Below are 64,201 nucleotides of genomic sequence, written 5' to 3'. Positions count from 1 at the left end.
AAAAAAAAAAAAAAAAAAAAAAAAAAAAAAAAAAAAAAAAAAAAAAAAAAAAAAAAAAAAAGGAAAAGAAAAGAAGGAAGAATGGAAAGAAGAAAAAAGTAGGCTGAGCAAGCCAGGAGGGAGTAAGTCAGCAAACAACAATCCTCCATAGTCTCTGCTCCTCTTCCTGCCGGCAGGTTCCTGCCCGGGCGTCTGTCAGTGACAGAAGCTGTACAGTGAAACAAACCCTGTCCTTCTCAAGTTACTTTGGATCACGGTGTTTTATTACTGCAGTAGAAACCTAACTAAGACACACACAACACACACACACACCCTGATACCAACACAGACACACAAACCCTGATACCACCACCCACAGACCCACACCCACACACATGCCCTGATCTCTTTCACACATACACACAAACTCATATGTGCACACTCTCTCTCTCTCTCTCTCTCTCTCTCTCTCTCTCACACACACACACACACACACACACACACACACACACTGATACCACCCACTCGTAATAACAAGAGATTCATTCTTCTTACTCCAGTTTAGGTTTTGTTTTGTTCGTAAACCTTCTCCGCCTTAAAAACAAAACCGAAAAATGGGGCAAAATCCCAAGGCTCCTAAAGAATTTAGCGGTCAACTGCTGAATTTATGATCTACCCACCTTCTTTGTCTTGTTACAAACAAGTTTCATATGCACCGTGCGAGCAAATGCACCCTAAGTTCCCAGGAGGAAACTGGTGCTCACAGGAGAAGCTGATGGAATCTCAGCTGCAGCGGGGCCAGCCAAGCCAGGCTTGGTGCCTTGGCTGCAGAATCTGCGAGCTCCTTAAACCTGCACTCCTTCCCCAAAGTGGATGCGTCCTTTCTCGTGTACCCTGGCTCCTTTCCAGCACAGGTCAAGTTCCAATGCTTCCTACAGCATGGACAACGACTGGGCCTTGAGGAATACCAGGTGGCTCTGATTAGGTCTCCTCCAGCAGAGAACCCAATCAATTCCAAGGTCGGAGTTCCTGTCCCTGCCTGCCAGGCCCAAGTTCCAATACTGGAGGAATGCAGCTGCCCTCGTAGGGAAGCAAAAATCGCAATTTCTTCTTCCCACCTACTCTTTCCATAAAAAGTCACCAAGAAGTAGAAAAAAAAAAAAAAAGCTGGCTGGCTTGCAAAAGAGACCCCAGAGATGAGTTTGGACATCGCCACTGTCTGTAAATCAGCATTTTAATGAGTTAAGTGCACATGAATCAGAAACACAAGGGTCACATTTCCTCTCAAATACTTGAGGGTGGGGGTGTACAATACACTCCCAATTTGGCCTAATCCAAAATCAGGAAGCAGGCCAGACCCTTGTCAAGCCTCCCTCGTCCTGATGTTTGGCTCAACAACCAGGAACGGGTCCCCCACAGCCCTTAGCCCTGCAATTCTGCAAGGAGAAGGTGCACGTGACAAACCCCAGTAGCCCAAATCGATGCACACAGCAAGGCTACCTATGGCCAGACAGAACCCGGGTGGGGGGGGGCGAGCAAAAATGAGGATAACGGAAGGGTGTGGTGAGGGGATTTCAGTAGGAAACGGACATTTACAGGAGAGCAAGCTTTCCCACCTTGGAACTGCGCACAACCATGCCGACAGGTGAGAGCGGTCAGCACAGGGTAGCAGAGAATTTTTTTAAAAATTAATTCTGGCACGGCTTTTTCTCTGAGAAAAGGAGGTGGGAGGTCCTGGGGGCAGAGCTGTGACCCGGTCTCTAAGCTCAAGTGTGAGATGTGTGTGTGTATGTCTTTCTTGACTTGATTTTAGAAGCTGAATCCATCCCTGCAGCTGAATCTATTCTTTCCGTCCACCAGGCAGGGAGGACTAGAGGTCATACAAAGAATCCTGCCTTCTCTGGACCCAGACATCTTCAGGTGGGAGAGAAGTGCCCCTGGACCAGACCCCTACCCCCTAACCCAGGACAAAGAGGTCCCAACGACGAAGGTCTAGGATGGAAGGTTCCTGCTAGGAGCCAGGCTGTCCGCAACACACCAGCCACCCTTTTCCTTCATGGAGTCCTGGCGCAGCCAAGCTAACGCTGGTCCCTCGCCTGGGAAGAGGCCTTCTTCCCCTCCAGCTAGCTAATGGAAACAAACACAAATGTCTTGTCCTGACAAACATCCGACCTGACTGTATCGAGTCTCCATGGGGGAATGTCGTCCTCACCTGTGTGCAGCTTCCTTCTCACGAATCCCCTGTTCTGGCGTCAGAGATAGGAGGCAGCCCAAGAGAATCCTGGGAGCCTGCAGCGCACTTGCGCAACAGCAATGGCCCAGTCCTGGGACATGGCTGAGAAGGTTTCCTGTTCACTGGTCCACAGGTGACACCATTCCCGATCCCCCCCCCACACACACACACACCTCCTCAGGACCTTTGGAGCCTCCTCTAAGCTTGACCCAAGTCAAAAGCTGATTTGCCGAGGCCTAGGAAACTGTCCTGGCTGGAGCCGTTGCTTATCTTGGAATGATAGTTGCCAAACTAGGTTTCCAGTAACCCCAGCTGCCGCCTTAGGGGAGAAATGTCCTTATTACTGAGGAATCTCATATATTAGGTGGTACTCTCCTTTCCTGTCCCTGGGTCACATTGTGAAACAGCCCCTTGGGTCTGGGCATGCAATTTTCCCTTCGTTCATTCAGATGATGAACTTAGCATCTAGACAAAGTGGCACAATCACCCATAGCTGTGTAGTGTCTTCAGACATTGAGTCAGCAAAATGGAAACTGAGGCCCTGAAGTCACCTTCTCCCTTTCCCACCATCCTTCCCCAAGTCTGGATAACGAATGACGTTGGGTGAATGACGTGCACATCATCAGAAAGCAGCAGAGATGTAAAAAACATACGTGTACAACAACCTCCATGAGACCCCCTGCTCTTTCTGTCCTTGGAAAGAAGAAAATCAAGTGTGCAGCTTTATGTTTGGATTGCTATCTGTAAGTCCTGAGACCCAGGGATTCCCAGAGAAGCTCTGGCCTTGGGTCCCACCGGCATTCAAACAGCAGGCTTCCTGGAGGAATAGACACCCAGGCTCCTGACTCAGGTGTTTACAGGGATGGAGGCAGAAACTTTCCCCCAGAGCTCCCCCTGAAATCCCAAGGACCAGGTCATGTGAATTCTGATCCTTACCCAGCATCCAGACTGGTTTGGGTGCTCAGGTGATGGGAAGGCCATCCTAATTAAAACCACGTGGTGGTGGCCGTGTTACTGTTTAAAACTGCTGGCTCCTTTCTCTGCGTTCCCACCTCCTTTCTCTCCTCAGACTCACACACATGCAACGTTCCCTCCCTCCATTTAAGCAAACAACTCTCGCTGTGATTAAGTGCAGCCCCCTCTTATCTAAATACTGCACAGATGTATGAAGACATGGGAGCTTTCTGCTCTTCTGGAGAGCTCGCCCTGACACCTATCTTCCTCAAAGCCCCACAGAGCAGCCTTCCTTGGCCTCTGCTGACAGAAACCCTAATGCCTGCCCCCTAGTAAATCATCCCTGCTTGGCAGGCCATTCTCCATTTGTCAGGGAAAGGATTTTCCCTCCGAATACTTCAGTCGCCCCTTCCCATCTTGGCTTCCCCCACAGCGAGGGTTTGAAACTGCCCAGATGTGAGCAAATGGAACATGAAAAGTCCCACCTCTGTTGGCAACTTCCTGTCTTACTTCAGCTGTCCAGATAACACCGGCAGCCGGTTAGCTCCAGCAGCCGCCAGTAGTGGGAACTAGCACTATTAAGGGACACAGCTTGAAAAGCTAATGGGGTGCCCGGCCAAGGGGGCAACAAAAGATGGGGTCTTGAGTGCTCCCAAAAGTAGAGGGCACCCCAGAGGGACAGCCATTTAGGGCTAGGAGTGTAGCTCAAAAGTGGACAGCTTGCCTCCTCTGTGCAAGGCCTGGGGTTGGCCTCCCAGCACTGTAAACAATTAAAAGGGAAAAAAAGAAGTAAATGATGGAAGATTAGCCCCAGCTAACATGGGTTTATAATCGACTCCCACTCCCGTTGGTTTTGTTCCCAATTCAAAGTATGGCTCCTACTATGATTGTGGAGGAGATAGTTCCTTAAGAGGACTTCCCAGACTGGTTGTCCCACTGTGTGCAAGGCCTCTCGGGAGCCCCTGAGAGTGTCCCTGCCCAAGGAGTGTTTGGCAGACCCAGCTCCTGCTGTTCCCTAGAGGTGTGGAGTACTTAGGTGGTAGCTCAAGCCTTTAATCCCAGCACTCAGGAGGCAGAAGCAGGCAGATCTTTGTGAGTTTGAGGCCAACTTGATCTACAGAGCGAGTTCCAGGACAGCCAGAGCTGTTACACAGAGAAACCCTGTCTTGAAACACTGAGTGAAAGGAAGGAAGGGAGGGAGACTAGAAAAGAAGGGAGGGAGGGAGGGAAGGAGGAAGGAGAAAGAAAAAGAAATGCTTTGTCTTAGATCCACAGACTCAGAATCTACTCTTGTCCTATGTAGCTGTGGGATTGAATCACAGAAGAACTCTTTGAAGAGCCCGATGTACCCCATTATAAAGGAAACAAAGCCTCATCCCTGCCCTCTGAACCACTTTATTAACTAATATCAAAGTAACCCACAATACTCCAGGAAGTCTTGCAGCAATGTGTGCAGAAGAGAAAAGAAAACGCCCCAAATAAGCACCTGCTTCTCAATCCCAAGCCAAGTTCATGCTATTAACTAGGTTTTGCAAAGATCCACAAACCAGAGTCTTGATACAACCAGTAAACCACTTACAAGTTGTAAATCTAATGTTATCTAGATTGTCAACACCATTCAACTGTCATATGCTCAGGAGAGACAACCAAGATCCTGAAGACTCTGACCCAATGAATAGTTCAATCCGTTGATGAATTAAAATTTTGAATGAACTGTTGGGAGGGAAATCGCAGGTAGGACCTAGTAGGAGGAAGTAGGTCACTGGGGAAGTGTCCTTAAGGCCACATCTTCCTTCCCCTGGCTCCTTCTTTTCTGTGTTTCCTGCGTGTTGTGATCACGTGTTTCAGTGAAGAGGCGGCAAACTAACATATGAGACCTCATTACTACCATTCACATTCAAGATCTCTGGGGGTGGTAGCCAGAAACTGGATGTGGGCACATCACTCTCCGTGACTGTCACACATGCTAACGGCGGAATATGTCCCCTTCTCTCCTACCATTGTCACCAGGAGACTGCCCCAGAGGTTCCTCCTCAGACACCAACGTGGATTTGCTGGCACATCTGGATCCCACATGGGAAGACGGTGGAGTCAACCTCACTTGGACCCACCTCTTGCTGCCCTTTGATAGGGAGGTCTGGAGAGTTCCTTGAGGAGTGACGTGCACTATGCAGACTGAACTCAAGCAAGCCTGTAGTCCTTAGATCACCTGACATGCCTAAGCAGGCCCACCCACTCACAACCCTGGGGACCCTGAATACCCCAGAACCCCCAGAAACAGAAGTAGACTTCTACGCCCTTGTGCTAACTTGTTAGGGAGAGGACACTTTGAAATGTCATGAGACGCTATGGGTCATGGCAGTATGGCTTCTGCAGGGTAGGACCAAGCCAAAAGGAAATTCTCTCCTTAACCCACAGAGAGCCGAGAGGAAGTAACAATGCCCTACTTGGGCAGTGATGGTGCATTAATACTTCACCAGAGTAGATGAGTATCTGAAGATCCTCTATTGTCCCCTAAGAGACAGACGGTGGTGTTCTGCCTGGGTGGGGGAGGCTCTGGTGCACATTTGGAGAAATACTAGCGGTTCTAGTGTGGAGACTTTTTCGCGGGGGGGGGGGGGTACCATGTAATAGAGCCATCGCTACAATGGAAAAATTCCATAGGCAAGAAGCCCAACCCCAAAATAAACATCCAGGGATCAGCAAAGTGTGTCACTCTGGGTACAAAAGCAGGCCCAGTAGGTAATTCAGCTGGGACTCAGGGACTGTGGGTTCTGATTCTAGCCACGCCAGTTGCCCAAAGTCTTCTGGGAAGCCCCAGCCATGTCACGTCTTAGATTGTTCATCTGCAAGATCCCGAATGGGACCACAGCACCAGACACAAACCATTTCTTTAGTTCTAGCAGGTCATTTGAATGTGAACACTAAAATGGACCAGCGAGGGGGGTGGGGGGAAGCCATCTAAAACACGGCAGAAAGTTTGGCCGAGCTAAAACCCACACAGCCAGACAGACATTAGGCTGTTACGGAGAGATGGTTAGTGGGGAAGGAAGGCAGGGAATATTCACTGTCCTTCCCAGGGCTCTTACACCCACCACACCCAGGCACCACGTCAAGGTGATGTTGTGGGACCAGAAGCCATCGCTGGAACACAGGGGAGTATGCAGAGTTGGGGAGCGTGGATGCCGGACAGGCAGTCGGGTAAATCACAACTCACTTTGTTATTGATTGAGTGATTTTAGTCAAGTGAATACATGGCAGGAAAAGCATGAAAACAAAACACATATGGGAATTACTATTACATAAGTGATAACATCAAAACATCTGGTCAAATGTAGTTAAAAAAAACAACACAAATGAAATGGAATGTAAAACGTCTTCACAGTATTCAAAGCTTTTTATAAAAGTTTTGGACTCTCAAAGTGGAGTCCCTCACGAAAGAACTAGGGCCAGCAGGAATTCCATCTGTGTGCTGGGGACCTGCGAAGCCAGGTCAGAGCAGCCAGCATGCCAGCGTGGAGATGTGGCCTCAGGTTTGCTTCTGAAACATATCTCGAAACACTTCCGCTGTGAAGGCACAACAGATCATCTAGCTACACGGAGTCTAACAAGGAAGACAGGCTCTAGCTTTGGGAAATGAGATCTCTGTGATTGAAACCTTCACAGTTAGCCGGAATCCTGCTCAGGCCCGGCCCCCCGGGGGGAACGTAGCGCTAACCCGCTAACCCGCTAACCGCGAGAGTTGAGTGTGGATACAGAATGTCTTAAAATAGTATTACAGTTCTTGCCTCCGAGCCTATCTTCTCTCTACTGGTAGTGCCCAGTGGATCCGCAGGTCTAAGGCTGACCCTTTCCCTGGCAACAATGGTCAGAACGCACATGGACCTCCTCTGCTGGAAGCTGGTGCCGAGGCCCATGAGTCTGCACATTGGTTTGTTGTGCCTTTTGTCGAAAAGAACAAAGGTTGGAGATCATGCAGCTTTGGGGTCATAGATAGCCTCCCTTGCTTGTGCTGACCTGCTGAGATCGCGCTGACAAAACTGGCGTGCACGCGTCTAAAATCCTCACAGGTCCACAATAGAACTCTAATGTCAGGGATTCTGCAGTGGTGGGGTGCGGGGTGGGGGGTGCGACAGCCGCTGCAGTTCACGGGATCAGTTTATTGTGAATTCTTTCTGAGAGCATTGCCTCCTACCTGAGGGTTCTAATCTAGAGCTGCCCAGCATGGCCCCGGCTCGCTTTCTGTGAAACTGCTAACACACCCCCATATAAACTCCCGTAGGAAGTCCTCTGTCACTTGGAGAGGGCCCTGCTGCATGACCCACTTTGCCCAAGTGAGCAGCCCTTCAGCAAGCCCTAAACTAGCAACTCTAGGCCTCACTCTACACACTCATGAAATACACTTGTGTTTCAGTTGAACAATGAGAAAAGTAGACTATTACTAATTACTAATACGTATGTGCATTTTAAAATCATCCAAAAGTATAGGCAAATCATTTAAGGCCCCTAATAACGTTAAGGTTGAGAGAATATTTAAGTGTTATGATAATGGGATTACTAAACAGGAGGTTAACTAGGTCAGTATCCCACTCAGGTCGGTAACTAGGTTGGCTTGTTGATTTCCAGGCTACAGCCGTTCAGAAGTTACCAGAATTTCCCTGTTTCTGTGTCAGTCCAAGGCCACTGGATGACACAACTTCTCACAATGCTGCAGCAGGACTGAGCACCCCAGGGAGACAGACCGCCACTGTGTTCCTTGAGGTGTGCTGGGGAATGAATGAATGGTCAAGACTTTGGTGGAAGAAATCAGCGTTCATGTCTTTTTTCTTTAGAGCTACTCGGACAGCAGGAGTTAGGCTGCGGAAGAGAACCGGCTTATCTACATAATTTACTAAGCATACCAACTTTGAGGACTACTTTTGGGCACTTTTGCCAACGGTTAGCTGTTGTCGCCTTCTCCTTGGGCAGGACACACATCCTCAAAACGCACGAGTGGTGGGAGGGATACAAAAGCAAAAGTGGAGGGGTCAGGCAGGCAGCGGTTTCGAGTATCTTTTAACCATACGCAGTCATGTTGAAAGAAATGGATCTCCTTGGAGAAAAAGGAATCTGGATTGCCCTGTAGATACTGACAGCTTCCACAGCTGTGCGGGTTCCAGGGCAGCAGGGAACTACCATGATGCCACGCCCCCTCCGCAGCACATGCGCAGACAGTTGTTACTTTCCATAGCACATGCGCAGACAGCATGCTCACTAAGAGGGCAGCCTTGGGCAGTTAGAGATACAGATCTTAGTCTTGGTTGTCCTTTAAACGCTCAGTGTGGATTTTTATCAAAGCCTTGAAGGGTGTGTGAGGTTTTGTCACTGTTTATGTAGCGGCTGTTCTTTTGAAATATGACAGATGAAGCCACAATGTGAGGCTCCCCATTCACCCTGACTCGTGACTTGCTGATGCTCTTAGTTTTTTTTTTTTCTTTCACTATGTTTTTGAAAACCATTGGCTGCTCATCCTGAAATGCCTCATATCTCTTCATGCCTGCCCATGTTCCTCCTCATACAAAAGCAAGCCTCCGTCACCTTTGTGTCCCAAGGGATGGATAGGCATGGCCATCTGAGACCAAGAGTCTCCTATCAAAGGTGACTGGTGCAAAAGCTGAGGGTAGAACAGGCAGTGGCCCCCCATCCCACCCCTTGTCTATCGCATTCTGTACTGGGATACCCCAGCTACCTTGGGAGTGTGTGTGTGTATGTTGGGGTGGTGGTGCTCTTGGTTTTATCTAATGCAAAAAAGGGAGGATTACTACCAAACTGAAAGCAACCTGCCTTGCCAATGGTCAAATTTTTCTACCTGCAAGGACTTGGTTTACCCATAGACTCCATGAGCAATTCCTAATGATGTCCAGAGCCGCATACAGCTTGCGTCAGCTGCCCTCACACACTTCTTTCCAAACTGGTAAACGTGTGTGTGTGTGTGTGTGTGTGTGTGTGTGTGTGTGTGTGTGCCTGAGACTCAGTAAAAGGATCCTGCCCCTCCTTTTGCACAGTGACTGCTGGCCCTGCTGCCGCCCTTAAAAAGCCTAAAAAAGTCTAAAGAGCCCTGGACATAGCTGAGTGCGGCTATGTCAAGAGGGGGGAGTGGGGTCGCTGTAGGAATGGAGCCAGCTGCGATGCAAAAGCCACAACTGTAATGGGCAAGAGCAATATGTGAACCCCAAGAGCCAGGGCCGTCCCCTTGCCCCCACCCTCACCCCAGGTCACACACTCCCTCCCCAGTCCACCCCAGTATCACTTAAAAACAGACTGTAAGGTGGGGCACTCGTGGTTTTTCATTTTCTTCATGAAGTTTTTGAACTCCTTGTTTTCCTTGTCCCACTTGTGGATGGCCGTCAGCAGGTACTGGCTCTTCACCTTGCGGCCCATGATGAGAAAGTTGTGGCTGAGGTTGTCCAGCTGGTGGCAGGGACAGTCGGCCCCGTTCTTCAGGAACAGCACGAGCCGCTTCAGCTCCTTCTTCTTAATGGGCCCCAGCTTCAGGGGCTTCTTCTTCTTGGGGACAATCTTCTTGTCACCATTCTCCTTCTTCACCTCTCTGATTTTCATCCGCAGTGCTGGGATGAGGAGGGGGAGGCAGAGAGAGAAGGGGAGGGCGAGGAAGAGAAAGCATTTAGAACACAGCTTTTCACTGGAAACAACAGCCCACCCAGTCCTACAGGAAGGGAACACAGTGACGCTGGTCACTGTACTGCCGAGCTGTGAGAGCCCCCTGGGGGTAGCTGGGGGGGGCATCAAGAGGGTCTCAAATCAATTTCAGGTTTCATCACATTAAGCAAAGTAATTCAGAATTGGAAAGACAAATACTGTTGCATTTCTCTCTCGTGCAGAATAGAGAGGTGTGTTGTGTGTGTGTGTGTGATGTAGGGGTGTGTGGTGTAGGGGTGTATGTGATGTAGGGGTGTGTGATGTGGGGGTTGTGTGATGTGGGGGTTGTGTGATGTAGGGGTGTGTGTGATGTAGGGGTGTGTGATGTAGGGGTGTGTGTGATGTAGGTGTGTGTGCGATGTAGGGGTGTATTGTGCATGCACAAGTGATGAAGGTAGCTTGAGGTGGGGGAAGGGCATATAGCGGGGAAGGGGAGAATAAGCTAATGGGAAGGGATATAAGTGGAAGACAACAATACACATGCATGAATATATCATGAAGCCAATTCTTTTGTATGTCAGAAAATAATATAAAAAGAGAAGAGGTCACACAATTCAACTTAGCCTATATAATCTAATGTTACTGTCCAAAACATTTAAAAAAAAACTTGTCCTAATTGTTTTTTTTTTTTTTTTTTTTTTGTAAGAAAGTTAGTGGTTTTGTTTTCATACCATCCAAAACAAGGCAGATAGACTCTGGGAGCACACGCAGCAAGGGGAACTCAGAGAGCCCTTCAAACTGTATGCCAACGTGTGCTCAACATCAATGCCAACTTCAGCGCAGGTGAAGTCAGAGTTCCTCCAGCTGTCTGTTCAGGGAAGTTTGATCTAAGGAAGGAACTGCCCCACTGATCACTAGGCCACAGATGGACACCTCTGAGGTCCTATCCATGGAAAAGACCCATGCAGAATTAAACTTCACCTTGACTCCCTAACAGTTCAGAGACAGCTTTAGTGGGCACATACAAGTGACAGCCACTCCTCACATCTAATATGCAAGAAGAGCCTCTTGGGTTCTCAGAACCTGGAGAAAGAAATAACAACATACCTTCAGCCCTTCCTCTGCTTTGCTTTGTGTCCACGGATTCTGTGTTAGTTTTTCTTTTCCATAAATATGGGATATGGGACACGGGCCCCACTGTGTGACAGGCAAGCCCTCTACCACTGGACAGCATCCCAGCCCTGAATATTATTTTGAACCTGTGCACAGCTCCTTCAGTGGTGGCCATCAGGAACCCAATGAGCAAAGACATCCACTAAGCACACACTGCTATGCGCTTTAGAAGTAGCCAACACCACATATTAGAAATTGGAACTCATCTTCCAGATATCAGCCACCAGGTAATTGATACATCCCTTGAATTGTTTTGAATTAAAAGTTACCAAGCCAGAGAGTGGGAGGAAGGGAGTGGGAACTGGGATTGGTATGTAAAATGAGAAAAGATAGTTTTAAATAAATAAATAAATTTTTAGAAGAGTTACCAAACCCACCACCACCACCATCACTTTCAAATATCTCAAGACTTCCACTGTATTCCATGAAGAAAGCCTTATTCCTTTAACAGATGGATTCTAGTAACTCCATGAAGAAAGGACAATGATTGACCCCATCTAGGAGATAAGAAAACTGACATTGGGCCAGTCAGTTGGCTTGCTCATTTGTTAGTTTTAAATTCCAACCCCTGTGCATTAATTAACTGTCCGTTACTTCAACAAACTCCTGAGCTAAATCAGCTGATAAGGTGGAAAGTTCTGTTTTGGTTACACTCCAGTTTTCAATTCATCAGTACTGTCCCCCATGGGCATGTGACCAAACATCACCAGATAGCCAGAGCACACGGCGGGAAAAAGCTGCTAGCCACATGGCAGTAAGTAGCAAGCGAGAAGAAAGAAAAGCACAGTGGTTCGGGTTCCCTCAAGACATGCCCAAAATAACTCGTTTCCATCAGACTCATCTGAATGTTACACCAGCTCCCTGAGTGCCACGGGGATGGGGAGGGGGCTCGGGCGGAAGCTGGGGACCAAGCCTGCAGCACATAGGCCTGGGGGCAGAGGGGCTACAGCCAAACCACAGTGCCCTGACGACCAGGACACTTCCAATCGCTGGGCTGTGCCTGCCGCCTCTGTGGTTTCAAAGTTCTTCCTAATGAACCCCAAACTTTGAGTGCTCACCAACCGGATGGAGAAAATAAGGGGCTCAGAGAGGCTCCTAATTCCACTTCCATTTTAGAATGGCTTCTCTCATAAAATGACACAAGAGTCCCTCTGGCTGAAAGAGATAATGCTAGGGGGAGAAGTCACCACAGAATGTTCTGTTGGTTACCAGGCCAAACCTCGGCTCCCTTACAAGCAAAGAGAAGAGTCTTGAGAGCAAATCTTTCACGAACGAACGTGTCTAAGGCTGTGAATTCAAACTACTCCCCCGACCTTTTTCTAGACCTTGAGGCCTACTTAACTCAAGTCCTGCCTAATAAATACTCCAGGCATGAGAAATGTTTCACGCCAGGGCTGACAGAAAAGTCCCAAGTGGACCCTGGTGAACAGGCATTCCTAACTGTTGGCCGCCTAGCTCTTCGGGAGTGCCCAGCACTCATAACAGTAAGGCGAGCAACAGCACCCCAACTTCTGTGAATTCAAAGCATCAACACCCCCGCCTCAGTAGGGTAGGTTGCTGCCCACCGCTTCTGATTTGCTTGAATCTCACCCCCATGATGAACAAAGCAATTGGAAGCCAGCTCCCCCACCCTGCAAGGAACAGACAGGGGAGACTGCCTCTCCAAGGCCTCACCCAGGCGGGCCCAAACTGGCGCACTGGCCCACACTCACCTTGGCTCACACTCCACCTTGAACCTGGGATTTCACTTTAAAAAAAAAAAATCACTTGATTCAGTGTAAAACTTGTTGAAGGAGAGCTCTCAACGGGGTTGAGCGAGGTGAGTGGACAGAAGAGACTCATCAGCCAGGCCAAAGCCAAGGCAGTCTCCTCGCTTCTCAGAGCCAATGGGAACGGAAAACAAACCTTCCCCATTGTTTCCATCTTAGTGTCCTTTGGAGACTTCTGTGTTAAAAGCATAGTCCTGGGTGGGACTATTAGTGGAATGTTGGCAAGGCCGTGAGGGGTCTTTAGGTCACTGATGTGAGCCTTTTGAGAGGGATGGCAGGTCCTGCTGCCCCCCATACCTTCCTCCAATCTTTGGTGCTTTCTGGCCATGAAGTAAGTGAGTGGCTTTCATTCAAGACTGTTCTAATAGCGGACAATGAGGACTACTGAGACCCCAAGAACAATGGCAATGGGTTTTTGATCCTACTGCACCTATTGGTTTTGTGGGAGCCTAGGCAGTTTGGATGCTCATTTTACTAGACCTGGATGGAGGTGGGTGGTCCTTGGACTTCCCACAGGGCAGGGAACCCTGATTGCTCTTTGGGCTGACGAGGGAGGGGGTCTTGATTGGGGGAGGGGGAGGGAAAGGGGAGGCGGCGGTGGGGAAGAGACAGAAATCTTTAATTAATTAATAAAGAAATAAATAAATTTAAAAAAAGACTGTTCTAGCCATAGTGTGCTGCCTCACACAAGGCAACAGGCCAACTGGTCATGCACTAGCCTCCCAAACTGTTAGGCGAAGAAGTCATTCCTGTAGAAGCTGGTTGTGTGAGGTATTCGCTGTGGCAATAGGAAGTGAACTCCCTACTTCTTAAAGAAAGGCTGCAAGGCACTGAGATAACTCGGCTCCTTTCACAAGGTAGATGATGCCCAGGTCCAACGTGTAGAACCCAACCGTGTCTTAGAAGTGGTCAGGTACCACTTGCATTACCACGAGAGACAGAGAGTGATGCACATGCCGGCCACTAACAGGGGACCTTCTTTACTGCACCGAAACATGTCATCATTTACTGAATGCTGCGAGACAAACGCAGGCCAGTTGCTCCATCTACTGCAGCAGTTCCCAAGCCGTGAGCCATGACCCCCACGGGGGTTGCAGATCAGGTTCCTAACAGTAGCAACACTGCGGTTATGAAGTATCAAGGATATCACTTTGTGGTTGGGAGTCACCGCGACATAAGGAGCTGTATTAAAGGGTCGCAGCGTCAGGAAGGTTGAGAGCAGCTCATCTCCTGGCTCTTGGTTGCCACTCACGATGGCAGTCAGGCAGGCATGTCGAGTTCTTTATTACAGGCGAGAAGAAGCAGGGCCACACAATGACAGCACAAGGCTGCCATTTGGAGGAGATGCAATCAGGATTAGAACCCGTAGCCAAGCCCGCTGACCGCGTTCTCTCTTCCCACCCGTTATTGAGTTTAAAACGCTATTGCCTCAGTGGAAACTATTTCTTGATTGTGCTGCTTTTAATCACAACTCAAAAAAAAAATGTTCCTTTGTCGTGACCATGTAAAGGAATTTAGTTTACGTAGGCTGGGGGGCGGTGAAGGGAGGAGGGAAATTGATGATGGGAGTGTGGTTTGCATTAGACGCTCCAGTTCTCCGCTGCTTGGCTTTCTTTCTCAAGGTGAAGAAAGTAAGGAAGAAGGCACATGTGGCCAGAATTGCTAACATCTTTCCACCTTCCCAGGGTTTGCTTTAGGCATGCAGACGACCTGGAGTGTTTGATAGGTAATAACCTGTCCAAGGTTAACTTCCTCTCATCTGTGGGTGCCTGCGCTAACCCCACCACCAGCATGCCATGCCTGTGGCACTGAGGCAGAAGTTGGTACGGGCCCAGAATAGCCAAGAATCTACCACCATTGCTCTCTCTAATCATGCCATGCTCACTGCCAGGAGGCTAGGAAATTCACCCTTGGATGGGTTTGCGATGCAAATGCTGGTGGCATCAAAGACCCAGGGGAGACAGCAGCTGGGAGAGCAGCCTCGGGACACGATACTGTATGGACTGTCTCCCATCTGTAAGACAGAAAGCACTGCCTCGCTGCTGTTGGCACGGCTTCCATCACCATCGCTCCACTCACCTGCCCTGTTAGATAAACATGGCCCTGAAACTAAACCTTGGGCTCCAGATTGCAGTCACCTTAAAACAAAAGAAGAGGAAAAACTAAAGGGAAACAAAACCATTCTTTCTTCTTAGCATCCATTTGGCATCCCCTAAGGGATAAGCATTACTCTTACCTATGCCGTACCGCCAGCCAATAATTCAGACATTCTAAAACTTTGAAAACCTCCAAACTTGAGGCTGCAATTTGTACTCGTTTGGGTCTTTCTCAGAAATCTTAAAGCAAAAGATCTCCTCGGTTTGAGTCCATCTGAGTACATTTCAGTAGACCATGAAAAAGCTCCATTCCTCTTTCAGTCACTCGAGCCGTGTTTTCTGCACACCAATTATACTTCCCTGACTGCCTCCTGACAGGGCTCAGCCAGATTTCTGAGTCTAAAAGGAGAATCAGAAAAGTCCTGACGTTCATCCCAAGCCTGCACTCTCTTCCAGACCGCCTCTTCCTCTTGACATCCCTAGTCTATGATCGTCTTTCTTCCCACCATGGCCAGGTACAGCCACCGGATCAAGGTGGCCACCAGCCAAGAGCCATCCAGTTAAACAGCCAATAATCTGGCATTGCTGTACGCATCTAAGAGGAAAAGGAATAATTCGGGGAAAGGTGGGTGTGTAGCTGAGTTAGAAAACATGCTTGAAGCTCAGCAGATGACAGGGAACAGGTAAAATGAGGATAAAGTATAGAGGAGAGAAGAAAAAGAAGGGCCCTGAAGAATCACCTTTGCTGGGAACAAGGGGAAAGAGGAGAGTTAGGAGAAAAGAGCCAGAGGCAAAGATTAAAAATAAACAAAATAACCTAGGCAGCTGTTTTAAATGGAGCAGCCACCTCCCCATCCCAGTGCTGAAGAATGTGTTCAAACCGGGACTGCCTGGTGATGCAGGTCACTGACATCTGTGAGAGGCCAGGATCTGAGCCAGCAGAGGTCATTCCAGACAGCTGACAGCCAACGGAGAGGAGAAGACAAAAGCATTCCCCGCAGACAGGCCCCGAATTCCTGGAATGTCTAAAAGAACGACATCCACTGATGACCACACGCCAAATGCAACTAGATGGGGCACACGCAAGCTCTCTACTTCTTCCTGCAGTCAACTGGAAATTAGTTAAAACAAAAACAACAAACCCACAGGGGCTGAAGAGACGGCTCAGTGGCTAAGAGCACTCGTTGCTCTTGCACAGAACCTGGGTTTGATTCCCAGCACCCACATGGTGGGTGGCTCACAACTATCCACAGCTACAATTCCAGGGGCTCCAACATCTCCTTCTGGCCTCTGTGGATACTAGGCATGCACACACAAACATCCAAATACACAAAATAAAATTAAAAAAGAATTAACAAACAAAATGCATAAAAGAAAATGGTAAAGACAACAAGAATACAGCAAGAGAAAGTTCTGGATAGCAGAAAGCAAACAGAAGGTCAGACTGGCCTTGACAGAGAAGACAAGCTGAAACCAGCTGCTAATGGGGTCGGGAGATGCCTGCTAAGAGCATGCTGGCCCTATGCAGGGCCCACAGATGCTAAGGAGCTGGGCCACAGGATGCAACTATGGGCTCCAGAGACTGACTTCATGTCAACCCCAGCAGTAGCCAGGAGGTTTACTTGATATGGTAGGTGTGCATCTGATAGGAAGAGGGGGTGAAGTGCAGGAGGCGGTACAGCATTGGATGAGAGACTGCTAGGTAAAAAGTGGGGCCTTTGGATCTTGGAACACCGAATTTCTGGCCTGGTGTGATGGCTCCGCAGGGAGAGGGGCTTGCTGCTAAGCCTAATGACCTGAGTTCAAATCCCTGGAGCCCACGTGGTGAAAGGCGAGAGCTCACTCCCACGAGTACACATACACACATAACTCACACAAATAAATACATAAAGAAATAGAATGCTATAAAAATGCTTAGATGAACACCAATTTCTACCTCCAAGTCAGAGGGTTAGTAGCTCAAAAGAAAAGACCACAGGTTTTTTGGGTTTCATTTTTGTCCCTCCTTAAAAACCTCAAATGAGAGATAACAACTGGCAGGTTTAAAATACAAAAAGCTTTCAACTCCTGCTCAGGTCTCAAACTCGAATGTCCAGGAAAGGATTGACAGTATTTTAAGGTAAGTCTAAATGTGAATGATAGAGACCAAAATCATAAATATAAATAAATAAACGGGGGTGTGGGGAGGATTCCAGAGACATCAGGGGCAATGTAGGAAAACATAAGAAACCTTTAAAATGTGATCACATTGTAAGTTACTATGTCATATAACAAGAACAGAAAACTATTAAAGGAAGCTTTCACAGAACAGGGCTGCGTTCAATACGTGTGTTTTAGGTCAGGTTTAAAGACATTTCCTGAGATCACAAACAAAGAGACAGTGAGAGGGGAGGCAGGAAAAACACAAAAGTAGACCAGGGGCCTTTGTCTCTACGTCTGAATAAAGGCAATTACGGAATACATAAAAAAAAAATGGAGGGAAACCAAGGAAATATTGTAAGTCAGTTTTTTCAGAGATGAAGAACATAAACTCTCAGTTTATATCACACCTGGCTCAAAGAATCGGCACACTTAGAAACATAAGGAACGGAATGACATTTTGAAATACACAGAAAAGAAGATCTTCTTAAGCCAATGGATCTGGCATCAGGATGGTACTGGGTTTTGCAATAGCAACCCTGGGAGTCTGTGGAACAATGAAGGAAAGCCTTTAAAATCCCCAACTATGACAGAGCCAAATCACCAACCTGTACTTAACAACAGGATAAAGACATCTTCAGACATTAATGGGTTAAATACTAATTCCTAAGTGTCTTTCACGAGGAATCTTTTTTTTTTTTTTAACATGGAGGTTAATGAAAATAAGTATAAGATTCAGGAAAATGAAGAGCTAACATCAAGAAAGCCAAAAGAAGACTTAAAACATCTTCTCCATTACACTTGGCACAGCGGCATGGTTTCAGTCTACCCAGGCTGAAGCAGGAGACATACTGCTGCATAGCTAAAAGGGGGGGGGGGGGCAGAGAGAGGGAGGGGACTAAAGGGGGGCTGAGTTCATAACAGGAAGTGAGGAACAAAGGAAATAAAACGATGCAATTACTATCTCAAAGGAAAATGAAAGGGACCAAATCGGAGGTGACAGCGCAGCCAGCGCACTTAACTGCTCAGAGGCAAATAACGTCGTCTATACAGCACCTGGAAATTCAACTGCGCATGCGCTAAGGCAAAGGCGCTGTGTTGGGCACAAGCTAAGCCAAGGGCGCTGTGTGGCTGCATCGGGAAGATGATGTAAAAGAGACTGTCTTCAGCCTTCACTGTAGAAGAGTCAACAAATGGTCCACACAAGGAGACCAGGAAATCGACCCCTGCAGGCCCTGTACTTGCTATAGGTTTGCTAACAACCTCCAGAAACTCTACCCGGGAAAATTGGCACTTCTGATTTGTGAGATGCGGATGGGAGGCATGAGGGAGAAAGCTGCCATTTTATTTCATTAGGGTTTTATTTTAATTTACTTTTTACTTTATGTGCATTGGTGTTTTGCCTGCATGAATCTCTGTGTGAGGGTGTCAGATCTTGGAGTTACAGACTGTTGTGAGCTGCCATGAGGGTGCTGGGAATTGAACCCAGCTCCTCTGGAAGAGCAGTCAGGTCGATGCTCTTAACTGTTGAGCCATCTCTCCAGCCAGTTTTATTTTGTTCCTTTTAGTTGTTGTTGTTTTTCATAAATAGCCTTTTATCCTTATTTGATTTTTAGGCTATGTTTTGAGGCATAAAATCCACATAAATTTTTAGAAAGCTTATGATCTCATGCAGAACGTGAATGAGTTACAGAGAAAACAGAGATTATACAGTCCAGTGTAAATGAAGCAACCTAGTTTCAGTTCAGCCTCCTTAAAGATTATTTTTAATAAATAATCAAAATAATAATTATTTTGAATAAAAACTTTGTTTCTCAATCCTTCCTTCCTTTTTTCCCTTTCTCTCTCTTTCTTTCTCTTCCCTTTGTCCCGTCTTTTAAGAGATGAAGGAGAGGCAACCCACACATCTTATCAACGCTCACCATTTTCCAGATGAGAAATCCATTAGGTCAGAAAGTTCCTTGTTTACTTTGAATTGGAAAGGATGTTAGACCTCCTTCAACTGTTGTTCCTGGCTAAGTCAGGAGGCCAGAAACCCCCACAGCCACGACTACCACCTGTTCCCGGCCTCGGCCCCAAAGGTTTGCCTCCTGGAGCAAGACTGGAGGAATAGGGACCACTGACCCAACATCTGCACACATCTTTCCAGTAGCACAGACGTGTAACCCACGGTGGCAGACACCAGAGTACGCAGCCTGGCTCCAGTGAGATTTGCTTTATCTAAATTACTCTCTCAGAGAGGTCTGACGTTTCCAAAGAGATGATCTGGGCGCAGGAGTAAGCTAGTTCCAGAAGCTGACACCTTATCCCATGGTGGCCTCTCACCTGCCAGACTCAGCTAGCCAATGGTTTGGGAAGATGGGTACAGACAGGCACCGCCATGCACCAGCCATGTTGCCGCCTTACACGGCTCCTACCCTGTGGGTCCTCCAGGTAAAAGAGTGTGTTCAGATAACAAAGCCTGACTCATCTGTGAAAACTGGAGAGTCGGCTTTCTGCTTCCTCATCCCAGTTCATAAACCTCCCAAGGCCTGAGGCAAAAACCACCTTCCTTTAACTCAACTGTGCTAGTAACAGCCTGGGCAAGGGCCTTTGGCAGTAGCGGCAGCCACCTTCAGAATGCAGAGAGGGCCTGGTCAATACGGAGGGCTGGCTTTGACACACTGGAGCCCAGATATGTCCTACCAACAGTGGTCTCCCAATGGTGGACTGACAGAACTCACTGTTCCCACCAGGAGTCAGGGTTTAGCATAATTAATTTGTTTAGCAAAGAAAAGAGCTGACACTCAGGCACAAGAACTCAGACTCTATTCCCCGGTTTCACAAACCACACACTACATACTTCCTGACTACAGGACACACATTACATACATACACGTATACATACATACATACATATTAAAGATTGAAAGCCCCAACCAGCTACAAAGAACAGAAGGTTAAAAATTTTTTTTTTTTTTTTTTTTGCGAGTGACTCATTTGGAGCCAATTATTTAACTGAAGTTGTCCTGCTTACTGGATCCCTGATAATTTAGAATTTAGGGAGCTGATCACAGAAAAGTGCACAGCTCCCCCTCCCCACACATATCCCGCCACTTCCCCACCACACACACACACACACACACACACACACACACACACACACCCTAGCAGTTTCTAGTACCCCATTGCCAACTCTCCGCCTTCACTGCTGCACCACTAACTTAGGCTGTTGGAGTAAAGCTGAACTCGACTGGAAAACAAAGTCACGAATGGTATCATTTCCATCTCAGAAGCGTGGCTCTGGCACCAAGAATTTGAATTCCTAAGTAGAACCGAGAGATCCAGAGCTCTCTCGTTCCGGACTCAACATAACCACCCCTACGTGCCTACCAGCCAGGAGGAGAAGACCCATCGAAGAAGTCAGTCATCAGGGCTGACTGAATCTTGGCTCCGACCCAAGCAAACCTGCCAAAGCAAACAGCTGTTCCCACCACGGGGTCACTGAGCTTCCAGCCCTCTCCATTCCACCTCCTGGGGCTCACATGAATGGCAAAATTGCAACATTTCGTAGGAAGGAAAACGGGTAAGAGTAGGGAATGGGATTCAGAGCCCATGAACTGGACAAGCCGTGAGTTCTCAACAGTAACTGTGAACAAGGCTCTCAAGCCTGAGCATCAGAATCACTCAGATGTTGGCCTGTTGGAAAGGGGACTGCTAAAACACCCTCGGCCACATGCACATTCCCCCCCCCCTGCCACCCCCACCACCCTTCTGCCACACCTCCTTCCACAGTTTCTCATTCAGTAGCAATGGGATAGGACCCAACAATTCACACTCCCAACAAGTTCTAGAAAAGCGTGGATGCTGCCGGGCTGGGAACCAGCTAGAGACACCCAAAGGGCTTGCAAGCAAGGACTGTCTGGACCTAACAGCATTTACGGAGTCAGTGTGACCTTTTGGGCCTCGGTCCCTTAGTTGTGGCCCTTGCGCACCAGAAAACAAAGGCTTTTCTAGCGTGAGGCAGCACATTCTGGAAGAAAACGAGCCTGCATGCAGACTTAGCAGACCCTCGCGAGCCCCACTGGCAGCTTTCTGTATGAACACGGTAAGGCTCTCCACTTCTCTGGCTCTCCACAAGCACTTGCAGAACAAGGAGCGGGCAGTTAGGTGTTCCAGGCCTGCGATCTAAATCTAAATCTTCCAGTTCCCCTCCCTCTGCTGTCTTGGAAACCTAGTACTGAATCCCAGACCACCCAAATTGTAAATACCTCAGAGAGTACAGGTGGCCCTTGCAGTCCATACTGTCCAGGGACTTTGCCTGGATTTACCCCAACCATGCCTCACGTCAAACATCAGCCCAAGAAAATGACCTTAGTCTAAACTCGAGGACAACTCCAGAGCAGAACACACGGGACACCTCTAAGCGTGGTGACTAGCCGGCCTTCATATCAAGCCATTAAAAGATGCACAGGACAGGTGCTGTCACCCTGGATGCTATTAGCTGAAGAAGCCATGAATCCAGGGCCTCTGAGCAATGATGGCCACAGACACACTTCGGCTTTCTTCCATTAGTTCCACACTGAGTCATTTAAAGGCAGTACCCATGTTTTTCCTATTTAAGTCAAAGTATCAATCGGCTCCAGGAAGCTCTCAGCCAGCCAGCCCCAACCCTGCCCTCCGTGGCCCTCAACACCTGAACCTTGAATAGGCACAGCTTTGTATGCTAATGACCCAGGAGTTTGCCTTATCTCTCCTCCTCCCCTTAGTGCAGTTGTGAGTTCACATGAACTCTGCTTGGCAACTACTGCAATGCGTTGGCCACTAGAACGATCAGTTAAGCATTTTTTTGAGCACACATACAAAAAAGTGAATGAAAGTAACACAGTCATTGCCCTGAGGTTCACAGCCTCACTTGTGAGACTAATTCTTTACACAAACGCATTCTTTAGCCTTTCTCTATGCATGTCCCAGGCCCCTCAGTTCCTGAAGGAGATATTCAGCTCTGGATACCTTTCCAGATGACTCACATGGGAAAGGTCAACGCCTTTGTCCAGGTCCAACTAGACAATGGTGGAGCTGGAATCTGAACCCAGGGAGTCAATTTCCCAAAAAAACACTCAAGACCCTGATCCCTGTGTCCTGAATGTCTTTCTTGTCTACGGTAGAATACTGCTTTCCAGGCCTGGGGTCAGGACAGACTTCATTGAAATCTCACTGGCCCCTTTTCCATCCAAGGGCATTTTATGTGTCGGAGGATTTAGAGGATAGCATCCCTCTTATTCAACACTAACTTGTGCTAAGACCAAGAACAAAGACAATGTGCCAAATCCTTCACTCAAACCATCATTAATTCTGTCCCCAAGCCCATGCCCACCTCCTCACTGACTTCTGTAGCAACGCTTAGCTAAGCATGGGGCTCATTCTCCTTCTGTCCTGTTCCGCACCCACCTACATTTGAACTTTCTGGGTTCTTGGTTTTTTGTTTTTTTGGTTTTTTTTTTAAGCCTCTAAGGGTTTGTACTCAAGGCAGGGAGACCCTGGCAGACTATCCTGACTCTGACCCTCAGCCAGTGCTTAGGGCCAATCTGAGCCCTGGCCCCCACCTTCCCCATCCATGAGAAGGTCTGGGGAGAAGTTTAGTAAGAGTGGACAGAGCACACATGGGTCTCTAGCACCCATCCAGAGGTCCTCGGGGAATGCACACAGAGCCAGAGAGATGACAGTGTATTCCCAATAGGAGTGTTGGTCTCTCTGAGGTAAAAACTGGTCTTGACCTGATATGGGTTAAGTCAAAGCTAGGAGTTGAAATGAAAATCAGAGTTAGCACCAGGCCTATCTCAAGGCTGGCCTCATTGCTATCACCAGAGTTTATCGTGACTTCCCAGCTATTTGAGAGCTGACCTTCAGTCTGGGTAGCACTGATGTCACCCTGAAGCCAAGTATTCTGGTTCCTGCTTCAAGTCCTCTCAATCTCTTTTCTGTCACTACAAACAGCAGAAAAGAGATTCTAAGAACCCAGGGGAAGCAGGTAGGTAAGAGGGTTGCTTAGCATGGGTTCTTGCTTTCCATGACATAATCTCTTCCCTTTTGGCCTCAGAGAGTTCAACATCGTATTTATTGAGACTCCGGACATCTTCCCTTGGCTATGACAGACAGTTCCCCCTAGGAGCTCCCTGAAAGACTGCTGGGTGGTCATCACATCCTCCCTCTTATGTCCAGGGAGACCCCACGGGGAGACCCCATGCAATGGGCGTGAACTGTACCAGGCCTTTTCCTGGGATCCCCAAGTACCCTACATTAATAAACCTGGGGGTTGTGTGGGAAAGCCAATGAAACCACGCTTGGAAAAATGCCTGGAAAGACATCTTATTGTTTTTGTAGCTATTCCCAAAATGTACTGAAAGATGTCCAATTACCTAAGCACGACACAACAGTAACCAGGAGATGAGACGGCAAAAGCCCGCCCAGTGTGCGGTGTACCTGAATTATGAGCGCTCACATGTGTGAGCACATATATTGTGTATGTAGGTCCGTGCACAAGTGACTGTTGGTATGTGGAGGCCTGAGGCCTGATGGGCACTGGGATCTTTGTCGGTCACTCTCAACCTTATATATTAAGCCAAAGGCTCTCAGTGAGTTTGGAGTTGGCGGGGTCAGCTAATCCAACCAGCCAGCTTTCTCCCAGTGTTTCTCATCTCCGCAGCCCACATGGTAAGGTTACAGGCAGGCTGCCACGTTCACCCCGCTTTGTATGAGTTCTAGGGGTCTGAACCCAGTCCTCAGGCATACATAGCGGTCACCTTATTATCCATAGGATCATCTCCCCAGCCCCAACACTCTGTAGATGTAAAAATACAAATTAATTCCTCTGGTTTTCTTGTCCCTGCTCATTAGTTCAAGCAACTCGTGGTGCCAAATAGAACTTTTTCCTTTGTTTAGACTAACAGTTCCCATTAACACAACAATGTGCAGCTGTCTCGGCTGAGCCAGAATACAGCTAACAGGAACAACTGGGCATCAAATCAGTCCCCACCCCTAACCATATCCTCACTACCTGTTGGCAACTGAGCGTGTGTGAGCGCTGAAGACGACTACTCAGGTTACCAGGAAGTGGGAGTTACACACACACAAGCGTATCTAGACAAAGACATAGAAGCCCCTGGAAAATCTGAGACTAAGGATGACGCTAGCTTATTAGGCCAGACTTGGAAGCAGGGCCTGATGGGAGGAAAGAACTGTGGCTCCAGATCCAGCTCAGACGAGCTGTACCACAGATAGGCCACCCTATGGGAGAAAGCCTGTGGGAGAAAGCGTCATCTTCCCAGAGGTAGGGGGACACAGTCGGAGAGCACGGCTCTTCCACAGCAACCCCACCCAGTCTCCAGGCATGGCTCCTGTGCTCTGTGACAGCCCAGTATCAATGAAGACCCTCACCCTGGCGCCGTGGCTGACAATCAACAGCAGCTTAACTAGCAAGGGAAGCAGATGGGCAGGAGGCAGTGGAACGGGCAACACCAGGAGCCATGGCCCACTGCAGAGTACAGGGGCACCTCGGATAAGAGAGCCTGGAAACGGCACAGGAAGCAAACTCTTTACCCTGGAGGCCACAGAACCCTTGGCAAGCAGTTGGAGAGCTCACGTGAATATCTAGGAATGTACCCATGACCTGACTGCATGTCATGACCGCCTCAGTGAGGCAGGAACCTCTGGATCAAGCCCTGATGTTCAAGTACAAGTAAACAGTTTCTCACTGACTAATCTCTCTTCTGCCACGCATCCCACAGTAACCAAAGTAACCGTGGCCTTATCAAATGGCCTTGGATCATTTTCTACCTAGCTAGCGACACACTGACTGGCCTTCTGTTAGGGAATTCGGTCGCATTTTCCCTTGAAGAGATGCATGTGAGCGTGTTTTGGAAATGTCCTTTCTTCTTGTGCAGGGACTAGAACCTAGGATTTTACAGATGTTAGACAAGTACTCTACAACTGAACTGCACCTCCAACCCTTGCATGTGTTTAAGGAACATGGGACACAGGACAAAGTGAGATTTAAGAGGCCATAACCAGACCTCCAACAACCACCCAGAGATGCCATGGGGCCGACAGCTGCTATGGCTACCACTATCCCACCCCCTCAGCCTCTGTGAATGTTCCTCTCATTTTTCCCTCTATATATCCAGGCTTGGAAGTCCCACTTTCCAAATCCACTAAGCCCAAGCTACTTCCCCACATATGACCCACTCTCTATCTGTGTGTGTTTCTAGTGCCAAAACAGAATCCCAAGCCAGAAACGAGGCCCACTCTGCACTAAAGAAGTAAAACCTAAATTCACTATCATTTCCTGAAAGTGAGGTAGCGGCAGCACAGAGGGAAAGCCAGGTCAGTGTCCCCTCTGCCAGCCTCTACTCCCCAAGTATGGAAAGACCCCGGCAGAGCTGTCCCCTCCCATTCCAGGACCACTGAGCAGACACAGCAAGGCCGGAGTCCACAATTCCTCCTGTCTGGCACAGTGAAGTGTCTGCGTTTCCTTGGGGCTTATCTCAGTACGTTCCCAGCTCTATCTTTCAACCAGCATTCTAGGCAAAATAGAGACGAGACTTAGGACAGACAGGACTAACTCCAGACCAAAGGTCAGTGTCCCTGCTGGAGATTTTAGATGTGGGCTTCCCATGATTTTCCAGGCTGAAAGAACTCGTGGGTCCTGGCCTGGCTTTCACAGGAATCTAGGTGGCACAGGAGAGTCCAGAGAGAGCCTCCAAGTCATCCAACCCCCAAAGAGCATGGGAAAAGGGGGACTTTGATGGGTCCACGGAGGGAAAAGCTCCCCTCGGCTCACCGATTCTTGATGTAGAGCAATCACTGCAAACAAGAACATGCGCCAGGAGATACATTAAGTCTGTAAGAATAGAAGGCTCTAGGCAAATAGCTGTCAGTCAAGGCAAAAAGCAAAACAATATATTGATTCTACTCCTTGCTCAATGAAGGGCAGCCTTATGCACAGCCTCCTCCCCATGTCTCTACCACATACACGGTGGTGCAACTGTAAAGACAAAAAAAAAAAAGGCTTTTAAAAAAATCACCAGGAAAACTGATACCAAGAGGAACCTTGGGAGAGGGAGGTAGGACCAGACACTCGGGCTTACAAGGAGGTAAGCTGGGGGAGGAAGAGACTCCCCAGGGCCTGAGCTTCTTCTCTGCATGTCTGCTGGACCTCTTCGCTGGCAACTGGACAGCTGTTTCACGATCTGGCTACGGATGGCCTGAGCTGTCTGGTCTTCCTCTGCAGACTCCGGGCTTCCAGATGTTCCTGTTGCTCAGCTAGCATCATATTAGGTCTGTTTGTGAGGCCAGGGACTAGAGAGAAACAGGGTTCAGGGCTGGGATCCGTGAATATTGGTAGGATCTAATCAGCTCCTTAGTAAGAACCTCTGAAGAGGCTTGAACTTGATGTTCCTCAAATGTACCTGGTCCCCTGTTTGGAAAGGAATAGGAGGTGTGGCCTTGCTGGAGAAAATATGTCACCAGGAGCAGGGCTTTGAAGATTCGAAAGCTACTTTGAATTTGCTTTCCCTGTTTACCTTTTCTGGTTTGAAATAGGCATTCCTGGCTACTGCTCTAGCCACAGGCTGCCTGCTCCCTCTACTCTGCCCTCACGTACTCTTACCCTCTAGAACACTGAGCCCCAAATAAACTCTTCCCTCTGTAAGTTGCCTTGGTAAAGGTGCTTTATCACAGCGATAGAAAAGGAAGCCAGCTTCGGACCCCACGAAAGACAAACAGGCTCACCTGCTACCCAGCCCCACCACCTGCTGCAAGACACACAGCAGGTACTCCAAGGATTGCGGTCCTGCGGTTTGAAGGGCTGGAAAGGACCGTGTTAATTCCTTCTGGATTTCTGCCACGTCAGACTTTAGAGGTCACAGACTAGAGGTACCCTGCCTTCGCATGCTTCCAGTAGTGGGGTGCACGCTCCCTGACATGCAGCTCATCCCAAGTTTGCTTTCAGCCATGACTCATACTCTTCCAGAGACACACCGAACAGGTCTTTCCTGTGCAGGGTGAGGCAGCCACAGGTCCTCACCATGTCCAGACAGACCCATCCGTCTTAAAGAAAGATTCAGGGAAGGTAACTTCTAGGCCCTTAGGAAAGCGCATAGTTACCCCCAACACAGCAGCTCACTTCTCCATGATGACACATCTGCCATCAGCCACTGTGAACCATGGCTGTGCTGAACACCGGGTCCAGATCAGAGCAGAGTGTAAAAAAAAAAAATCAGCACAGCCACCTGGTACCCCTCCTACCTGTCCAAGCATCTGAAGATACTGCGCCTTCTTTGGAGCCAATGGTTGGCACGAAGTCTCAAGCCTGAGTTCCTGAGCATGGTTTCCTACCCAGGGCTTCAGCTCTCAGACTCGCGAGATAACACTAACTCCCTTTCTGAGCCCAGAGTTGTTGAGTATCAGCCCAGCCTGTATTTCAATAACCTTGAAAATTCGTTTTAGGCTTCCTGAGAGAAAAGCATGAGCACACGTGCCCTGGCTTAGATTTGACCCATTTGTAAAATACATTCCTTTAGTTAGTTTGTCTATTTCTTTTTTAAGGAAGGTGCAGCATGCCACCAGCCCCAACCTGAGGAGGAAGCCTTATGTGGGGTAACTACACAGAGCTAAAACATGGCATCTGCTTGGTAGTTTCCAGGACACCAAGGCAATGCCATGGGCTGCAAACACTCTCTCAGTAAGGGATGTATGACTAGCCCTGTGAGGCAGGTGAGCAAACTGGCTCAGAGGAAGTGGCCCTGGGCCCTGAGTAAAGTCCAATGTACAATAAACTGTGAAACAGAAATGCTCAATTTTGAATGGAGACAGCAACTGCTTGGATAGTACCTGTTCTGAGCCACGCATGGAGGCGCATACCTGTAATCCCAGTTTTGGGAGGCAGCCACAGAAGACTTACTACAAGCTCGAAGCTGGCCTGGTCTACAGAAATTACCTCAGACAAGCCAGGGCTGCACGGCATGATGCCGTCTCAAAAAGCACAAAAACGGTTAGGGGTGTAACTTAGTTCTGTCAATAAAGTACTTGGCTAAGACCCAAGAAGTTCGATCCCCAGCACTGTCTACACTGGACACGGTGGTGCACGCCTGTAATCCTAGCACATATGAGGTAAATGCAAGAGGGTTGAAAGTCTAAGGACATCCTCTGCTACACAGAAAGTTTGAGGCCAGTCAGGAGGAGAAGAAAGGAGGAGGAGGAGGAGGAGGAGGAGGAGGAGGAGGAGGAGGAGGAGGAGGAGGAGGAGGAGGAGGAGGAGGAGGAGGAAATAGTCTGTGCTTCCAAAGCACTCTCAAACAATGTTGTACCAACCCCACACAGGTGCCACCAATCACTGAGTGTTTCTGAGATAAACAGTAAAGGGCTGGAGGGGCCCAGAGAAGAGCCCAATGTCAGGCCACCAGCAGCCACCCAGGTGACGGTAGAGGATGCTGGCTGAATGCACTGCCCCTCGCAATGATCCTATCCTCCCCCTGCCCACACTAGCCAGTCAGCTCCTCAGCCAGTTTTCTACCTTGCTTAGCCTCTGTCCCACCCTCTCACTTACAAGCCTAGCACAAAGGCCAATGTTCCCAGGGGACATGCAGGGGTTAACAAAGCGACTACTACTATTACTACTAGTACTACACACACACACACACACACACACACACACACACACACACGCACGCACACGTGCACATACACACACACACAAAGCCAGAGTTTTGGCAGAAAAAAAAAATCCAACATAATTTCCAAGATGGAAAACTCACCTCTAAGATGCTTCAGCTTGCTTAAGGAAATAAATGCAGAAGTTTTAACTGGTTAGTTCAAGTTGTAGTTACTCAGTATCCACACTTACAGATACACAAGAGCCTCAGGGACAGAGCCTAGACCACCAGGCAACTGTGCGGGTGCACTGACAGCTAGCCAGGAGACACACCTGAGTGCCCAGCATGTAAACACTGACACACACACACACACACACACACACACACACACACACCTGACATTCATCATTTATTCCCATCCTTATCCGTTATTATAGCTATGACCTCTCTCACCCTTCCCCAGAGAAACCAGAACACTGAGTTGGTCCTGTCCCTCAGCCCCGACCAATGTCATAACCTGCACAGCCATCGCAGGGCAGCTCCAGAAACTACTTGCTGCCTACCAGAGCAGCCAACAAGCTCAGGGAGAGGACTTGGCGCTTGGAAAGCTTCTCTTGGCAGCAGCTCTTGCTAAGGCCCAGCTCTGTGCTGACTCATGTGTGAGCCGACCACAGGCTCTGGCCTGCCCCGCACACCCGGCACAGACGTTTCCCGGACCTGACTAGCAGGTGGCTCTTCCCTGAGTCGATGTTTCCTTCCACCTGACAAGTGCCACCATTGCCCTGTAGGCCAGTCTTCCCTGTGGCTCTTGCCCTCCCTGAGAAAAATGCTCCTTCCCTCCTCCACTGCGGGGGCCCCAACTCTTGGGTACTCTTAGAAGGCCGGATTTAAGGAGGCATTATCCTATATGCCCTCTGATCCCTGGATAATGAGGTGGCTGAGGGGGGCAGGAACTGCATCTCGGTCACACTGCACAACTATTTCTTGTGACTAACCGGGGCAAGTCTGCCTGACAATGCACCCAGTTCAGTCCCTCAGACCCCATTAAGTCTCCGTCAAGGCACTTTCTCCCCATAAGGAGGAAGAGCAGAGGGGGCTATTATGGCCTGTGGGGAGACTAGAGGCATGATGGGGGAGCCCGAGACTCTGCCTTGAGTTGGCCCGGGGAGTAGACAGAGGCATCGTAGTCCTGACAAGAGCCTACCTCTAGCAAGAGTCTACCTCACTTCCTAGTCTCTCACCGGTGCCTATCTGCCCAGTGCCCTCGCCCCCATCACAGCAGGTCTCCCGGGGGCTTCTCAATCCTTGCACAGATTAAAGCACAACATGCAACCTAAAAGAACTGTCTCCTTAAAATCCCTCCAACCGTCCTTATTTTCAGGCAAGGGCTAGCTTTTGGTCAATGGAGATTTCACCTCCCTTAGCAAGAAGAACTTGACTGGGACAGCGGTCGGAGCCCTTGGAGAAAGGAACAGACTTGGCTGGACCTCTTCAGTCAGCAGGGTTGACGCTCTAGCTACCCTGCCCAGCTGATTGAAGGACCCCTCCTCTCACATCCTCCAGAAAAACAATACAAACCCTTCCATATGCACAACCAAATATCGTTAGAGGATAGTTACAAACTCGGCAGTTAAGGAAAGACCTTCGAAGGAGACTCTTGTTCTCAGTGCAAGCCCAGCAACTGGCAAAGGAATCCAATCTGCACAAGATGCCCTCTCTGCATGGTCAGATTTACAGGAGAACACCCCACAGGCCAGGTGCCTGTATTTAAGTGGACACCCTTGAAGAACTTGCAGCCCGAGAGGCAACCTGCTAACCAACACCTGGCACCTGGAAGAGCTCCTTGCATCTCTGTACCTGAGGGGAAAGGTCGTGACTCAATCTGTTGCTTGGGGGCTAGAGGCAGCCTGCAGAGTTTGTCTTGTCCTCCCACACCTCAGGACCTTTCCCAGAGCTCACAAGCACCTGCTTGATGTGTCTCTCCTTCCCTCCTCCCTCCAAGTCTCACAGGGGTGGTATCTTCGCTTGAGCCATGGCTACAGCCAAATTGGTGGCTATCCATGGTTTGTGTTTCAGCTGTGATTTCAAAAAGAAAAAAAAATGCCCAGTGTTTTGGGGACCACACCACCCTTGAGGCCAGTGGAAGATCACAAGGGCCACGTCTTTCTCTCCATTAGTCTGCAAGCTTCCGCTAGAAGTAGCTCTAAATGAGGATGCTAAAAGTTCACGGCTGGACTTTAAAAATGGCAGACATTCTTCACATACTTTATCTAATTGCAGTTTTGCCGTTACAGCACTCTTAGTTGTTGAGGTTCTAAATTCCTCTCCTTGACCTTGACCCCTGAACCCAGGAATACCCTCCTTGACTTCTTTCCTGTTCTTAACCCTCAGGGGTAGCTATGGAAATCCTCCAAATTTCTCTAAACCCTGTAGAAACCCCTCAGACCTGAAAGATGAAACCACATATCAGAATTGAGGAGCTCACAAAGACCATGGTGTCCAGACTGACTCTCCAATGGTTCAAGGTCGGAAACGAATCCACAGTGTGGAGCTGGGACCAAAGGGAGCTCGGGGTGGGCGGTTGTGGCTGGCGAGCCCAGGAGCCACACGCACAAGGTGGTGATGCTGCACGGGATAGAACTTGTTCTTTGGAAGTAGCTGGGTGGGAGGGGGGATTTGTCACATTTTATTCGGGTCCACTCTCACTCTGAGGCCCCAGACACTGAGGTTCCCTTCATCTCCCAGCCACTTCCCCAAACTGGATGGATATACAGTGGGAGACACTGAAGGAATTAATTCCAGAAGTGCACACAGAGAGACAGGCCCGAGACAGTCCAGAGAGGAAATGTTCTGTTGCTGGTGGAAGATGAGGGAGAGCAGAGAAATAAATCCCCTAATCCTGCCTGAGTGAGAAAAAATGCGGCTCGGGAAAACCGACTCCTCTTCTCACCAGGACCAAAGGGCTATTTTGGCACCTCTTCCCAGCTCATGACATCCTTTCAGAATTTGTAAATAATTTCCCTTAACTCCAGCCCTGAAGAAACTGGTCCTTTGCTCACCTAAATGTAAACATCTCCTACCTGCGAAGCAGACAGACCTAAGGGCTTTTGGGACATCCTTGCCTCACTAAGGTCTGTAGCCTTGCTAGAGCCCCCTGAGGAACCAAGGCTGAACTGTCTCAGCTGTGAGCATGCATGCTGTGCACAGGAGCCTGGATGCCCCTTCCCCTCCCCTGCCAAGTCCTCATCAGACAGACACAGCCCCCCTGCCTCCCAAGTCCTCACCAGACAGACACAGATGTCAGCTCTTCTTCAAGCCTTCTGAAGGAGTCAGAGGCACCCACTCCCACCTCTCAAACCGGTCCTTGTGAGGAGCCCTTCTGAAGCCTGTGTGATCTTCAGGCTCCAGCAGCTTAGCCTGCCACAGAAGGAGCAGCTTCCATCTCAAGCCCCCTCAATAAACTCCTGTTACCGACTGTTACCATGTGGACACTATACATTCCCTGCAGAATCGTGTGTGAAAGCCAGGTCCCTGCTGGTGGTGGCATTCTGGGGGTCATGGGAACTTCAGGCGGTAGGGCTTAGCTGGAGAAACAGGTTACAGAGTGCTGGTCCTTGGAGGTACTCTACTCAGAGTTCCTTCCTCTCTTGATCTTTGGTTCCTCTCTGCCATAAAGCATCTTCCCCACCCAGCATCCTCACCACCATGATGCTCGACCCACGTACACAGAGCCAATCATGGACTAAACCCCCTGAAACCAGGAGGCAAAGCCAACCTTCCCTCCCTGTCCATTGCTTCTGCCAGGCATTTAGTCACAAGCAGCTGAGGCAGCAGCTCCCTTGGAAAGCACTCCCAGGCTTTGCTTCATTTTTTTTCCCACTATTACAATCACTCATTTGCTCGCTCTGTCGCTTCAGCGGGTCTCAGGCACCTGCCTCTCTGCTCTGCGATCTCCCCAAACAGACCTCTGAAAACCTCTTAAACACCCGAGAGCAAAGATAGAAACCCCAGCATCTGCATTTGGGTTTTTTCCCCTCCATGAGATTCAAGCTCAGCAGAAGGCGATGTTTTCTATCTCTATCCCCACGCATAGGCTCCAGCTTCCAACGCCTTCCATACAACCAGCCCCCTGTGAGTTTGACTCTGACAAATGCTTATTTTTCAAAGAAACCTAAGCTGGCTGCTTCTGGTTCACACACACTCCCCCCTCAAGGGAGGCCATCCTGAGGCCCTGCCCCCTCCCAGCACCAGGAAGTCCAAGTGCCCCAGGCACGAAGAGGTATTCAAACCAGGAAAGCCCGTGCGGCCAAGGCAGCTCTTGCAGACACCGCGAGACGGCCCTGCCAGGTCTTCTCAGGCAGGCCGGAGTGACAGCGCTGTGACAGGCAGGGCCTCTTACACGGCAAAGCCATAGTTCAAATATTTATCGTATGTGTCTGGCGTTCACACAGAATGTGCCACCTGCCAGTTACCTCTGTTTACCTTGGTAGAAATTCACGGGAAATCTTAGTCTGAACAGGCCCAGAGTTTATTTTACTGCCAGAGAAACAACTTTCTTTGATAAATCATCCGTGTGACAGTGTCCCTGAAAGACTAAACAAAGATCTCAAGCATAATCTACGGCCTTTGAGAAGCTTTGCAAAGCTAATGCGTGTTTAATTGGCTGCTCTAAGCAGGTTGGGGCAGGGCAAGGGTTTGACATTTCTTTGGCCATTTGTTCTCCTTTAAAAAAAAATACAGATTGAAGCTTTTGGCTCATTTCTGCAAAACTGGATAAAACCTACCAATATTTCAAGGCTCCTTTCTTCTGAATATAGCCTATTTGTGGGGCTGGGCATCACAAGGAAGCTATTTGAAAAGGAACTCCGGCCTGGAATACGGCTTGAGAAAAAGGGGAGGGAGAGGGAGGTACACCGACACAAAGGGGGCTCTCAAATCTCTCTGAAACAGACCCCAATAAATTATGAGCGGAATATATTACGGATAAGATTTCTCAAAAAACACACCAGCACAAAAGAAAACTCCAGTGGGCGTGTCCTGGAACTGGTGTGGATTGGGTTATAATTGTCTGGTGGCTTCTAGCGGCGTGACTGAAGAGTGCCTTCGAAGGCAAGGCGGGATTGCCTTCCCTTCTAGAATCTAGAGGGGTGCAGGCGTGGGGGAGGGGCAGCTGCTTGTCTGTATTTGGTTTGGTTAACTACAGGAACCTTGAAGCAAGTTTTCAAACTACCTCATAAAACCTTCTGCTAACCAGAGAATCACCTAGATATACCATTCCACTTCTTAATCACTTCCTTTTTTTATTTCATTTTTTTATAAGCTTTCTCTTCTTGTCCAACAAGATGATCTCATGAGTGACAGACGACTTCTCCTTCCTAGGCTAAGTTCCATCCTAAAATGGTTCTTTGTATGAGGTGAACATTACATTCCTATGGGTTAAACAGCTCCTCCTCCAGTCCAGGAAACGCAATTAATTTACTTGATTAATCCAGTTCTCTGAACAACATCATGATGGAATTACCATTTGAGAAAGCAGGCTCAGGGCGGTTGAGAGACTTCTTGTGGTGGCCCAGCTTACAGGGTTTGGATTTAATCCAAGTCTGTCTCATTCAGTCAGCTCGGTCTGAAGAAACCCACAATGGTGGAGCGAGCAAGCACCTTCTCTGGTTGAGTGAGGCACACGGCATTCAAATTCCACATTCTGAGGGCAAAGGAGCGCTCCAGTTCCCTGCCAAGGAGCTCCTCCGCCATCCTGGCAGGACAGGAGGGTAGTGGGCACACAAGGCGAGAAGGTGGGACCATGAGGTATGAGCTAGCTTGCTGCCCAGCAAGTACTAGCAGAGGAGAGCTGCCAGGGACCCAGGCCAGGTTGGGCAGCCTTGAGCTAACTCCTTTTCCTTGCTTTCAAGTCTATAAAGGGAGGGCATGGACTGGCTGACCTGTGAGGTTCCACCCAACTCAGTGTCCCTTTACAGTGGCAAATCGGAACCGGTGAACCACCCAGCACTCAGGGAAATAAGCAGCTTTGGCTGTCGCCAGCTCCTTATCTCAGCTTGTCCCCTATCTGTCCTCCTCTGCCACCCACCAGAAAGGCTTCAAAAGGGTGACAACTGAGGGCAAATCCTCCTGGGTTACCTTAGCCATGACTGTTATATATAATAATTATTATAATAATAATAGTCATATACCAAAAGGAAAGGGCATCAGGCTTTGTAAGGTAGGCCAAACGCACAGACAAATATTGCCTGATTCATTGCTGTGAGGCTCCTTGAGTAGCCATATTCACCGAGAGGATGGAGAGCGGTGTTTGCCAGGGGCTGGACGGGGAGGGGCAAGATTACTGTTTAATGGGCACAAAGTTTCAGTGTAGATAATGAAAACTCCAGAGACAGACCTGGCCATGTTCCCACCACAATGTACCTAACACCACTGCCTGAATACTTAGAAAGGGTTGAGACAGTGAGGTTTCTGTGAGGCTCCTACCTAGGATGGAAGGCAAGGCGTGATGTTGGGCTACTCCAACCAGGGCCTCTCAGCGTGCAGATCAGAAGGCACCTCCCACAGATTTCTTGATGATACCACGTGACAAGTTCTGAACGTCCCAGTCAGAGCTACACCTAACCAGCAAACCGGCACCATCCAGTCCTAAACCATTTGCATGCATACCTAAATCTGTAAGACAAAGATTTGCAGCAGACACCGAAAGCATGAAGAGGGGGAAAGGCTGAAGAGAGAATGAGTTTGGTTTGAAACTCAATTGGGTAAAAGTCATGAAGGCAGAGCTGGGGGGGGGGGGGAAGAAGTCAACAAAATGAGCATCCTAGGTGCAGCTGGGAGGATATCATTTCATCACCAAATCCGCACCACCCTAGAAGAAACTGAGGCGTGGCGAGTTTGAGAGGCTTGCTCAGCATGCAGGGCCCACACAGCAAAGAATGCAAGTCCGCCCCAGAGGGTCAAACATCCCATCCTGAGGTTCATCGGTTTGAAGGTGCTGACTGATACTCAATGTAACATCTTCCTGCCAGCCAATCAGTGACGGAGGAAGGGTTGCACCACATTCACTGAAGGGAAACATTGACTCTTTACAGCTTTTTCTCCTGGTTCCTCCATGTGTGACATCAACCTAGTGGTTCTCCTGCTTAGGCCCTGGCTCTGAGATCCCGGACCAGTCCCCCAGGTACTCTCCAATCAGCAGTCACAAATGAGTAGGTGATCATATTAGCTACATGACCCTGGAAGGTTTTCAAGGCTTTGAGTTCAGCAAGGTCCAACCCCATGCATGCATCAGGTAGTCTGGTTACAATGAGATACAGACTGTGAGCCATCTTGTACAGGCAGTGCTTGGATCAAAGGGCCCCCCAGCTCAACAATTCCCAGGGCTTGGAACGGTTGGCAACTGTTTCAAGCTCAGAGAATAAGGATGAGATACATGTTGGCGAATTCTAGGTGTCCTCAGCTATGTCTCACTAACACCACTTCTCCGAATGAACTGGACCAGTCACTCCAAACCTAGCATGTTGCTTCCCTCAATTTAATAACAATTTGCACATAGTCACTCCAGAGGGATGGTCTCCTGCTGTGTGTGAGGCATTGCCCGGGGACCAGTCTGACTACAAATGGGGCCTTATTTTGTTCTAAGACGCAGATTTTTCTTTCACATTTAAGCAATGAAGTTGTGTTTTCTTTGTCAGTGGTACAGGGCTGATAGAGCATCTATTAATCACGCAGGAGGTAAATCTGGTCCTAGACACAGCCTGCTCGCAAGCAGCTCCAGCGCTAGAATTGCCATGCTGGCAGCTGGTTTCCCCCATTTCCAAGAGGAAACCCGAAGTTTAGTTTGGAAAGTCTGAGCTGACTTTTTTCTGCAAGAGAGCAAACCGCCTTGCAGGGAAGCTCAGCCCTCCCCCCCACACACACACACACACCCAACTTTCAACAGCAGCTCAGCAAACCATCCTGCAGAGCGAAGATTGGTCCTCCAACAGCCACTCAGCCAGGAAACCTTGAGTCGCGAGGCAGAGTGAGAACAGATCCACGGAGGAGCAGGGACCACAGGAAATCCTTCTAGGAAACCTTCCCAGTGCTGACTCAGAGTTGATTTTCTTTTCTTTTCCTATTTGACTAATTTTACTGATTGCCAAGTACCTTTTTTTTTTTTCTCTTTGAGGAAACTTATAAACAAACAAAGGGGCGATATTCTCTCAGGGGGGGGGGGGCAAGGAAACTCGAGCGGGGGGTGGGGGAAGGTAAAGAAACCTTTCTTCTTGAGTAGAAAACGCTGGCTGAAGAAGCTGCCAGGAGAACTTGCAGATCCCAAAAGTAAAGATGTCCTTCCTCAGAAAGCACCTTGAATCATCACTTGGGTACTGTAGAAAGGCCTGAATGCACTCATAGGAAGTGAAACAGAAGCTAAACAAAGTAACTGGAAGTACAGTAAGAACCCCACAGCAACTATGAATCAGGTAACTAACCTAGAGAGAGGTGGCTGTGGGCATGAGCCATCAGCCACAAAGTTATCCTGTGGGTGCTGACAAAAGCACCCAGTCACAGAGTAGTGGGAAACCACAGGGAAGACTCCAGGCAGACCTGTGGGTCCCGACTGTGGTACAGCAGGCTGGGTGACCACCATTTTGAGTCTGAAGGCTTTGCGTCAGCTGACTGCGGCCTCCCACCCCCATGGGCTGCTCTGGATCCAGGCTGATCTGAAGCATTCCTGAGCATCAGCGCAGACTTCCTACTGTTGTTTTTGCCTAGTGAGGGAAAAAAAATGCACTCTGCACTGAGAGAGGGGAGCGTGCAAGAGGATGGAGTGAATACAGCCATGAAGTTGGAAACGCATCCTTCAGGGGAAAGGTAACAGGCTCGGCATGTCCGGCTCCACGCTGGCTGTGGAAAAGCTAAGATGCACAGATGGAGGAGCCAAGAGGGAGCAAGTGAGGGAGCGTGTGTGTGCTCACCTCTAAGAAGCAATGCTTTCCAGCAACTGATGTCCTCCCACTGGGGACACCAGGGCCACTTAATATAAAGCTTGATCCCTGGAGAGGGGAGTCAAACATTCTTTGCTGTGTGTTAGCCTGCCATTGTCAAACGTCTTTGTATTCTAACTGAATCCTATCAGTGTGGCTGACTGCCTCTCTTCCTTGAAATGAGCCGAGCTAGGCAACAAGTTTCTCAACAAGGCTGCCTCCTAAGAAGGGCAGGGCTAAGCTCGGTCCCTACAGAGAGAAAGGGAAGGAAGAATCCTATTGATCATCTTTGGAAAATTTTACAAGCCAAAAGCCAAGAAACTCTCTCCCATCCCTCAGAAAGGCCTAGCGCGCCCAGTTGTCACCGTGCACAGATGGTCCTAGCACTGTTTCTCATCTCATAGGAAAGGAGAAAACAAGTTCCTCGGTGAGACAAAGTGTTTCAAGGGGGAAAGTCAGCTCCTAGCTCATCAAATGTGAGGATCTGGTAAAATGAAGACTAAGGTCTTGGAGGACCTCATGAACCCAAGAAGAAAACACTCTTAGCGTTCCAAGGAGGCAGTCTTAAAGGGCCCGTCACTCCTGCTCACCATGCCCCACTGGTCACTAATGAGGCACTCCTTTAAGGCCTCGGGGCTTGCTGGCTTGGCGGGGGTCCTACTGCCATAGAGGGACACCCAACATGGGTTGGTTATGGCACTGCCTTTGTTAGAAAACCAAGCTTACCATAGCAGGTTCTTCTGAAGGCGTGCCTCTTCCAAATGTATGTACTTTAGCTGCACAAACCCCCCAGAGAACAGCATTGTGGGCAGAAAGTGAGAGAAAAGGAGATTTAATGATGATTTGGGATTGGAAGTTTCAACAAAGATTCTGGACCTACACGCACTTTCTCCACAAGGCTGAGCTGACCCGGCCCTTAAATTCCTATAACCTCTACTCTAACTGAAATCCACCACTCTCCAGAAAACCACTGCCAAAGGTCTGATAGGGATGTTAAATTTTAATCTATTCCAGGTAGGTATTTTTGGATCCGCATGGAGCCTAACCCATTGTACTCAATGAATGCCAGGTGAAAGAGTATATGCAGGGGAAGACTCAGACACAGACACCATGAGCTGGGAACTTCCTTAGCAGGTCACCTCCATGCATTCAGATCTAGGGATTTCCATCATTCTTCCCAGAACCTGATAAAATTCCATAAACACAGGGAAGCATCCAGCAAGGTGTTATTTTTCTGGGTTCCATCTGAGATGGTTCCCCAAACTCACACAACACCAGGGCAACTGGTAAAAGTGAACACTCTGACCTATGATATGGCATGGGAAAGAACAGCCTCATCGTTAGCCCTCTTGAGGAGCCTCTGGGACCTCAGCCACATCTAAGCCCATTCTCCCAGCCCTCATCATGTAACTAAAGGCTTCCCTGCCAGGGTTTCTCTGCAATTCCGGGTCCCTTTCCTTCCAGGTTTATCCTTGGGAAGAACCCGGTACATCTTTGCGGCTGAGAAGCTTGCTGCTATAGCAATATGGGGCTGTGTATCCACACGCTGTATGAGGGAAACCCACTGGGCTGAGCCCAGTTTGGGGACCTCCTGGGGGAGCAAAATGGAGCTAATATCAAGATGGGAGTGGAAGAGTCACCAGCCTTTCCATGTATCTGCAACATGTTCATTTGCTGAGACAGGGTCTACCTATATAGCCCAGACTGGTCTAAAACTCAAGACCGGCCCCCTGGCCCCACCCCTAAGTGATGGGTACATGCACCACCATACCCAGCTCCTTGTTAACATTCTAAACGAACTCAAAATAAAATTGCAGAAGGTATCTATGGTATGGTGGCCTGTAGCTATTTTCTCAACAACTCAGGAAGTCAATGTAAAAGAATGGAGAGTCTGAAGCTAGCCTGTGCTACACAGCCAGTGATAGGCCAGACTGAGATACATTCAAGATTGTTTAAAAAAAAAAAGTCTGAAATTTTTTTTAAAACAACAAGGGTGTGACTCGCACAAGCAACAAAATGTAATGGAAACCAAATAAGGCATATATAGACATTTGATATCAAAATTAAAACCATCAGAAATAACTATAACTATAAAAAAAACTGGGATGCCATAAGCTCAGAGAGTACTGGTGCTTGTCACCAAGCCTGATAACTGAGCTCAGCCCCCAGGGCCCACATGATGAGATTTGTCCCCTGACCTCCACATACACTAGCACACACACGTAGCTTTAAAAAAAAATCAATAAATAAGCATCTATTCTCATTAAGGTCTCTTTGGTGAACGATTTGAACAATTCAGCTTCCGTACATACATCTGCCAACACCCTGTGAATATGTGCGCCATGACACACAAACTCCTGGGGCTTGGGAGTGCTCCCTCCCCCACGTGTGTGGCTCACTGGAGCACAGCTCTTCCCAAGACCAGACTCTTCCTGTGCTTTTCATCCTATGGGGCTATCACACGCACAGAGGAGGTGGCGCTGCACAGACGTGAAAGCTCGCACTTCCTACCTTTATGCTTTCTCCTGTAAGAAGTGGGAAATCCACTCCCAGAGACACAACCCGGAATTGCAGGCATCAGCCTCAATCTGCCCTTCAGCAAAATGGGTCTGGCCTTGGCTACTGCTCTACACCCAGCAGTGGAGACCCAATAGTGAGGGCGAGCAAGCTCCAAAAGCTCACAGCTCAGGTTCGCGAGTCATTGGGCTTTCCTATTGGCCAGAGGGGCCATCCTAGAAGGGCCCTGAATTTGCTCCTAGCCCAGTCTAACCTCACTCTGGCAGCTGCAGGTGTTGATTCCGAATTCTTCTTCAACCCAGAGTGACTTAGGAAGGAGAGAGAGAAAACACACTCCTGTGTCAACATCAATGTTCTTGGCCAAGGAGGCCCCTAGCATAGAAATCTCCCCTCCTGGGAAGGTACCCCTCCCACACTGGGGCCATTTTAGCCCAGGGTAGAGTAGTGCTGACACCTAGGGGTGGATATAAAAATCAAACCACCCAGAAAGCCAAGCCAGGGCTACTGCTGTGGCAGGTGAAGGGCTTCACCCAGTCCCCAAGTCTGTCTCCCTCTGCCATCAAAGAAGGTCTCCCCAAATCTGAGACATAGATGTAGGTAGCCTAACTTTAATAAAAGATGGCCCTTGCTCCACTCTACCTGGACTGAAAACAAGAAGAAGGAGGCAGAGGAGGTAAGGCTTGAACACGATGCTCCCCCCATGAGCTCCATGTTACGGGCTGAGCGGAGACACGGGACAGGGAAAGGCGGGGATTCCAAGAGCCCCGCGTGAGGCTGGACCTCCAGCTTACCAAATTCGCTTGCACAGAGATGTTCGATGATGGCCTCCGACTTCAACTCGTTGTCACATGGAGGACACACGGTTGTACCTAGCGAGGGGAAGCAAGCCGAAACAGAAGCTGTAAGTCATGGTGATGGGGACCCCTAGGCAAGGGAGCAGATGGGGGCCAGGCTAACAAGGGCTAAAAGTCTGGGATTCTGGAAAGGCGTCCAGCCAATGGCAATAAAGGGATCAAGGGCGTGTAAACAGATGGATGTTTTCTTCAAACATTTGGCCTAGATATGTTGGATGTGACGATGATTTAATCTATGCTATCTGAGGTAGGTAGGGGCAGGTCCAGGCTGCTATGAGTATCTGAAAGATAAAAGGCTGACTTATAAACCAAAACTGATCTTCCCTCTCCTTTATCTACCCCTCCACCCCCGATTCCGGGCCCCCTTCCTATCTGCAAACCCTGAACAAGACAGCCTATCAATTTGACCAGGTCTCAAGGACCAAGGGAACAGTCATACTCAATTACTCAAGCCCAGGGCTCTGAAGCGCCATAGGGACTCCAGAAAGCAGGCTGTGAAGCGGGGGAGGGGAGGGGTTAGCAGGAGTCACCAAATGGAGGACAGAGCAGAGGAGGAGGAAGCCCTTTAGATGATCTTTCATGAAGTGCTTTGAAGAGGAGTGTGCATGGTGCGTGTGTGTGCACGTGCATGGATGTGTTTGCATGTGTGTATGTGTGCATGCACATGTATTTGCATGTGCATATGCATGCACATGTGTATACGTGCGTGCATGCACGTGTGCGTGTGTGTGTGTATGTGTGTATGTTCACACACGTGCACATATGCAGGACAAGTAACTGAAAGATAGCTAGGCCCCTGTGGGAGGTGGCTTCCAAGGCCTCCTTGGAAGGGCAGAAAGAGTGTACAGGAGAAACCAAGGGTAGAAGTAGCCTATCATCTCCCTATAATCTCTCCTCCTCATTGTCTATCAAACAATTTACAGTTTATTGATGACCTAGAAAACCACAAGTACACTAAACAGAGTCTGTTTCGGACACCCTGGACACTGAAAGCCAGATCCCAGCTGGAGCTGAAAGGCAGTCGCCCTGAGACAGCAGTCAAGGTGGCTTTGGGGTGCTGAGCACCTCCACTTGCTCCCTTCCACTTCCTGTCGCCTGTGGCTCACCAACACCATCTCTTCTCCCTCCCCCTTCCCCGTGGCTTGGGCACTGATATGGGCACCGTGGGGCTGGGATGCAGCTGATCCCCAGCCCTCTCCCTCCAAGACTGGGAACACACCTTTAGTCTGTATCCACTAGTTTCTCTCCACATATACCTTTCAAAGTTGGGGGAGGGGGCGGCGAGGCTAGCAAAACTCTTTGGGCCAGATGTTGGAAATATGTTTGTTTTGCTCCCAGAGCTTGAGATTGGGTTCTGGAAGTAATGTTTCTCAACAACAACAACGAAAACCTCTTACCCAGAAGTCTCCATCATGGTGTTTGCTTCCATGTAAAGAAAGAAAGAAAAAGGAAAGGAAGTTATAGACAGGACCATGTGACCTATAATAGGAACATGAACTATGTGTTTAGGTTTCCTAGCTGTAATTTTTATGGTTGCCTTTCTTTGTTAATAGAAGTTATCACGTTGCAAAGTTCAAGGTATAAACTGTTGAGCAAAGAAGCAGCAAGGGATCCAAACATAAAGAGCAAGTCTTATTGGTCTCCTTCATACACCCCCAATTCTACTGGCCCTCTATGGCTCTGCACCCCAACAGGACAGATGTCTCAGCCTGTGCATGGCCCTTAAGCACAGTATCAGTGCTGCTGGTGAGGAAGGCGCAGGGTAGGTGGGGGTGGGTCACCGGTTATGTTCAGCGTGGCTTTCCCTCTTCTCGATACTTGCAGCCAGGAGCTGAGCAGCTTTCGCCAGAGAGAGAAGAATGTGTAATGCAATATTAATCTCTGCCCCTCGTGTGTCTTTGGGGCCCTGCCAGGCGACCTCACAGGAGGAATCAATCCACTGAGAGTTAGTTCATTGGACAGGTAAACCACATCCTAGCTGGAAAGCGTAAAGACAGTGAATAAAGACTAAGAGATTTTGCACGTTGGTAATGCTTACAAGAAACTAGAGGGGAAAGCCAACACTGGAATCAGGACGAAGATGACTCGGTAAAATCAATGAGCATTGGGAGTGGAGAGAGTGGGGAAGAGGAGGGGGTGGAGAGACGGGAGGAGGGAAAGGCAGGGAGATTGATTTCCCTTGGGCAGCTAGCTCACTAAGGGGAGAGAAGAGGGCGCCTTCTGGGAGAAGTAGGGGCTCCCAGGCCTCTCCAGTCTATGACTTAATGCACAACATGCCTAAACAACACAACTGGACGAGAAGGGCTCATTCATACAACTCGGTGAAACCTGGCCGGGAAGGAGAACGACAACTTACTAAATTAGTCTAGTGTGTGTCCAAGATCTAGAAGTCGGTCTCCTGGGATGGACAGGACAATTACCTTCCCCGTCACAGAAGCCAAGGTGGCGTGAGCAGCCGCTGTTGGCGAGAGAGGAAATCCAAGTCTTTGGCTCATCGCTCATGAGCAAGTTTACCTTTAGTAACAAAGAATTTCCCAATCCTCCTGTGTATGCTAAGATGTAATGCTGTGTTGAGAATCTGAGATTTCAGTTTTAAGAATACAGGATGGATGAGAAACAGAGTAAGGCACCTGTATGGAACTTATTAGCATCCCAGTCCCAGGTCTTGTTCCGAGGCCACCAGTCTAAGGTTCTGAGGACCAGTAATCTAATCTGCTTTAACCTTCCTCTATACACACACCAGCTTAACAGTCAGCTGACTGTCTGGCAGCCCTGCAGGGCAAAGGGGGGTACACAGCATGTGGGGACACCCTGATGGTGATGGTTTGTCATTCTGGAGAGACACTGGTAACTCACAAAAATCAGTCGCTTTAAAGAAAATGAGCCGCAGTCACATTCCTGCCAGACAACACAAACACACACTACACACATACAGAGAGAGAGAGAGAGGAAGAGAGAGAGAGAGAGAGAGAGAGAGAGAGAGAGAGAGAGAGAGAGAGAGAATGTTTTCTTTATTCAGCAAAGAATTGCTCCACCTGAGCTCCAGGCAAGGTCAAACCGGATCACACAAAAGCATCCAGAAATGGGGTCAGGGCGAGTGTGCCCTTTGCCCTGCCAGTCTTTTGGAGGGACTGGTTTGGGAGGTCCTCAGAAACAGCACCACCCCCAAACATCAGCCACTTTACACAAAGCTGCTTCCCACAGGGTTCCACTGTGTGCCCACCAATAGCCCCAGAAAAGGGCAATCAATCAGGGACCATGGGGAATGGACAGAACACAAGCAAAACTGGCCACAGGCTCTCCTGGCAGGCAGGAGCTAGGAAGGAAACTGTGGTCTGGGGGGGGGGGGGGTGGACTCAATGGGGATAGAAGACACAGTGCTGTGGTCTAAGGAAAGGCTCAACCCCCAGCGAGCTGTCTCAAAAGGCTGCACATACCAGCCCAGAGGACAGGGATGCCCAGGGCTACCATTTACCTTACAGGCTGGGGCCCATGCCAGACGAGGGCAATCACTTTGGACCTACCTTCCTCCCTAGAATGAATAGGAGCCTTCAAACTTTCCTCACGGCTACCCCAGTCCTCACTCTGAGGCAGCCAAATGAGGCACTAAACAAGAAGCACTTGGCAGCACATGCCCGTAATCCCAGAGCTGAGGAGGCTGAAACAGGAGGAATTTGTGTTCAAGACCAGCCTGGGCTGCACACCAAGCCACTAAGACCCTGTCTCAGAAAGCCAAGACAATCAACACTTCAAGATAAGTTAAAGTTTTGTCTTCAGAAATGGCCTTGGGGTGCCCTCTTCTGTGATAAAGGCCACTGGACAAGAATATCTGTGATTCCTGAGCCTCAACTCACAAAAAAAGAACCCTGCCCCAAGTAACTGCCCCCGCCCTGCTCCTGCTGCACGCTAACTACTTTGGGTTCTGTGTTTGTTTTTGTTTTAGAGTCTCCAGATTTTTTCCCTTCTCACATTTAAGAAACAAAACAAAACAAAACAAAAAACCCTTCCCTTTAAATCCTGGGTCTCCAGAAGAAATTCTGCTCCCCCAGGGTTCAGAACTTGAAGCGCCCAATTTGCAGGTCCTCACCCCCCAGGAGGAGATAAACAATGAGCTAATTACATTTTTATCTTTCTAATTACCTAAGGATTTGTGTGAATGGGAGGCTCAGGGGGAAGGCAAGGACGATGGACCAGAGATTTTTGCACCCCTTAGATTTGGTAAATGCAAGGTGAAGGTACAGAAGTGGCTCTTCCTAAACTTCCTCTCCTCAGCCAGTTCTGCAAAACGACGGGAAGATGAACTAAGGAGAAGGGATGTTTTGTTGCTGTTTGTTTTGTTTTTAGGGAAAAATACTTTTCAAATTTATGAAAATAAACAAAGCTTTCCCTCAGTCTCTGAGTTTTCTGCCGTTTGAGCGAGTTGTTTTCTTAGGGAGCAGTCTCTGTTTCAAAAGTTTAAAGCTTAGGATAAGCACCCTCCTTTTCTTGAAAACTCTGGCTGAGCTTTGTTTCAGGTATAGAAAACGCCAGACTGGAGCCCAGGAAGGGCAGCTCCAGGTAGTCCGCCACCCCCAACCCCCACCCCACCCCCGTCCCGGGCCAAGGCTCCCCCAGCAATCTCAGGGCACCTGGGGCAGGAGAAGCACCAAGTGACCCAGGGCCTCCTAGAAGCTTTCGGGATCGGGTCTGCACACCTGGTGGGCTGCAGTGCGCAGCTCCCCGGCTTTCCCCGCTGCAGCCCGGGTCAGTGCGGCTGGACGCGGGAGCTAGCAGGCGTGGGAAGGAGCACCCTTACCTTGGGGCTTCGAGGCTTCGGTGGCATTGGGCGGCGTCATGGCGATGCAGACGTCGCCCTCAGGGAACTTGTCACATTTGAGCATCTCGGGCCAGTAGAAGCCGAAGAATTGCATGACCGGCTCGCACGAGTCGCGCACGGCCTCGCAGAGCCAGCGGCACGGGTAGATGGGCCGGTCCAGACAGACGGGCGCGAAGAGCGAGCAGAGGAAGACCTGGGTGCCCATGTGGCAGTTCTTGTTGAGCAGCGGCACCCAACTGCTGGCCTGCTGCTTCACCTCTGCCATGGTCTCATGCTCTAGCAGGTTGGGCAGCACCATCTTCTTGTAGCCCACGTTGTGGCACAGCCTCAGGTCCACCGGGATGTCCACGCACTGCGGAGGCTTGGTGTAGAAGCGGCCGCTCTGGTACGAGCCTATGTCCGACTGGAAGCTCACGTAGTCGTACTCGCTGGCCGAACCTGCGGCCAGCAGCGCGGCCACCAACGCCAGCAGCAAGCCCGAGGCGGCCCCGCCGCGGCTCCGCGCGCTGCGCCCGCTGCCCATGCTGCTCGGCGACGTCGGGGCTGCCCGCGCTGCCTTCACTCGTGCGTCCCGCTGCAAACTTCCCGGAGCCTCCGGGGACAAAGGCGCAGTGGCCGGCCCCGTCCGGCTCGCGGCCGCGCGCTGCTCCCCGGGTCTCGGGACGATGGGGGCCACGGATGCCGCAGGCCGCGGCGAGGCTGGCGCGGGGCAGGGGGCGCAGGGGACAGAGTGCCGTCCCGGCTGGCGGAGGCGCGGCGGGCTGCGGGAGGCTGCACCTACTTGCGACGCTGCAGCCCGAGTGCGCGGTGTGCGGGTGGCCGAGCCCTGGATCTCCCGCGCGCAGCCAATCAGCTCGGCGCTGCCGGGAGCCGCTCTCCTTACCGCGTCAGTCAGCCGCGCTGTTAACCAATCGCCGCGCCGGCCAGAGGGATCGGTTTTCTAGAACTAGACACAGGTCAACACCCCTTAAAAAGCAAAAGCAAAAACTAAGCAAATACTTCGAAGAAGGCAAATGCTGAGAGAAGAGAGTAGTTAAAGCGTGCGATGGATAAAGACGATGTTGAACGCTGTAATTAATGTGAGTCGGTTTGTTTTAAAAAAAGGAATTTTCATCATACTTGCAAATTGATGCGATTGTGAAGACTGTTTTTCTTTTACATGTTTTCCCAATTCCAAGCAACAGCGCAACAGACCAGCAGCTCTCCGCTCCACGGTTTATTCTGTGCCGCTTATGTACTTCTCAGCTACTCGGATGAGCAGGCTGAACTTAGGAAATAGGTCTTTTAAATTCTCCCAAATGAGCCTGGGCTTTTGCAAAGTCTATGAGAAAGTGGTGTTCGTGGCTGTGTTCAAACCGCAGCCCCCTTCCAGGTGACAGGAGGCAGAGGGGGAAAGGAGCTCACTGTGGAGGACAATACTGCTTGGATAGGTGTGAGTTTTGGAGGACAGCTTACATTTTTTAAATGATATTTTCAAGACCCAACGCAAGTCCCAGATCAGCGGAAGACATATCTGCACGAACACACACACACACACATGCTGACATATTTGTGGATTAGAAAGCCAAAGCACTAAAAAACACATGAACACTTATCAGCGGGTCTGGGTGGTTACCAACTCTATCAGTGAGCTAGATATACACGCCAACTCACAGGTAGTCTAGGTCAAAACCAAAGATGTCTCCACCACTGCTCAACAAGGCAGAAGCCCAGCAGGCAGGAATAGGTGGGCTGTCCCCTGGGCTCCCCTACCCCACTAGTCACTTCCTGGGAATTACTCCATTGCCTTAGAATCAGAGAGCTAGGGGGTGATCCAGAATGGCCGGAGAAGGCACAAGCAGTTCTTGAAGTTCTCTGGGTCTCCACATGCTGTGTCCTTCAGCGTGGCTGGAGGGGTAGCCACGGATGCCCTGTGGCGCCACACTGGCGGCAAATGGACTGCCACTCCTAGTTGCGAGGCAAGACACAGTTGGAGGTGCTGCTGGCCCAGGCGACTTGTTTATAGAACTCTGGCAACTCTTATTTTCAACTCTATAGACCTGATTTCTTGGTTCCAAGTAAAAGCCCTGGAGCTTGCAAAGATGCAGGGATATTTTTCTTAAAGCCAGCACGCTGACGCTGGGACTCCATCACACAATCGGGAAGCGGCTGCAGATGGCCAACACGTCTGTCCTTCCCGGGCCAGTGACAGGTGCCCAAAGCCAAACAGGCCTATTTGGGTAGAGGGAAAGGTCGTGCAGAACATGGCTGTGGATGGCCAGGGGTTAATCAAGAAACAGTCTGTAGTGCTGGCCTGCCTGAGCAGCTGGGGAACCACATCCTTCACAGAGCCTAGAGGCAGGAGGCCTGGCACCTTGTCTCAATTCAGCAACGGTCAGGGCTAAAACTGTTTGCTAGAAGGTTCTTTTTCTCTCCCCAGGCTAGACCCTCTTTCCAGCTAAAGTGTCTGTTTGCTTGCTCATTGGAAAGATTAGCGTGGAATGGAGATTTAGCCCACCCCTCTCTCACCTGTGTGCAATTCTCCCCAACAGCAGGAGGCCTTGGGTCTACCCTCTGTTACAGTGCTGGCAATGCATGCAGGTGAGGTGTGATGGCTGCACAGTCCCCAGTGGAGAGTCAACTGCACAAAGCCGTTCACAGGAAGAACTGGTCTGCATCCTGGCGGCCTTGTTGACTCTGGCACTAGGCCGGGGACACAACTGTCAGGTTGGATGAGGAATGTCAACGGTTGTATTTCCCTGAGTCCTCCTAAGGACCAGCTGGGAAGGAAAGGCTGAGTGTTGACCCTGCTGATAGACGTCCATCCCGCTTGACATGAAAAGTGTCCCCGGAAGCCACACTGCAGGACAGCGTCAGCCGAGGCCGACCACACCTACGTTCTAATTTTCATCACTAGACTGCAGGCAGATTTTTTTGTCGGCACCGTCAGCTTCCCAATAACGACAAGGAGACTTATTATTAATTATGAAGACTGGCTAATAGCTGAGGCTTGTTTCTAACTAGCTCTTATCATTTAAATTAACTCGTTTCTTTTCATCTATTTCTTTTACGCGGCTCAGTTACCTTTACTTTGGAGTGCCCATGCTGCTTGCTCTGTGCCCTTGTGTTTCTCTCTTCTTCTTCCCAGGGTCCTCTCTGCCTGCAGATCCTGCCGAGCTATTGGGCCACTCAGCTTTTTATTAAACCAATCAGGGTGACATATCTGTACACAGTGTAATCAAATATCTTGCAACACTAGACCGTACACTTCAATATCTAATCTCCCTTTCTCGATAGTGTATATACAAGAGAAAGTGCTAGAACAAAGAATTTTTTTAAATGCTTTAAATCTTTTTTAAATGTTTAAAATGCTACTGTCCTAACACAGCTCCCAGAAACCTTGGTTTCTGAGTCTGAGAACTATAAACCAGGAGAAGCCCGTGGCTTCCTCCTGCCCTAATAATTCAAGTGAGCAGGGACAAAATGAAGCTCTACTTTCACCCCTGCTCATGGAAATTGGGAAGTGCCACGCCTATTGCTTCATATCAGTTTAAGGGGGCATTTACTAGTCTCAAAGCTGACAGGAAACCAGGACCACTGAGGGGCCTCCCAGGACCTAGCTGGTGGCCTCTTCCACGCAGAGAACTTAAAACCTGGAGAGGAGAATCCTGCCTCCGCTCTGGCTCCTCTTCTATCTCCTTAGCATTTCACTCACCAGTGATCTTTAGGCCACTGAGGAATAAGATCAGCAGACACCGATCGGCATAGCTGCCCGTCATCCAAGTACTCCTTCCTGCCTATGGCCAGGTAGTGGTGGCTCCAGTGTAAGTCAGAAGAGAGTCTGAGGCTCAGAGTTAGGAAGACAACTTCAGCCATTCCCTGGAGGAAAAGGCTAAGGGCACTGTCCCCGCCTGTTTGCTCAGAGATACACTTCCTCAATCTCCAGAGGAGTCTTTGTCAAGTTGAACTTGAACAATTATTCATTCCTGAATGTTGTAATTTGTCTACAAACATATGAATTGTGGCCCAAAGCACTATCCTCAAGAAGGAACTAGAGTTAAATAGCACAATTTGACACGAATTTGTAAAGATAGAAGTAAAAATAGCTGGCTATTTCTAGGATTTAAACCCTCGGTGACCCTTGGACTGTCTCCTGGGTAAAGTCCAGCTGCATTAAGACACCAGCGTGCTAGCTTGGCTTCTCCTCCTGCCCCCTCTGCCCCTCCCCACCCCGTCCATTTGTAGTTCCCATGTGCATTTTTCTCTGTGGTCCCCAGACTTACAAATAAAAGCAGGATGCCCAGTCAGGTTTGAAGTTTAGCTAAACAATGCATAACTTGTAGTGTAAGTACGTCTCATACAATAGTTGGGGACATACTTTTGCTTTAAAAAATGTATTTACTGTTTATCTAAAATTCAGATTTCACTGGGTGTCCTGTATATTTTCTTGGCAGCCCCATCTATTCCTCCTTCTGGTGAAGCTTCCTGTAGGCTGCCATGCCTGATCCCCTCTCCATCACTTTCCTCCTCCATTCCTAATCTGATTAATCCCCCCATCCCCCTCTTTCTTCCCCCTTCTCCTCTTCTCCTCCCTCCCTCTTCCTCCCTTCCTCCCCCACATCCTAGGCATCCAGGGCACCCATCCACCTCACATCAGCTCTGATGTCTACAGTGTCTAACTGCCGGTTTTCTACAATGTATACCTGCCGGTTTCTGAGGATTTGCTGCACGTCTGTGAGTTTACAGAGAGCAAGACCTTGGTATGCCTTGCCAGCATGAGTTGCATCCCAGCTCCTGGCACTGCACCAGATACACACATGGAATACTCAGGCCCTTCATCCTGGCAATACACGTGAGGGTGGTAGAAAGCACAGACTTGGCGGAGCACGGCCTCTGGGCACTGATGCTGCACTAAGATTTCTGAGAATCAAGGCAGTAAGTATGAGCAGCAGCTCCTGTGGTTTCTTCCGCTTCCAGGAAAGAAATACCTCCCAGCTCTGGGTCCTTACAGCAACTGGTGGTTGGTGCCTTATATTCTACCGTAGATGGAAGCCTTCTGTCTGTGCAGGTTCTCTTCCCTCCCCACAGCCTGCCCTGTGGGCATCAGTTTCACCCCCCATTGCCACTGTCTGCCCCAAGGAGGAGGTTGCTCAGTAGAAGTGGGTCATGGGAACAACAGCTGGTTCCAGGCAAAGAAAAGAACTTCCTGGAAAGAGATGGTGTCCGAGTTCTTGGCACACAGATCCCAAGGCTGGTGCACTGAAGGTATGGGGGGAGGGGAGAAGTGTCTTGTGAGCTTCTGGCAGCAGCGTCTAAGAGTGAGGAATGGAGCCCATAGAAGGGGACCCCTCAGTGTGACACCTGGCTCCAGGTCATGGCTTCATGGCTCACGGCATTACAGGACACCACGGGGCAGGAGAGCTAGTTTTGAGGAAACTGAACTAGTCACCCTTCTGATCCTGGCAGGAAGTGAAAGTGAAGCTACAGGAGGCCCATAAATCTGCCCGAACAGCCCCGAGGGACAGCTCAACTCCAGAGCACACACCTCAGGGCCATGCGCTAATTTACCTAAACCCCACTGGTAGCTGGGCAGATGTTCAAATCCCTCGTGGAGGGTTTGAACAGAAGCTCACTGGGATATAGATGAGGTGCTGGAGGAAGAGAGCAACCCCCCCCCCACAAAGCCCTCCGCTGCCCCTGTGAACGCTGTCTTCTCTACCATAACCACATCCCAGCTCTGCCTGACTGTCCAGTGCCTCAGTCCTCCACTACTGGAGTGGCCTGTGTAACCGGACACTTCTCTCCCTCCCACCAGTTCCTGAATAACCATGCAGAGGTTTATATTAATTATAAATGTTCGGCCAATGACTCGGGCTTATTACCACTTAGTTCTTACATTTAAATTTAATCTGTATTTCTGATCTGTGCTTTGCCATAGAGTTCTTATCTACGCTTTTCACAGCAAACAGAAAGACATCCCACAGCACACCTGGGTTAAGGCAAGGCCTACTTTCTAGCAGGCTACCTTTTTATACTCCTCCCCAACTTTCTTTGATGTGTGTTATCACAGTTGGGTCTCCGCAAACGCCTCCGAGTTGCTGTGAGTGCAGTCTTTCTATCTCACAGAAGAAGACACATGGATTCAGAGTGGTAGGGCTCTTGCCAGTAGCCCAGTCCCCAAAGCACTCTAGAGCAGGGAGGTCTAGAATCAGGAACAAAGGCCTTTGGACTTTGCACTAAATCTGACTGCTTTGCTAAGTTCCTGGAGAGAGAACCCTGGAGCATGGTTGGTAGTTAGTGACCTGTTACTGTGGATTCGCATACCCGAGTTCTCAAGAGTCTAGGAGGGGAAGGGTAGCTCTGAAAGAGGAGGGGTCCTAGCTCAGGCAAGCACATGAGGTGCCTTGCTGTGGGATCTGGGATGGGAGGACAGCAGAACGAACAGCGAACACGGCAGGGCACAGAGTAGATAATCGGCCGCTCCAGCAAAGAGCTAAGCCAGCATTGTCTTAGAGTGCAGACAGCTGCCAAGAAGCCGATAGAGGCAACCTGTGGATATGAGATAGCCCAGAAGAAAACTCTCCTGGGTAAAAGGGCCGAGAGGAAGCTCAGGATGTGCCCACGAGGAGAAAGGGTGTAAGGCAAATGGCTTTGGAGCCTTGAGAGCCTTTGAGGGCACAACCCTTGGCTCTCCGCTTTCTCTAGAAATTCAGATGCAGTACCAGGAGGTAGCACGAATGTGAAGCCCGGCATACAAGGGGGTAGAACAGAACGACAGGAGGAACCTAAAGCTGCCCACCCCGAATTCTTTTAGGCGAGACTTAGGTGCACACTTAACCCAAACCCAGTGGCTTTTCTTCTTCAGGTAACTGAAAGCAAACTGAACGTCACAGTCATTAATTCATGACTTTCCATGGCAGTTAGGAAACGTAAAGACCACAAGATGACTTCTTACTATTTCTTAGCACTCGGCCATTAAAAACATGGTCCCCAGACCAGCCCCAGCCCCATCCAGAGCTGTTTAATCAGAACGTTCAATGCAAAGAGCTATATAAATCCCATGTGCATTTAAGAGAGAGACATTACCACCTTGGGGACCACACCCGGGTTTCGGCTGGAGTGCCTCCCCCTGCTTCTCCCACATGCTGGGTGGGACAGCCTATTTGTGTCACTCATTGGCTAGGTCAGCCTGTGAGCTCAAGTACTGCGTCCCTCCATCTTACAGCCCTTCAGGGAGTTCTGTGGAGGCCCACTGTCCCGGAGATGAGACCGAGCATGGAGGGGGTACATCAGCCTCCAAGAGTCCAGAGAACTCAGAGGTTGGCACGAACCCACACTCTTGGGCGGGAAGAGGAAGTGGAGGCTTCTGGTATCATCTAGTACTTTCACACCCGATCACACACACTCAGTGTCCATCTCTACACAAGAATGGCCTTTCGTCAAATCCTCTGACAACTTCAGTGTTACAGGAAAAGCCACAGTGTCCCACCAGAAAACTATAATTTGTCCATCGAGCCCTTTCGTTCCTTAGTTTTAACTGTAGCCATGCCACTGAATTGCTTTACACGCAGTTTAAAGCTAGGCAGGTAACGATTTTCCAAATAGAGTCACTCAGCCTTGGCGCGTGCTTTTCAAGGTCTGCATGAGCTCCCCTGGTGTGGTTTGGGTCCAAAAAACATATATAACCGGCTATTCCTTAAGTCCCTGCATAATCCTCTCGTGCATCCTGCAGGCTGCTTTTATTGCTATTGTCGTGTCCTCTCGCAGGAGAAAAGTGTTCTCTCTGGAGAATGAAATGTTCTGCATCCTGCACTAGCTCATCTCAACTCCCAGCTTTGGGTTTTATTTCCAACCCCGTCCCATGGGAATCGTCTCCCTGCCGTGAATGGGGATTTCACATGGGAGTCTAATTTCTCTGTCTCCATGGAGGCCGCTCAGCTGTGGCTGTGGCTTCCTAACCTCTGCTCCCTTAATTCCAGAGGTCAATGGTCAGCAAGCATGCGTGGACCTTCTACACACATTGGCCCTGGTCTTAAGCCAGGTCCCGTGGGGGAAGAGAGAACCTGGAGATACACTGTCTTCATTCCCTGGCCCCGAAATGCCTCCAAGTGAGGAGGAAAGATGCCGGCAAAGATAACAAGGGAAACAGAACTCCCAGAGCTGTGGTGACGGCCAGGTAGAGATTGGAAACCTAGCCCAAGGAGATAACTCAGTCACTGTTACGGTCTGGACCTTAAATGTCCCAAGGACTATGTGTTAAACGCTTGATCACCAGCCTCCACTGGGAAAGAATCGAACCCTTAAGAAACAGGCCCTACTAGAAGGAAATGAGGTCACTGGGGCATGCCTGTAATGGGGGTACTTGGCTCCCTCTTTCTGGTTCCCTCTCTCTTTCTCAACCATATGCACATACTTCCATCACTGTGTTCGCTCCTCATCAAACTGTTCTAAAAAAAAAAACTGATTTTCTCCAGCTTTTTATAAAATAGAGTCGGGTTTCTACAGGGGCAAGTTCACTGGTCATGACTGGGATGGGAGGGAATAGTTAAGAGCCAGATAGCGCTGGTGTCCCAAAACAGGAAAACAAGCTTTGAGGAATGAGCTCATCCAGCCCTGGGGCCAGAGAAGCCACGCTTTCAACCTGGGGTCCTCTTGGGAATGACAGGGGAGCCCATAGTCTCATCCTCCTTCCTTCTCTCCTCCTTTGGCTTAGTTTTCCACCAAAAAGTTCTGGATGGGGGCCTCAGAGCCACATTTTTCATACTTAAGGGCCCATGTGACAAACTCGGCACCCACCCCAAAGCCCCTTACTCTTCTAGCCTTCTTGTTTCTCCTAGTCTGGGCATGACTGACCTTAGAAAAGAGATGGACAAAGCAGTGCCTGGCCCCATGTCTCCTGGAAGAGCAATGTGTGTGTCTGATGAGTAGGGGCTCTAAAGAAGGGGTTTGTGGGCTCAGCTATACAACTGGTGACTGCACCCTGTAGAAATGAGGTGTAAAGGAGGCACAGGCAGGGGCCGTACATACTATTGCACAGAAGCCACCAGCTACCTCCAGCATCCCCCCTGTCTTCATCCCATCCCATGCTCAAGCACACCATGAGCATCCCTGGTCGTCAGACTTTCAATCACTACAGCCCCTCTTTTTGTTCCTGCTCCAAGGTTCTACCAGTTTCTCTCCCTCACAGTCATTTTTCAGGGCTCCTCCTGGGTGCTGCGCTGCTCCCCTCTAGAGCTGGAGGGGGTATTGCAGAGCTAGGAGTTGGGGGAGGGAGCTGGAGGAATGCGATCCTCACCCCAGCACCCAGTGAGAGCTGCGCGTATAATAGAATACATTAGCCCCCTATTCAGCTCAGCCTCTTTAAGAACAATGGTGACAACTGAGCTGATTTTTGCCAAATGACTGGCTTTCTTCCCCTCGGAGCAGTGTGGAGCTGGCCAGACAAAGTCCATCCTCGGTGCTTCCATGAGTCTTGGCTGCTGGACACCAGAGCACAGGCTCTTTCCTGGATCCTGTGCTTGAGGCAGACACTAGCGTTAGGCTTCGCATTGGCAGCGACCTGGGGTCTAGAGGCAGGGAAGGGCTACCGCTCAGAAAATGGGCAAAACAGAACATGTTTAAGACAAACTAACTGGAACCTGTGGTGGGCTCTCGTGGACTTTATTTCCCCAGGAAAAAAATCTAAAGTGGCTACGAGGAGAAAACATGCTGTCACGTGTCAGCCTGAAAGGCACCTGCCTTATGGAAGAGCCCTGGCCTAGGTAGAATTTAGCTTCCAGCTGTAGGGAACCACATGCCCTTGGGCAATGTTTTCCCTCTTCTGAAGTCTTGAGTTCTTAGTGTGGGAGGGAACTAGCTCAGACTCTTCAAACCTTGACATTCGATGTTAAAAGAGTCTTTCCTCTGGGTTCCCTTCACCATCCTACCTGAGAATAGTTTGAAAACCAAAAACCCCAAGCAAAACTGGTGATCGTTAGAGTCATTGGCAAAGATCACTGGGAACAGGAAAGTGGATGCTAGACGCAGAGCTATCCCGGTGGAACTTTGAAAATTAGCTCCTATAGGTCAAAACTGAAGGCGGGAGGGTGACCAGGTAGGCGTGGCTGAGAGGAGCAGATGTGTTGTCTGCTTTCTATATACAGCTCACTGTCCCTCGACTTTCTCTTCTGCTGTGGATACCATTGTCACCTTATAAACGAAGCCAGGACTCACAGTGCTATGCTTTTAGCACCTGTCTTCTCTCCCTCTCCTCTCTCCCTCCTTCCTTCTTTATAGTCTTTCCTGATCCCTCTCCTCCCTCCTCCTCTCCCTTCTCCCCTCTTCTCTTCTTCCTCCCAGAGCTGGGGGATCCAAGGTCTTCTATATTCACACACACTAAGCAAGCATCCCCTCACTTCCAGCCCCACATTCTTTCCTAGAAATTACATAGCAATATTTTCTGGCTTTCTTGCCCACATTTTCTGATTTCCTTAGGAACCACAGGCTTTCTCTCTCTCTCTCTCTCTCTCTCTCTCTCTCTCTCTCTCTCTCTCTCTCTTTCTCTCTTTCTCTCTTTCTCTCTTTCTTTCTCTTTCTCTCTCTCTCTCTCACACACACACACACATACACATACACACAGGCCACCTTCCAAGCCAGCAACACAAAACGAATGCTTCCCGAGGCTGGATGTTACTGTTCGCCACTCCTGTATCCCATAGAACATGCTCTAGTGTGTAGAAAACTCAACAACTCACATTGTGGGCTGAGTAAAGGCGAGAGTGAATGGCTTCATGCGTGTTATTTGGAGAAAGGAGGCTACAAATATGCATATAATGTGATATGAATCTTTTCAGAAATAAAGATGAAATAAAGGAAAAAAGGAGACGTGAAAAGAAAAAAAAACTGTCATCTAAGATGCTGGGGGAGGGTCCTCCTAAAGTGTTCACTGCCTCTGCTAGTTTTTCTGCAATGACAATAGACTCCTTTTGTAAATAATGTAAGAGAATAAATATTAATTCTTGAGAAAGAGGAGAGATTGATAGAACAGCATCAATCCAGGGTATAGAGAATAACGCGAGGCTCTTAGCCCCAATTACACAGCTTCTTAAAAATCCTACTTCATTTTAAACATTGGGTGGTTATTGCAAAAGATCTAGGGTTCACATTTTCTGGATAAGTGCCCCCATTGTCCGCTCCATGATGCATGTGAAATCGTATTCTCCATCTTCCTTCCAGACCACACAGAAGCGAATAAGGGAGAGAACTCTTAGGCCAACAATCAATCAACAAATAGCTAATGAGTTCCTACTATGTGCAAGGTTGGTACAAGTTGCACTCTGGCTCGCTTTCCTGCTTGAGCATGCGCTCTTCTCCCATGCCTTTCACTAACCCCAGTCTGCTTCTTGGATCTCCTACATTCCTCTTGAGCACGTAGTCATTGAACCATTAGTGACCTCTCCTAAAGGAGGAGGAGGAGGACGAAGAGGAGGAGGAAAAGGAGGAAGGAGGAGGAGGAGGAGGAGGAGGAGGAGGAGGAGGAGGAGGAGAAGGAGAAGGAGAAGGAGAAGGAGAAGGAGAAGGAGAAGGAGAAGGAGAAGGAGAAGAAGAAGAAGAAGAAGAAGAAGAAGAAGAAGAAGAAGAAGAAGAAGAAGAAGAAGAAGAAGAAGAAGAAGAAGAAGAAGAAGAAGAAGAAGCAGCTAGCTGTTCTGGATGTCTTCCACCTGGTCCACATCTGGACAGAGGAGCATAGGAGTGCTGAAACTGGCTCATAGATTCATACAGCATGCTTGAGGTCACAGAGTAAGCTGCTGAGGTAACCAAGCCTCTGAACTCCCTCCCTCCCTTCTGTCCCTCCTCTGCTTGGCTCATGAGCTGCCAGGGTACCCTATCATGGCAATGCCATGCCAAGAGGGAGACCCTGAGGGTCATATACCAGGAACGCGTTGGCAGATGTGTTTTCCCAGGCTGTAGGTGTTCATCTTGTAAGAACTTGCCATAGCAAACACCTTTCCCATGTGGACTGGATCCTGTCCCAGGACGGAAGGATGGGGAAAGTCTGCCTTGGCTGTTACACTTGTCTGGGTTTTCTTCAGAGTCAAAAGGCATTTCCCCCTGGAGAAAGTCTGTGGGATCTAGGTGTCACTTGGGCTGAGAAGGAGACAGGAAGTTCAGTGACTGGGATATCTGAAGCATGTCTACGTAGGAGGCGGGGTCTCGAAAGGCTTGTGAGGATTTCCCACAATGCCGCCAAAGCCTGAGCAGGAGCAGCACATGAGGGTCTATCTAGTTTAGTATCTCTAGAGGACATCCACATGTGAGTGTCAGGCCTTGTTTGCTATACAAGCACAGCTGCCCTATCCCAGGGACCCAGGCACATCTGAGACCTTCTGTATTAGCTAACCACACCAACCGTTCTTCCTGCTTCATAGCCCACTCCCAGCAAATTATCGCCCATCAGGAATGTCCTCAGGAAACCTGCAGGTCTGAGACCAGCTTCCTTCTTTCCATACTGCATACCTGTGTGCTGTGACTCTGACTTAATGTCTGTGTAACTGTCCTGACATTTGTTAAGAGATCTCAGACACCCAGTGGTGGTGGTGCACGTCTTTAATCCCAGCACTCAGGAGGCAGAGGCAGGAGGATCTCTGTGAGTTCGAGGCCAGCCTGGTTCCAGGACAGCTAGAGATGTTACAGAAAGAAACCCTGTCTCAAAACACCAGAGAGAGAGAGAGACCTCAGACCAAATGGCACCTCCTTCCTCCACCCCCAGCTTTCCTATAAGGAGGAGAAAATCCCCAAAGCAGAACAGCAAGCAGGGGCTCCAGCTGGTCCTTGAAGTCTGAAAGAAACCCTGACTGGTTTCGTGTTAGAGTGTATTCTCTGAAAAGTCCTCCATCTTTCCAAGGATGCTGAGTATCTCATCTGGATCAGGTTCTGCTAGTTCCAGATGTTCATACAGTCATAATGTGTAGAATCCGGATATCAGGGTTCACCAGAAAGATCCATTCTCCAAGGTCGCCTGCTCTCAAGCCCAAGGGAACTTCAGATCCTGGAACCTGCCTTGTGTCAGAAACCTCAACTGCTTATGCCCCCATGTGACCTCAGCAAGCAAGGGGGTCAGTGAGTCAGGAGAAACTGTAGGGACGTACACATCAGGCAATTTGTCCAAAGCCCTATATCTAACAAGTAGAGGAACTGAGAACTGAGGCTTGGAAAAATCGTCCTTATTTTTTTCCCTCTCCTCCCTCCCCTCTCCCTTCATGCCTTCCTTCCCTTCTTGTCTTACCACACAGCCAAGGCAGGCCTAGAACACTCAAGCCTCCGGAGTGCTGGGATTATAATCGTGCGCCGCTCTATGCTCGGCCTTATCAGAAAATCAGTGATAGACGGGATGGCGTTAGTGGTGGCAGGGAAAAGGAGCTCAAAAATTTGGGCAAATCTTTTTGAGACCCATTTAGTGCATCAAGTACCATGGCCCTTACCGGAGCCTTCCAGCTTGCTGAGCTGTGTCAGGCCCCAGGAAGCCGGCTCTGCCTGGATGCCGAAGTACCCGCTACTTGTGGGGGCTGTTATACATCTGACCCTCCTCCATGTCCTCGCCAGCAGAGGACCACTGTGCCCTCTGCCCTTTGCATACAGCTGTGGCTGCACAGTGGGGTGACTCTTTATAGGGGGCAGCAGAGGTGGATTCTTGGAACTGTTTCCCAATCTGCACGGCTTTTCCCTTTCTGTCTGTCTTTCATTCCCTGCTTTTAAAAGGAAAGCAAGGTCTCCATTGTATTCTATTGTGTACTGGCAGCCTGGTCACTGGGTTTTTTTCACCCTGTCTCATTAAGATGGATGGGGCTATGGCCTTATTAATAATTGGGAAAGTTCCTCTTTGTTCCCTCTTGAGTCGCTCATTAGCCATGCTGCTCTGGGGGCTCCATATACAGCCTCATAGTATCCGGCTACCGTGAGCCTCTGCTGCCAAAGTGGCCCCCCTTGAGCCAGAGTTTCCTGCCCCGAGGAATATCCACCTTCTCACCTCTGGCTCTGGGCATCACACTAGGAAAGAATGTGAACAACCAAGAGATTGCATTAAGGACTGGTGTAGCAGACGAGGAACAAGCCCAGACCCTAGTCCGGGATCTGCCATCTCCCTCGGTTCTGGCCCAGGCTTGCTCTCCACTATGCTGCCTCCAGCCTTCATCCAGAGAACCACTTAGCCAACCACTTAGCAACACACACTGGTGGTCGTGCCGGAGGACAAGGTGCCCAGCTCTTTGGCTGTGAGGACACAGGGCAAGTCTCTACTACCCCGCTTCGCTCAGCACACAGTGAGCAGAGCCATCAAGCTTTTCACCTCAGTTTCTGCTCAGTTTTCACGCTCAGTTTCTGGCAGGGCAAATCAAGAGACCCCAGACACTCACAAATGTGTCCGAAAACAGGCAATGCCATAGGATGGTTAGGTCTGGATGGCTTTGATAGGAAAAAGTCTTCCCAATAGGGTGACACTTAGCTTGAGGTCTGAGTGGCCAGTGGCGAACCTATCAACTCCCAAGGGAGAGTCTAAGTTTCGAGGACCTAGCCTGCCCTTGAACAGCCAGGGACAGACAGCTGTCCTGTTTGTGGGAGGAACACTCAGTGGATCTGACTCCAGGTTTCAGGAGGTGGGGAAGGCTCCTGGTGCTCCCCGTGAGACCAGCAGGGCACAGGGCAGCTCATGGGACAGCACTGTGTGTGACAACTGTTTGCCTCTCCGCTGGATCTGTACCTGCTGCACCTTCATGCTCCTCGCTCTCAATTCTGCTGCTCAATCAGAAAGGACTCTCCCTGCCACACACACAGGGTGGGGACCCCTGGGGCTCCCTGGCTTCTGGGTGAGCCCTGGGGCTACAAAATCTTGGCGAACAGAGAACAGCACGGCTGGGAGCTCCCAAATGAACTAGCCATAGAGCCACCAGAGGTCCTGCCAGCCTGTCTGGAGTTTATGAATTGTGTGTGTGTGTGTGTGTGTGTGTGTGTGTGTGTGTGTGTGTGTGGGGAGAGAGAGAGAGAGAGAGAGAGAGAGAGAGAGAGAGAGAGAGAGAGAGAGAGAGAACCTATATCTGTAAATGCTCTTATGTTTGGGCTTCAGCAGGACGCTGCCTTCTCAATAGCATAGGCCACCTTCACCCCAATCGCCCTTGCTCATTGGCTCCTGCCAGGAAAATCGATGTTCTCAAAAAATACTTCGGAGTCCCTGTGTGGACATGGAATCCCTTCCACCTGGTCCTTGTCTGCCAGTAAAGGAATAAAGTATGGAATTTGTTTTCTATTGTGCTACTTGGTTTGTTTAAGCCCAGATGACTTTTGTTTTTAATGCCCTGGACTTAGAAACCAAAGCTGATTTGCACAGCCAAATAAGACAAGACTCTTTCTGCTCCCAGTTTAAGGGATTCCAGCCCAAATTTCCCTCCCCCACCACTGCCCTGTCAAGAAGATTAATGCTCTTTCTCCAGTCTGTGAATGGGAGGCCGGGCCACCACTGACCTTCCAAGGAGAATGTTCCATGTTTTCTTGCATGGGAGCAAGAGGGTTGGGTGGAGTAAAAGCATACACACACACACACACACACACACACACACACACACACACCAGAACCCGCCAAAGGGAGGCTTCTATTCTCAACCCCTTTTATAACTGCATTAAAACTTATCACAGAATCTAAGCGAAAGAATTAGGTTTATCGTCTGTTGTATTGGGGAGCTGCCAAGGGGCAGGAGAAGACCTAAGTTCAATCTAATAGTTATTTCCCCAAATTTGGTGAGTCCCCACATGAGTGACAAGAAAGCAAGAATGAATTCAGCGGGTACCTGCTGTATGCATAGGATGGGCCAAGCCTATGCTCTGTAAGAATGCCAAGGTGCTTGAGACATGACCCTCCTGTAGCCAGCCAGCGTGCCTCCACGCCCTGCTCAGGCCTTGTCTCTGCCCCCTTATTCTTTGCTTTCCTGACACCCATCCTGACTGGCTTTCCTCACTTTTTATAGGAGCTTTTCCTCCTCATACCCAACGCTACAGAGAAGGTAGAAGCAGCCTTCTTCTGCACTCAGCCTCCTAATTCCTCCTCCATCAGATTCTTAATACAGTTTTCCATTTATGCATGTTCCCAAGCATGTATCTGTAGATTGAAATGGCAAAAATTCTCAGAGGTGTTTTATAAAGGGTGCTGTTAGTGGATTTCAATGAGATAATCATTTAAGACTGGAATGGGGCCTGCCAAGCTGCACTCGCCACCTGAGGGGTGCCCGTGCTGCCTAGTCCCAAGGCCTGTAGGAAGGGTCCTCTGGGTCTCTACAGCACAACTCTGCCATCCTGCCCCAGTCTAGCATCAGGAGGCCCTGGCACAGGGCAGGTATGTGGTGGTTAAATGTTTATTGAAATTACCCAATATTCAGTTCCAGGTGGTGATCTCCAAGGAGCTGGAAGCTCTGGGGAGTGCAGGATTTGGCTTATAGAGAGGAACTAAAGACTCAACAGTTCTCAGGGTTGGCACACTTGCAGGCTGGCAGCCTTGTGAACTGTAAACAACAACAGCAAAAATACCCATTAATAGGGCCACTCAAGGCATGAGGGCTGGGATGGGGAGAACGATTACTGTGGAAAATACCTTTAAACATACATGAAAGTACTACACGATGTTTGGGGTGGTTTACATTCACAAATTATTATCTCTATATGTCACTGAATGAATTAATTGGTTCAAGCCAGACACAGTAACAAACACCTATAGTCTCTGCTACTTTAGAGGCTGAGGCAGAAGGATTGTTAGAGCCCAGGAGTTCAAGAGCAGTCTGGACAACATAGCAATACCAAGTATCTTTGAATAAGCACACTCATAAATGCATAAAATGAATGAATAGATGTTTATATGAATGAAGTTTTAAAACTTTAGTCACCTCAAAACCAGCCTTCCAGAGGCTTTAGAAGGTTCTTCTGGTCAAAGCTTTTCTTCACTAAAGCCACCCAGATGTTTCTGGTGTTGCTTTCATGTCTATCCCAACGTCAATGTGTGTGGTTCTGAGTGGCCACTGCTCCAAGTGCTTCTGCAGGAAAGAGAAGACCCAACTAGGTGTCATCTCATCAGCTGTTCAGGGCTAAGGAGTGAGAAGGGTGTGGATGCATCCACGGGCATGTAAGTCAAGCGTGAGGTGCCCACCTGAAGTCTCCATCTCTGCTAGCACAGTGATCCCCGGCTCAATCCTACACATGCCACACCCACCCAGAAACCTCCAATGGGTCCAGCCTGCCTACTGCAGCTGCTTCTGACCTCAGAGCCCGCTATGGTTTGGTTCACAGCCCTCCCTCCTGCTTCACCTCCCAAACACTCTCTGTTCTATGGCCAAATCTTGTTCATCTTCTCTCGAATAGCCACAGACTCCACCACCTAGCTCTCTCTACTCAAATAGCTGAGCACCGTCACTTCCATCCACGGAAAACCCTTCACCTCCTTCTCCGGATTCAAATCCTCTGCCCCCTGTCTAAAGCATCTCTTCTCTGATTACACACGACTTTTTTGTCCTCTGCAGTGCGGCCCTTTAGTTTTGCTGATTGGTCATATGTATGCATTTAGCTTAGGCACCCTCCTGGACTAAAAATGCAGAAAGAGCAAGGGAAGAACCTTGTGTGTTGACCCACAGTCTTGCACAATACTATGTGTAAACAGATAGGTGCAAAGGAGATAAACAGGAGGGATTAAGAAGAATTAGGGATGAAAAATGAATGAATAAACCCAAGGCTGCCATAAGACTTTTGCCAGAGTCCCACTTAGTAACCAGAGAGCACTGGCACTCCAAAGATGGTAAGAAAATGGCTTCTCCTGCCCCTCCTTCCCACCCTGGGCCTCCCTTTGGGGTTTTCAATACACGGGCCTGAGCTTATTGAGGGAACAATACGCAAAGGCCAACTGAAATGGCCTGCCGAGTGAGACGCTCTTGTTAGGAGCCACTGCCTTGCTCCTTGTAAGTCAGGGATGATCAACCTACTTCACCCCTTCCTCTCTGACCCCCCAGAGATGTGACCACACACAGTCCCCTCAGCCAGGGCATCGGCGGTTGTCACTAACAGTGACAAAGCCTCTAGACTACACAGGCACACTGAAGCCAGGCTCCGGCAAGAGGCAGGCAGGACAAACCTCGGGGTCTCGGTGCTCCCCAGAACCCAGCTCCAGCTCTGAAAGTCCACAGACTTCCGTCCTTTACACTTTACACTGTCTTGCTCTCTGTGACCTTAACAAGTCACGAAAGAGCTTGCCCTCAAGCTCTGCATCTGTAAAATGGGGATAACAGTAACCCCTGGTCAGGTTGCCATAGGAACTAACAGAGTCTTTGATGAAGCAAGAAAGCCGGAGGCACGTCCCTTGAAGAACAGTCTGTCCAAACAAGCATGAAACAGGGATGGTTCTTTCCTTCTGCCTCCCAGGACATCTTACTTATCCAGGCTTTGGCCGCTA

At 49.4% G+C, this 64,201-nt stretch overlaps 1 protein-coding gene across 1 annotated transcript; it reads right to left on the bottom strand.

The window, feature by feature from the left end:
- Nucleotides 1-6,383: 6,383 nt before the first annotated feature.
- Nucleotides 6,384-46,301, bottom strand: Sfrp1 (secreted frizzled related protein 1). The gene is made up of 3 exons (XM_050146668.1): nucleotides 45,748-46,301; nucleotides 40,890-40,967; nucleotides 6,384-9,774 (listed from the first exon to the last, which is right to left on the bottom strand). The coding sequence occupies exons 1-3, from the start codon at nucleotides 46,289-46,291 to the stop codon at nucleotides 9,452-9,454; spliced, it is 945 nt and encodes a 314-aa protein (XP_050002625.1). The 5' UTR covers nucleotides 46,292-46,301; the 3' UTR covers nucleotides 6,384-9,451.
- Between the last annotated feature and the right edge of the window lie 17,900 nt (nucleotides 46,302-64,201).

The sequence above is a fragment of the Alexandromys fortis genome, unplaced genomic scaffold, assembly GCF_014885135.2.
Source record: "Alexandromys fortis isolate MF-2015 unplaced genomic scaffold, M_Fortis_MF-2015_v1.1 scaffold_55, whole genome shotgun sequence".
Taxonomy (NCBI): domain Eukaryota; kingdom Metazoa; phylum Chordata; class Mammalia; order Rodentia; family Cricetidae; genus Alexandromys; species Alexandromys fortis.
This window is presented reverse-complemented; position numbering and strand designations above follow the sequence as displayed.

Excerpts from the sequence above, each read along its gene's own strand:
- Sfrp1 (XM_050146668.1), bottom strand. The coding sequence starts at position 46,291 with ATGGGCAGCGGGCGCAGCGCGCGGAGCCGCGGCGGGGCCGCCTCGGGC. Across the intron at positions 40,968-45,747 it reads CGAAGCCTCGAAGCCCCAAG|GTACAACCGTGTGTCCTCCA; the intron begins GTAAGGGTGCTC and ends TCCCCTCGCTAG. Across the intron at positions 9,775-40,889 it reads TCTCTGTGCAAGCGAATTTG|CACTGCGGATGAAAATCAGA; the intron begins GTAAGCTGGAGG and ends TCCTCATCCCAG.